A 72,089-nucleotide genomic window follows, 5' to 3' on the forward strand; every position below is an offset into this window, starting at 1 on the left:
TTTGGACTTGGTCATTTTTCCGACGTTTATCACACTTTCAGATAAGGGAAATGTAAGTGAGCATTCCGATTTCTGTTCCAGAGCGATTCGCCCAATGAGTCCTTGATATTTAGTCGTTTTCAGCCAATATGTTGGATTTTTGAAAATTTTACTTTTTGGTGAAAATATCCACTAAATGAGGGAATAATATGTGTGAGGGTACCCCAGGAGAGTTCCAAATGTGTATGGGTAGAATACATATCCCACGGGGGTAAAATTGAAAAATGTTGAAAAAAATATTTTTTTGGACTTAGTCATTTTTCCGACGTTTATCAGACTTTCAGATAGGGCAAATGTGAGTGAGCGTTCCGATTTCAGCTCCAGAGTGATTCGCCCAATGAGTCTTTGATATTTAGTCGTTTTCAGCCAATATTTTGGATTTTTGAAAATTTCACTTTTTTGTGAAAATATCCACTAAATGAGGGATTAATATGTGTGAGGGTACCCCAGGAGAGTTTCAAATGTGTGTGAATAGAATATATATCCCACGGGGGAAAAATTGAAAAAAGTTTTAAAAAAAATTTTTTTGGACTTAGTCATTTTTCCGGCGTTTATCAGACTTTCAGATAGGGGAAATGTCAGTTAGCATTCCGATTTCTGTTCCAGAGCGATTCGCCCAATGAGTCCTTGATATTTAGTCGTTTTCAGGCAATATTTTGGATTTTTGAAAATTTCACTTTTTTATGAAAATATCCACTAAATGAGGGAATAATCTGTGTGAGGGTACCCCAGGAGACTTCCAAATGTGTGTGGGTAGAATATAAATCCCATGGGGGTAAAATTGAAAAATGTTGAAAAAAATATTCTTTTGGACTTGGTCATTTTTCCGACGTTTATCAGACTTTCAGATAGGCCAAATGTCAGTGAGCATTCCGATTTCAGTTCCAGAGCAATTCGCCCAATGAGTCCTTGATATTTAGTCGTTTTCAGCCAATTTTCTGGATTTTTGAAACTTTCACTTTTTTGTGAAAATATCCACTAAATAAGGGAATAATATGTGTGAGGGTACCCCAGGAGAGTTCCAAATGTGTGTGGGTAGAATATATATCCCACGGGGGTAAAATTGAAAAAAGTTGAAAAAAATTTTTTTTTGGACTTGGTCATTTTTCCGACGTTTATCAGACTTTCAGATAGGGGAAATGTCAGTGAGCATTCCGATTTTAGTTCCAGAGCGATTCGCCCAATGAGTCCTTGATATTTAGTCGTTTTCAGCCAATATTTTGGATTTTTGAAAATTTCACTTGTTTGTGAAAATATCCACTAAATGAGGGAATAATTTGTGTGAGGGTACCCCAGGAGAGTTCCAAATGTGTGTGGGTAGAATATATGTCCCACGGGGGTAAAATTGAAAAAAGTTGAAAAAAATGTTTTTTTGGACTTGGTCATTTTTCCGACGTTTATCAGACTTTCAGATAGGGGAAATGTCAGTGAGCATTCCGATTTCAGTTCCAGAGCGATTCGCCCAATGAGTCCTTGATATTTAGTCGTTTTCAGCCAATATTTTGGATTTTTGAAAATTTCACTTTTTTGTGAAAATATCCACTAAATGAGGGAATAATCTGTGTGAGGGTACCCCAGGAGACTTTCAAATGTGTGTGGGTAGAATATAAATCCCACGGGGGTAAAATTGAAAAATGTTGAAAAAAATATTTTTTTGGACTTGGTCATTTTTCCGACGTTTATCAGACTTTCAGATAGGGGAAATGTCAGTGAGCATTCCGATTTCAGTTCCAGAGCGATTCGCCCAATGACTCCTTGATATTTAGTTGTTTTCAGCCAATTTTCTGGATTTTTCAAAATTTCACTTTTTTGTGAAAATATCCACTAAATGAGGGAATAATCTGTGTGAGGGTACCCCAGGAGACTTTCAAATGTGTGTGGGTAGAATATAAATCCCACGGGGGTAAAATTGAAAAATGTTGAAAAAAATATTTTTTTGGACTTAGTCATTTTCCCGGCTTTTTTCAGACTTTCAGATAGGGCAAATTTCAGTGAGCGTTCCGATTTTAGTTCCAGAGTGACTCGCCCAATGAGTCCTTGATATTTAGTCGTTTTCAGCCAATTTTCTGGATTTTTCAAAATTTCATTTTTTTGTGAAAATATCCACTAAATGAGGGAATAATATGTGTGAGGGTACCCCAGGAGAGTTCCAAATGTGTGTGGGTAGAATATACATCCCACGGGGGTAAAATTGAAAAAAGTTGAAAAAAAATTTTTTTTTGGACTTAGTCATTTTTCCGGCGTTTATCAGACTTTCAGATAGGGGAAATGTCAGTGAGCATTCCGATTTCAGTTCCAGAGCGTTTGCCCAATGAGTCCTTGATATTTTGTCGTTTTCAGGCAATTTTCTGGATTTTTGAAAATTTCACTTTTTTGTGAAAATATCCACTAAATGAGGGAATAATATGTGTGAGGGTACCCCAGGAGAGTTCCAAATGTGTGTGGGTAGAATATATATCCCACGTGGGTAAAATTGAAAAAAGTTGAAAAAAATTTTTTTTTGGACTTAGTCATTTTTCCAACGTTTATCAGACTTTCAGATAGGGGAAATTTCAGTGAGCGTTCCGATTTCAGTTCCAGAGTGATTCGCCCAATGAGTCCTTGATATTTAGTCGGTTTCAGCCAATATTTTGGATTTTTGAAAATTTTACTTTTTGGGGAAAATATCCACTAAATGAGGGAATAATATGTGTGAGGGTACCCCAGGAGAGTTCCAAATGTGTGTGGGTAGAATATATATCCCACGGGGGTAAAATTGAAAAAAGTTGAAAAAAATTTTTTTTTTGGACTTGGTCATTTTTCCGACGTTTATCAGACTTTCAGATAGGGGAAATGTCAGTGAGCATTCCGATTTTAGTTCCAGAGCGATTCGCCCAATGAGTCCTTGATATTTAGTCGTTTTCAGCCAATATTTTGGATTTTTGAAAATTTCACTTGTTTGTGAAAATATCCACTAAATGAGGGAATAATATGTGTGAGGGTACCCCAGGAGAGTTCCAAATGTGTGTGGGTAGAATATATGTCCCACGGGGGTAAAATTGAAAAAAGTTGAAAAAAATGTTTTTTTGGACTTGGTCATTTTTCCGACGTTTATCACACTTTCAGATAAGGGAAATGTAAGTGAGCATTCCGATTTCTGTTCCAGAGCGATTCGCCCAATGAGTCCTTGATATTTAGTCGTTTTCAGCCAATATGTTGGATTTTTGAAAATTTTACTTTTTGGTGAAAATATCCACTAAATGAGGGAATAATATGTGTGAGGGTACCCCAGGAGAGTTCCAAATGTGTATGGGTAGAATACATATCCCACGGGGGTAAAATTGAAAAATGTTGAAAAAAATATTTTTTTGGACTTAGTCATTTTTCCGACGTTTATCAGACTTTCAGATAGGGCAAATGTGAGTGAGCGTTCCGATTTCAGCTCCAGAGTGATTCGCCCAATGAGTCTTTGATATTTAGTCGTTTTCAGCCAATATTTTGGATTTTTGAAAATTTCACTTTTTTGTGAAAATATCCACTAAATGAGGGATTAATATGTGTGAGGGTACCCCAGGAGAGTTTCAAATGTGTGTGAATAGAATATATATCCCACGGGGGAAAAATTGAAAAAAGTTTTAAAAAAAATTTTTTTGGACTTAGTCATTTTTCCGGCGTTTATCAGACTTTCAGATAGGGGAAATGTCAGTTAGCATTCCGATTTCTGTTCCAGAGCGATTCGCCCAATGAGTCCTTGATATTTAGTCGTTTTCAGCCAATATTTTGGATTTTTGAAAATTTCACTTTTTTATGAAAATATCCACTAAATGAGGGAATAATCTGTGTGAGGGTACCCCAGGAGACTTCCAAATGTGTGTGGGTAGAATATAAATCCCATGGGGGTAAAATTGAAAAATGTTGAAAAAAATATTCTTTTGGACTTGGTCATTTTTCCGACGTTTATCAGACTTTCAGATAGGCCAAATGTCAGTGAGCATTCCGATTTCAGTTCCAGAGCAATTCGCCCAATGAGTCCTTGATATTTAGTCGTTTTCAGCCAATTTTCTGGATTTTTGAAACTTTCACTTTTTTGTGAAAATATCCACTAAATAAGGGAATAATATGTGTGAGGGTACCCCAGGAGAGTTCCAAATGTGTGTGGGTAGAATATATATCCCACGGGGGTAAAATTGAAAAAAGTTGAAAAAAATTTTTTTTTGGACTTGGTCATTTTTCCGACGTTTATCAGACTTTCAGATAGGGGAAATGTCAGTGAGCATTCCGATTTTAGTTCCAGAGCGATTCGCCCAATGAGTCCTTGATACTTAGTCGTTTTCAGCCAATATTTTGGATTTTTGAAAATTTCACTTGTTTGTGAAAATATCCACTAAATGAGGGAATAATTTGTGTGAGGGTACCCCAGGAGAGTTCCAAATGTGTGTGGGTAGAATATATGTCCCACGGGGGTAAAATTGAAAAAAGTTGAAAAAAAGGTTTTTTTGGACTTGGTCATTTTTCCGACGTTTATCAGACTTTCAGATAGGGGAAATGTCAGTGAGCATTCCGATTTCAGTTCCAGAGCGATTCTCCCAATGAGTCCTTGATATTTAGTCGTTTTCAGCCAATATTTTGGATTTTTGAAAATTTCACTTTTTTGTGAAAATATCCACTAAATGAGGGAATAATCTGTGTGAGGGTACCCCAGGAGACTTTCAAATGTGTGTGGGTAGAATATAAATCCCACGGGGGTAAAATTGAAAAATGTTGAAAAAAATATTTTTTTGGACTTGGTCATTTTTCCGACGTTTATCAGACTTTCAGATAGGGGAAATGTCAGTGAGCATTCCGATTTCAGTTCCAGAGCGATTCGCCCAATGACTCCTTGATATTTAGTTGTTTTCAGCCAATTTTCTGGATTTTTCAAAATTTCACTTTTTTGTGAAAATATCCACTAAATGAGGGAATAATCTGTGTGAGGGTACCCCAGGAGACTTTCAAATGTGTGTGGGTAGAATATAAATCCCACGGGGGTAAAATTGAAAAATGTTGAAAAAAATATTTTTTTGGACTTAGTCATTTTCCCGGCTTTTTTCAGACTTTCAGATAGGGCAAATTTCAGTGAGCGTTCCGATTTTAGTTCCAGAGTGACTCGCCCAATGAGTCCTTGATATTTAGTCGTTTTCAGCCAATTTTCTGGATTTTTCAAAATTTCACTTTTTTGTGAAAATATCCACTAAATGAGGGAATAATATGTGTGAGGGTACCCCAGGAGAGTTCCAAATGTGTGTGGGTAGAATATACATCCCACGGGGGTAAAATTGAAAAAAGTTGAAAAAAAATTTTTTTTTGGACTTAGTCATTTTTCCGGCGTTTATCAGACTTTCAGATAGGGGAAATGTCAGTGAGCATTCCGATTTCAGTTCCAGAGCGTTTGCCCAATGAGTCCTTGATATTTTGTCGTTTTCAGGCAATTTTCTGGATTTTTGAAAATTTCACTTTTTTGTGAAAATATCCACTAAATGAGGGAATAATATGTGTGAGGGTACCCCAGGAGAGTTCCAAATGTGTGTGGGTAGAATATATATCCCACGTGGGTAAAATTGAAAAAAGTTGAAAAAAATTTTTTTTTGGACTTAGTCATTTTTCCAACGTTTATCAGACTTTCAGATAGGGGAAATTTCAGTGAGCGTTCCGATTTCAGTTCCAGAGTGATTCGCCCAATGAGTCCTTGATATTTAGTCGGTTTCAGCCAATATTTTGGATTTTTGAAAATTTTACTTTTTGGGGAAAATATCCACTAAATGAGGGAATAATATGTGTGAGGGTACCCCAGGAGAGTTCCAAATGTGTATGGGTAGAATACATATCCCACGGGGGTAAAATTGAAAAATGTTGAAAAAAATATTTTTTTGGACTTAGTCATTTTTCCGACGTTTATCAGACTTTCAGATAGGGCAAATGTGAGTGAGCGTTCCGATTTCAGCTCCAGAGTGATTCGCCCAATGAGTCTTTGATATTTAGTCGTTTTCAGCCAATATTTTGGATGTTTGAAAATTTCACTTTTTTGTGAAAATATCCACTAAATGAGGGAATAATATGTGTGAGGGTACCCCAGGAGAGTTCCAAATGTGTGTGAATAGAATATATATCCCACGGGGGAAAAATTGAAAAAAGTTTTAAAAAAAATTTTTTTGGACTTGGTCATTTTTCCGGCTTTTATCAGACTTTCAGATAGGGCAAATTTCAGTGAGCGTTCCGATTTTAGTTCCAGAGAACTCGCCCAATGAGTCCTTGATATTTAGTCGGTTTCAGACAATATTTTGGATTTTTGAAAATTTCACTTTTTTGTGAAAATATCCACTAAATGAGGGAATAATATGTGTGAGGGTACCCCAGGAGAGTTCCAAATGTGTGTGGGTAGAATACATATCCCACGGGGGTAAAATTGAAAAAAGTTGAAAAAAATTTTTTTTGGGACTTAGTCATTTTTCCGACGTTTATCAGACTTTCACATAGGGGAAATGTCAGTGAGCATTCCGATTTTAGTTCCAGAGCGATTCGCCCAATGAGACCTTGATATTTAGTCGTTTTCAGCCAATATTTTGGATTTTTGAAAATTTCACTTTTTTGTGAAAATATCCACTAAATGAGGGAATAATATGTGTGAGGGTACCCCAGGAGAGTTCCAAATGTGTTTGGGTAGAATATATATCCCACGGGGGTAAAATTTAAAAAAGTTGAAAAAAAATTTTTTTTGGCCTTAGTCATTTTCCCGGCGTTTATCAGACTTTCAGATAGGGCAAATATCAGTGAGCGTACCGATTTCAGTTCCAGAGTGATTCTCCCAATGAGTCTTTGATATTTAGTCGGTTTCAGCCAATATTTTGGATTTTTGAAAATTTCACTTTTTTATGAAAATATGCACTAAATGAGGGAATAATCTGTGTGAGGGTACCCCAGGAGACTTCCAAATGTGTGTGGGTAGAATATAAATCCCATGGGGGTAAAATTGAAAAATGTTGAAAAAAATATTTTTTTGGACTTGGTCATTTTTCCGATGTTTATCAGACTTTCAGATAGGGCAAATTTCAGTGAGCATTCCGATTTTAGTTCCAGAGTGACTCGCCCAATGAGTCCTTGATATTTAGTTGGTTTCAGCCAATATTTTGGATTTTTGAAAATTTCACTTTTTTGTGAAAATATCCACTAAATGAGGGAATAATATGTGTGAGGGTACCCCAGGAGAGTTCCAAATGTGTGTGGGTAGAATATATATCCCACGGGGGTAAAATTGAAAAAAGTTGAAAAAAAATTTTTTTTGGACTTAGTCATTTTCCCGGCGTTTATCAGACTTTCAGATAGGGCAAATGTCAGTGAGCGTACCGATTTCAGTTCCAGAGTGATTCGCCCAATGAGTCCTTGATATTTAGACGGTTTCAGCCAATATTTTGGATTTTTGAAAATTTTACCTTTTTTGTGAAAATATCCACTAAATGAGGGAATAATATGTGTGAGGGTACCCCAGGAGAGTTTCAAATGTGTGTGGGTAGTATATATATTTCACAGAGGTAACATTGAAAAAAGTTTAAAAAAAATTTTTTTCGGACTTAGTCAATTTTCCGGCGTTTATCAGACTTTCAGATAGGGGAAATGTCAGTGAGCATTCCGATTTCTGTTCCAGAGCGATTCGCCCAATGAGTCCTTGATATTTAGTCGTTTTCAGCCAATTTTCTGGATTTTTGAAACTTTCACTTTTTTGTGAAAATATCCACTAAATAAGGGAATAATATGTGTGAGGGTACCCCAGGAGAGTTCCAAATGTGTGTGGGTAGAATATATATCCCACGGGGGTAAAATTGAAAAAAGTTGAAAAAAATTTTTTTTTGGACTTGGTCATTTTTCCGACGTTTATCAGACTTTCAGATAGGGGAAATGTGAGTGAGCATTCCGATTTTAGTTCCAGAGCGATTCGCCCAATGAGTCCTTGATATTTAGTCGTTTTCAGCCAATATTTTGGATTTTTGAAAATTTCACTTGTTTGTGAAAATATCCACTAAATGAGGGAATAATTTGTGTGAGGGTACCCCAGGAGAGTTCCAAATGTGTGTGGGTAGAATATATGTCCCACGGGGGTAAAATTGAAAAAAGTTGAAAAAAATGTTTTTTTGGACTTGGTCATTTTTCCGACGTTTATCAGACTTTCAGATAGGGGAAATGTCAGTGAGCATTCCGATTTCAGTTCCAGAGCGATTCGCCCAATGAGTCCTTGATATTTAGTCGTTTTCAGCCAATATTTTGGATTTTTGAAAATTTCACTTTTTTGTGAAAATATCCACTAAATGAGGGAATAATCTGTGTGAGGGTACCCCAGGAGACTTTCAAATGTGTGTGGGTAGAATATAAATCCCACGGGGGTAAAATTGAAAAATGTTGAAAAAAATATTTTTTTGGACTTAGTCATTTTCCCGGCTTTTTTCAGACTTTCAGATAGGGCAAATTTCAGTGAGCGTTCCGATTTTAGTTCCAGAGTGACTCGCCCAATGAGTCCTTGATATTTAGTCGTTTTCAGCCAATTTTCTGGATTTTTGAAAATTTCACTTTTTTGTGAAAATATCCACTAAATGAGGGAATAATATGTGTGAGGGTACCCCAGGAGAGTTCCAAATGTGTGTGGGTAGAATATATATCCCACGGGGGTAAAATTGAAAAAAGTTGAAAACAATTTTTTTTTGGACTTGGTCATTTTTCCGACGTTTATCAGACTTTCAGATAGGGGAAATGTCAGTGAGCATTCCGATTTCAGTTCCAGAGCGATTCGCCCAATGAGTCCTTGATATTTAGTCGTTTTCAGCCAATATTTTGGATTTTTGAAAATTTCACTTGTTTGTGAAAATATCCACTAAATGAGGGAATAATTTGTGTGAGGGTACCCCAGGAGAGTTCCAAATGTGTGTGGGTAGAATATATGTCCCACGGGGGTAAAATTGAAAAAAGTTGAAAAAAAGGTTTTTTTGGACTTGGTCATTTTTCCGACGTTTATCAGACTTTCAGATAGGGGAAATGTCAGTGAGCATTCCGATTTCAGTTCCAGAGCGATTCGCCCAATGAGTCCTTGATATTTAGTCGTTTTCAGCCAATATTTTGGATTTTTGAAAATTTCACTTTTTTGTGAAAATATCCACTAAATGAGGGAATAATCTGTGTGAGGGTACCCCAGGAGACTTTCAAATGTGTGTGGGTAGAATATAAATCCCACGGGGGTAAAATTGAAAAATGTTGAAAAAAATATTTTTTTGGACTTGGTCATTTTTCCGACGTTTATCAGACTTTCAGATAGGGGAAATGTCAGTGAGCATTCCGATTTCAGTTCCAGAGCGATTCGCCCAATGACTCCTTGATATTTAGTTGTTTTCAGCCAATTTTCTGGATTTTTCAAAATTTCACTTTTTTGTGAAAATATCCACTAAATGAGGGAATAATCTGTGTGAGGGTACCCCAGGAGACTTTCAAATGTGTGTGGGTAGAATATAAATCCCACGGGGGTAAAATTGAAAAATGTTGAAAAAAATATTTTTTTGGACTTAGTCATTTTCCCGGCTTTTTTCAGACTTTCAGATAGGGCAAATTTCAGTGAGCGTTCCGATTTTAGTTCCAGAGTGACTCGCCCAATGAGTCCTTGATATTTAGTCGTTTTCAGCCAATTTTCTGGATTTTTCAAAATTTCACTTTTTTGTGAAAATATCCACTAAATGAGGGAATAATATGTGTGAGGGTACCCCAGGAGAGTTCCAAATGTGTGTGGGTAGAATATACATCCCACGGGGGTAAAATTGAAAAAAGTTGAAAAAAAATTTTTTTTTGGACTTAGTCATTTTTCCGGCGTTTATCAGACTTTCAGATTGGGGAAATGTCAGTGAGCATTCCGATTTCAGTTCCAGAGCGTTTGCCCAATGAGTCCTTGATATTTTGTCGTTTTCAGGCAATTTTCTGGATTTTTGAAAATTTCACTTTTTTGTGAAAATATCCACTAAATGAGGGAATAATATGTGTGAGGGTACCCCAGGAGAGTTCCAAATGTGTGTGGGTAGAATATATATCCCACGTGGGTAAAATTGAAAAAAGTTGAAAAAAATTTTTTTTTGGACTTAGTCATTTTTCCAACGTTTATCAGACTTTCAGATAGGGGAAATTTCAGTGAGCGTTCCGATTTCAGTTCCAGAGTGATTCGCCCAATGAGTCCTTGATATTTAGTCGGTTTCAGCCAATATTTTGGATTTTTGAAAATTTTACTTTTTGGGGAAAATATCCACTAAATGAGGGAATAATATGTGTGAGGGTACCCCAGGAGAGTTCCAAATGTGTATGGGTAGAATACATATCCCACGGGGGTAAAATTGAAAAATGTTGAAAAAAATATTTTTTTGGACTTAGTCATTTTTCCGACGTTTATCAGACTTTCAGATAGGGCAAATGTGAGTGAGCGTTCCGATTTCAGCTCCAGAGTGATTCGCCCAATGAGTCTTTGATATTTAGTCGTTTTCAGCCAATATTTTGGATGTTTGAAAATTTCACTTTTTTGTGAAAATATCCACTAAATGAGGGAATAATATGTGTGAGGGTACCCCAGGAGAGTTCCAAATGTGTGTGAATAGAATATATATCCCACGGGGGAAAAATTGAAAAAAGTTTTAAAAAAAATTTTTTTGGACTTGGTCATTTTTCCGGCTTTTATCAGACTTTCAGATAGGGCAAATTTCAGTGAGCGTTCCGATTTTAGTTCCAGAGAACTCGCCCAATGAGTCCTTGATATTTAGTCGGTTTCAGACAATATTTTGGATTTTTGAAAATTTCACTTTTTTGTGAAAATATCCACTAAATGAGGGAATAATATGTGTGAGGGTACCCCAGGAGAGTTCCAAATGTGTGTGGGTAGAATACATATCCCACGGGGGTAAAATTGAAAAAAGTTGAAAAAAATTTTTTTTGGGACTTAGTCATTTTTCCGACGTTTATCAGACTTTCACATAGGGGAAATGTCAGTGAGCATTCCGATTTTAGTTCCAGAGCGATTCGCCCAATGAGACCTTGATATTTAGTCGTTTTCAGCCAATATTTTGGATTTTTGAAAATTTCACTTTTTTGTGAAAATATCCACTAAATGAGGGAATAATATGTGTGAGGGTACCCCAGGAGAGTTCCAAATGTGTTTGGGTAGAATATATATCCCACGGGGGTAAAATTTAAAAAAGTTGAAAAAAAATTTTTTTTGGCCTTAGTCATTTTCCCGGCGTTTATCAGACTTTCAGATAGGGCAAATATCAGTGAGCGTACCGATTTCAGTTCCAGAGTGATTCTCCCAATGAGTCTTTGATATTTAGTCGGTTTCAGCCAATATTTTGGATTTTTGAAAATTTCACTTTTTTATGAAAATATGCACTAAATGAGGGAATAATCTGTGTGAGGGTACCCCAGGAGACTTCCAAATGTGTGTGGGTAGAATATAAATCCCATGGGGGTAAAATTGAAAAATGTTGAAAAAAATATTTTTTTGGACTTGGTCATTTTTCCGATGTTTATCAGACTTTCAGATAGGGCAAATTTCAGTGAGCATTCCGATTTTAGTTCCAGAGTGACTCGCCCAATGAGTCCTTGATATTTAGTTGGTTTCAGCCAATATTTTGGATTTTTGAAAATTTCACTTTTTTGTGAAAATATCCACTAAATGAGGGAATAATATGTGTGAGGGTACCCCAGGAGAGTTCCAAATGTGTGTGGGTAGAATATATATCCCACGGGGGTAAAATTGAAAAAAGTTGAAAAAAAATTTTTTTTGGACTTAGTCATTTTCCCGGCGTTTATCAGACTTTCAGATAGGGCAAATGTCAGTGAGCGTACCGATTTCAGTTCCAGAGTGATTCGCCCAATGAGTCCTTGATATTTAGACGGTTTCAGCCAATATTTTGGATTTTTGAAAATTTTACCTTTTTTGTGAAAATATCCACTAAATGAGGGAATAATATGTGTGAGGGTACCCCAGGAGAGTTTCAAATGTGTGTGGGTAGTATATATATTTCACAGAGGTAACATTGAAAAAAGTTTAAAAAAAATTTTTTTCGGACTTAGTCAATTTTCCGGCGTTTATCAGACTTTCAGATAGGGGAAATGTCAGTGAGCATTCCGATTTCTGTTCCAGAGCGATTCGCCCAATGAGTCCTTGATATTTAGTCGTTTTCAGCCAATTTTCTGGATTTTTGAAACTTTCACTTTTTTGTGAAAATATCCACTAAATAAGGGAATAATATGTGTGAGGGTAACCCAGGAGAGTTCCAAATGTGTGTGGGTAGAATATATATCCCACGGGGGTAAAATTGAAAAAAGTTGAAAAAAATTTTTTTTTGGACTTGGTCATTTTTCCGACGTTTATCAGACTTTCAGATAGGGGAAATGTGAGTGAGCATTCCGATTTTAGTTCCAGAGCGATTCGCCCAATGAGTCCTTGATATTTAGTCGTTTTCAGCCAATATTTTGGATTTTTGAAAATTTCACTTGTTTGTGAAAATATCCACTAAATGAGGGAATAATTTGTGTGAGGGTACCCCAGGAGAGTTCCAAATGTGTGTGGGTAGAATATATGTCCCACGGGGGTAAAATTGAAAAAAGTTGAAAAAAATGTTTTTTTGGACTTGGTCATTTTTCCGACGTTTATCAGACTTTCAGATAGGGGAAATGTCAGTGAGCATTCCGATTTCAGTTCCAGAGCGATTCGCCCAATGAGTCCTTGATATTTAGTCGTTTTCAGCCAATATTTTGGATTTTTGAAAATTTCACTTTTTTGTGAAAATATCCACTAAATGAGGGAATAATCTGTGTGAGGGTACCCCAGGAGACTTTCAAATGTGTGTGGGTAGAATATAAATCCCACGGGGGTAAAATTGAAAAATGTTGAAAAAAATATTTTTTTGGACTTAGTCATTTTCCCGGCTTTTTTCAGACTTTCAGATAGGGCAAATTTCAGTGAGCGTTCCGATTTTAGTTCCAGAGTGACTCGCCCAATGAGTCCTTGATATTTAGTCGTTTTCAGCCAATTTTCTGGATTTTTGAAAATTTCACTTTTTTGTGAAAATATCCACTAAATGAGGGAATAATATGTGTGAGGGTACCCCAGGAGAGTTCCAAATGTGTGTGGGTAGAATATATATCCCACGGGGGTAAAATTGAAAAAAGTTGAAAACAATTTTTTTTTGGACTTGGTCATTTTTCCGACGTTTATCAGACTTTCAGATAGGGGAAATGTCAGTGAGCATTCCGATTTCAGTTCCAGAGCGATTCGCCCAATGACTCCTTGATATTTAGTTGTTTTCAGCCAATTTTCTGGATTTTTGAAAATTTCACTTTTTTGTGAAAATATCCACTAAATGAGGGAATAATATGTGTGAGGGTACCCCAGGAGAGTTCCAAATGTGTGTGGGTAGAATACATATCCCACGGGGGTAAAATTGAAAAAAGTTGAAAAAAATTTTTTTTTGGACTTAGTCATTTTCCCGGCGTTTATCAGACTTTCAGATAGGGCAAATGTCAGTGAGCGTTCCGATTTCAGTTCCAGAGTGATTCGCCCAATGAGTCCTTGATATTTAGTCGTTTTCAGGCAATTTTCTGGATTTTTGAAAATTTCACTTTTTTGTGAAAATATCCACTAAATGAGGGAATAATATGTGTGAGGGTACCCCAGGAGAGTTCCAAATGTGTGTGGGTAGAATATATATCCCACGTGGGTAAAATTGAAAAAAGTTGAAAAAAATTTTTTTTTGGACTTAGTTATTTTTCCAACGTTTATCAGACTTTCAGATAGGGGAAATTTCAGTGAGCGTTCCGATTTCAGTTCCAGAGTGATTCGCCCAATGAGTCCTTGATATTTAGTCGGTTTCAGCCAATATTTTGGATTTTTGAAAATTTCACTTTTTTGTGAAAATATCCACTAAATGAGGGAATAATATGTGTGAGGGTACCCCAGGAGAGTTCCAAATGTGTGTGGGTAGAATATATATCCCACCGGGGTAAAATTGAAAAAAGTTGAAAAAAATTTTTTTTTGGACTTAGTCATTTTCCCGGCGTTTATCAGACTTTCAGATACGGGAAATGTCAGTGAGCATTCAGATTTCAGTTCCAGAGCGATTCGCAGAATGAGTCCTTGATATTTAGTTGTTTTCAGCCAATTTTCTGGATTTTTGAAAATTTCACTTTTTTGTGAAAATATCCACTAAATGAGGGAATAATATGTGTGAGGGTACCCCAGGAGAGTTCCAAATGTGTGTGGGTAGAATATATATCCCACGGGGGTAAAATTGAAAAAAGTTTTAAAAAAAATTTTTTTGGACTTGGTCATTTTTCTGGCTTTTATCAGACTTTCAGATAGGGCAAATTTCAGTGAGCGTTCCGATTTTAGTTCCAGAGAACTCGCCCAATGAGTCCTTGATATTTAGTCGGTTTCAGACAATATTTTGGATTTTTGAAAATTTCATTTTTTTGTGAAAAGATCCACTAAATGAGGGAATAATATGTGTGAGGGTACCCCAGGAGAGTTCCAAATGTGTGTGGGTAGAATATATATCCCACGGGGGTAAAATTGAAAAAAGTTGAAAAAAAATTTTTTTTGGACTTAGTCATTTTCCCGGCGTTTATCATACTTTCAGATAGGGCAAATGTCAGTGAGCGTACCGATTTCAGTTCCAGAGTGATTCGCCCAATGAGTCCTTGATATTTAGTCGTTTTCAGCCTATATTTTGGATTTTTGAAAATTTCACTTTTTTGTGAAAATATCCACTAAATGAGGGAATAATCTGTGTGAGGGTACCCCAGGAGACTTTCAAATGTGTGTGGGTAGAATATAAATCCCACGGGGGTAAAATTGAAAAATGTTGAAAAAAATATTTTTTTGGACTTAGTCATTTTCCCGGCTTTTTTCAGACTTTCAGATAGGGCAAATTTCAGTGAGCGTTCCGATTTTAGTTCCAGAGTGACTCGCCCAATGAGTCCTTGATATTTAGTCGTTTTCAGCCAATTTTCTGGATTTTTGAAAATTTCACTTTTTTGTGAAAATATCCACTAAATGAGGGAATAATATGTGTGAGGGTACCCCAGGAGAGTTCCAAATGTGTGTGGGTAGAATATATATCCCACGGGGGTAAAATTGAAAAAAGTTGAAAACAATTTTTTTTTGGACTTGGTCATTTTTCCGACGTTTATCAGACTTTCAGATAGGGGAAATGTCAGTGAGCATTCCGATTTCAGTTCCAGAGCGATTCGCCCAATGACTCTTTGATATTTAGTTGTTTTCAGCCAATTTTCTGGATTTTTGAAAATTTCACTTTTTTGTGAAAATATCCACTAAATGAGGGAATAATATGTGTGAGGGTACCCCAGGAGAGTTCCAAATGTGTGTGGGTAGAATATATATCCCACGTGGGTAAAATTGAAAAAAGTTGAAAAAAAATTTTTTTTTGGACTTAGTCATTTTTCCAACGTTTATCAGACTTTCAGATAGGGGAAATTTCAGTGAGCGTTCCGATTTCAGTTCCAGAGTGATTCGCCCAATGAGTCCTTGATATTTAGTCGGTTTCAGCCAATATTTTGGATTTTTGAAAATTTCACTTTTTTGTGAAAATATCCACTAAATGAGGGAATAATATGTGTGAGGGTACCCCAGGAGAGTTCCAAATGTGTGTGGGTAGAATATATATCCCACGGGGGTAAAATTGAAAAAAGTTGAAAACATTTTTTTTTTGGACTCAGTCATTTTTCCGGCGTTTATCAGACTTTCAGATAGGGGAAATGTCAGTGAGCATTCCGATTTCAGTTCCAGAGCGTTTGCCCAATGAGTCCTTGATATTTAGTCGTTTTCAGGCAATTTTCTGGATTTTTGAAAATTTCACTTTTTTGTGAAAATATCCACTAAATGAGGGAATAATATGTCTGAGGGTACCCCAGGAGAGTTCCAAATGTGTGTGGGTAGAATATATATCCCACGGGGGTAAAATTGAAAAAAGTTGAAAAAAAATTTTTTTTGGACTTAGTCATTTTCCCGGCGTTTATCAGACTTTCAGATACGGGAAATGTCAGTGAGCATTCAGATTTCAGTTCCAGAGCGATTCGCAGAATGAGTCCTTGATATTTAGCTGTTTTCAGCCAATTTTCTGGATTTTTGAAAATTTCACTTTTTTGTGAAAATATCCACTAAATGAGGGAATAATATGTGTGAGGGTACCCCAGGAGAGTTCCAAATGTGTGTGGGTAGAATATATATCCCACGGGGGTAAAATTGAAAAAAGTTGAAAAAAAATTTTTTTTGGACTTAGTCATTTTCCCGGCGTTTATCAGACTTTCAGATAGGGCAAATGTCAGTGAGCGTACCGATTTCAGTTCCAGAGTGATTCGCCCAATGAGTCCTTGATATTTAGTCGGTTTCAGCCAATATTTTGGATTTTTGAAAATTTTACTTTTTTGTGAAAATATCCACTAAATGAGGGAATAATATGTGTGAGGGTACCCCAGGAGAGTTTCAAATGTGTGTGGGTAGTATATATATTTCACAGAGGTAAAATTGAAAAAAGTTTAAAAATTTTTTTTTTCGGACTTAGTCAATTTTCCGGCGTTTATCAGACTTTCAGATAGGGGAAATGTCAGTGAGCATTCCGATTTCTGTTCCAGAGCGATTCGCCCAATGAGTCCTTGATATTTAGTCGTTTTCAGCCAATATTTTGGATTTTTGAAAATTTCACTTTTTTATGAAAATATCCAGTAAATGAGGGAATAATCTGTGTGAGGGTACCCCAGGAGACTTACAAATGTGTGTGGGTAGAATATAAATCCCATGGGGGTAAAATTGAAAAATGTTGAAAAAAATATTCTTTTGGACTTGGTCATTTTTCCGACGTTTATCAGACTTTCAGATAGGCCAAATGTCAGTGAGCTTTCCGATTTCAGTTCCAGAGCGATTCGCCCAATGAGTCCTTGATATTTAGTCGTTTTCAGCCAATTTTCTGGATTTTTGAAACTTTCACTTTTTTGTGAAAATATCCACTAAATGAGGGAATAATATGTGTGAGGGTACCCCAGGAGAGTTCCAAATGTGTGTGGGTAGAATATATATCCCACGGGGGTAAAATTGAAAAAAGTTGAAAACAATTTTTTTTTGGACTTGGTCATTTTTCCGACGTTTATCAGACTTTCAGATAGGGGAAATGTCAGTGAGCATTCCGATTTCAGTTCCAGAGCGATTCGCCCAATGACTCTTTGATATTTAGTTGTTTTCAGCCAATTTTCTGGATTTTTGAAAATTTCACTTTTTTGTGAAAATATCCACTAAATGAGGGAATAATATGTGTGAGGGTACCCCAGGAGAGTTCCAAATGTGTTTGGGTAGAATATACATCCCACTGGGGTAAAATTGAAAAAAGTTGAAAAAAAATTTTTCTTTTGGACTTAGTCATTTTTCCGGCGTTTATCAGACTTTCAGAAAGGGGAAATGTCAGTGAGCATTCCGATTTCAGTTCCAGAGCGTTTGCCCAATGAGTCCTTGATATTTTGTCGTTTTCAGGCAATTTTCTGGATTTTTGAAAATTTCACTTTTTTGTGAAAATATCCACTAAATGAGGGAATAATATGTGTGAGGGTACCCCAGGAGAGTTCCAAATGTGTGTGGGTAGAATATATATCCCACGGGGGTAAAATTGAAAAAAGTTGAAAAAAAATTTTTTTTGGACTTAGTCATTTTCCCGGCGTTTATCAGACTTTCAGATACGGGAAATGTCAGTGAGCATTCAGATTTCAGTTCCAGAGCGATTCGCAGAATGAGTCCTTGATATTTAGCTGTTTTCAGCCAATTTTCTGGATTTTTGAAAATTTCACTTTTTTGTGAAAATATCCACTAAATGAGGGAATAATATGTGTGAGGGTACCCCAGGAGAGTTCCAAATGTGTGTGGGTAGAAGATATATCCCACGGGGGTAAAATTGAAAAATGTTGAAAAAAATATTTTTTTGGACTTAGTCATTTTCCCGGTTTTTTTCAGACTTTCAGATAGTGCAAATTTCAGTGAGCGTTCCGATTTTAGTTCCAGAGTGACTCGCCCAATGAGTCCTTGATATTTAGTTGTTTTCAGCCAATATTTTGGATTTTTGAAACTTTCACTTTTTTGTGAAAATATCCACTAAATGAGGGAATAATATGTGTGAGAGTACCCCAGGAGAGTTTCAAATGTGTGTGGGTAGAATATATATCCCACGGGGGTAAAATTTAAAAAAGTTGAAAAAAATTTTTTTTTGGACTTGGTCATTTTTCCGACGTTTATCAGACTTTCAGATAGGGGAAATGTCAGTGAGTATTCCGATTTCAGTTCCAGAGCGATTCGCCCAATGACTCCTTAATATTTAGTCGTTTTCAGCCAATTTTCTGGATTTTTGAAAATTTCACTTTTTTGTGAAAATATCCACTAAATGAGGGAATAATATGTGTGAGGGTACCCCAGGAGAGTTCCAAATGTGTGTGGGTAGAATATATATCCCACGGGGGTAAAATTGAAAAAAGTTGAAAACAATTTTTTTTTGGACTTGGTAATTTTTCCGAAGTTTATCAGACTTTCAGATAGGGGAAATGTCAGTGAGCATTCCGATTTCATTTCCAGAGCGATTCGCCCAATGACTCCTTGATATTTAGTTGTTTTCAGCCAATTTTCTGGATTTTTGAAAATTTCACTTTTTTGTGAAAATATCCACTAAATGAGGGAATAATATGTGTGAGGGTACCCCAGGAGAGTTCCAAATGTGTGTGGGTAGAATATATATCCCACGGGGGTAAAATTGAAAAAAGTTGAAAACATTTTTTTTTTGGACTCAGTCATTTTTCCGGCGTTTATCAGACTTTCAGATAGGGGAAATGTCAGTGAGCATTCCGATTTCAGTTCCAGAGCGTTTGCCCAATGAGTCCTTGATATTTAGTCGTTTTCAGGCAATTTTCTGGATTTTTGAAAATTTCACTTTTTTGTGAAAATATCCACTAAATGAGGGAATAATATGTCTGAGGGTACCCCAGGAGAGTTCCAAATGTGTGTGGGTAAAATATATATCCCACGGGGGTAAAATTGAAAAAAGTTGAAAAAATTTTTTTTTTGGACTTAGTCATTTTCCCTGCTTTTATCAGACTTTCAGATAGGGCAAATTTCAGTGAGCATTCCGATTTCAGTTCCAGAGTGACTCGCCCAATGAGTCCTTGATATTTAGTCTGTTTCAGCCAATATTTTGGATTTTTGAAAATTTCACTTTTTTGGGAAAATATCCACTAAATGAGGGAATAATATGTGTGAGGGTACCCCAGGAGAATTCCAAATGTGTGTGGGTAGAATATATATCCCACGGGGGTAAAATTGAAAAAAGTTGAAAAAAAATTTTTTTTGGACTTAGTCATTTTCCCGCCGTTTATCAGACTTTCAGATAGGGCAAATGTCAGTGAGCGTACCGATTTCAGTTCCAGAGTGATTCGCCCAATGAGTCCTTGATATTTAGTCGTTTTCAGCCAATATTTTGGATTTTTGAAAATTTCACTTTTTTGTGAAAATATCCACTAAATTAGGGAATAATATGTGTGAGGGTACCCCAGGAGAGTTCCAAATGTTTGTGAATAGAATATATATCCCACGGGGGTAAAATTGAAATAAGTTTTAAAAAATTTTTTTTTGGACTTTGTCATTTTCCCGGCTTTTATCAGACTTTCAGATAGGGCAAATTTCAGTGAGCGTTCCGATTTCAGTTCCAGAGTGACTCGCCCAATGAGTCCTTGATATTTATTCGGTTTCAGCCAATATTTTGGATTTTTGAAAATTTCACTTTTTTGTGAAAATATCCACTAAATGAGGGAATAATATGTGTGAGGGTACCCCAGGAGAGTTCCAAATGTGTGTGGGTAGAATATATATCCCACGGGGGTAAAATTTAAAAAAGTTGAAAAAAATTTTTTTTTGGACTTAGTCATTTTTCCGGCGTTTATCAGACTTTCAGATAGGGGAAATGTCAGTGAGCATTCCGATTTCATTTCCAGAGCGATTCGCCCAATAAGTCCTTGATATTTAGTTGTTTTCAGCCAATTTTCTGGATTTTTGAAAATTTCACTTTTTTGTGAAAATATCCACTAAATGAGGGAATAATATGTGTGAGGGTACCCCAGGAGAGTTCCAAATGTGTGTGAATAGAATATATATCCCACGGGGGTAAAATTGAAAAAAGTTTTAAAAAAATTTTTTTTGGACTTAGTCATTTTCCCGGCTTTTATCAGACTTTCAGATAGGGCAAATTTCAGTGAGCGTTCCGATTTCAGTTCCAGAGTGACTCGCCCAATGAGTCCTTGATATTTAGTCGGTTTCAGCCAATATTTTGGATTTTTGAAAATTTCACTTTTTTGTGAAAATATCCACTAAATGAGGGAATAATATGTGTGAGGGTACCCCAGGAGAGTTCCAAATGTGTTTGGGTAGAATATATATCCCACGGGGGTAAAATTGAAAAAAGTTGAAAACAATTTTTTTTTGGACTTGATCATTTTTCCGACGTTTATCAGACTTTCAGATATGGGAAATGTCAGTGAGCATTCCGATTTCAGTTCCAGAGCGATTCGCCCAATGACTCCTTGATATTTAGTTGTTTTCAGCCAATTTTCTGGATTTTTGAAAATTTCACTTTTTTGTGAAAATATCCACTAAATGAGGGAATAATATGTGTGAGGGTACCCCAGGAGAGTTCCAAATGTGTTTGGGTAGAATATACATCCCACTGGGGTAAAATTGAAAAAAGTTGAAAAAAAAATTTTTTTTGGACTTAGTCATTTTTCCGGCGTTTATCAGACTTTCAGATAGGGGAAATGTCAGTGAGCATTCCGATTTCAGTTCCAGAGCGTTTGCCCAATGAGTCCTTGATATTTAGTCGTTTTCAGGCAATTTTCTGGATTTTTGAAAATTTCACTTTTTTGTGAAAATATCCACTAAATGAGGGAATAATATGTGTGAGGGTACCCCAGGAGAGTTCCAAATGTGTGTGGGTAGAATATATATCCCACGTGGGTAAAATTGAAAAAAGTTGAAAAAAATTTTTTTTTGGACTTAGTCATTTTTCCGGCGTTTATCAGACTTTCAGATAGGGGAAATGTCAGTGAGCATTCCGATTTCAGTTCCAGAGCGTTTGCCCAATGAGTCCTTGATATTTAGTCGTTTTCGGCAATTTTCTGGATTTTTGAAAATTTCACTTTTTTGTGAAAATATCCACTAAATGAGGGAATAATATGTGTGAGGGTACCCCAGGAGAGTTCCAAATGTGTGTGGGTAGAATATATATCCCACGTGGGTAAAATTGAAAAAAGTTGAAAAAAATTTTTTTTTGGACTTAGTCATTTTTCCAACGTTTATCAGACTTTCAGATAGGGGAAATTTCAGTGAGCGTTCCGATTTCAGTTCCAGAGTGATTCGAACAATGAGTCCTTGATATTTAGTCGGTTTCAGCCAATATTTTGGATTTTTGAAAATTTCACTTTTTTGTGAAAATATCCACTAAATGAGGGAATAATATGTGTGAGGGTACCCCAGGAGAGTTCCAAATGTGTGTGGGTAGAATATATATCCCACGGGGGTAAAATTGAAAAAAGTTGAAAAAAAATTTTTTTTGGACTTAGTCATTTTCCCGGCGTTTATCAGACTTTCAGATACGGGAAATGTCAGTGAGCATTCAGATTTCAGTTCCAGAGCGATTCACCCAATGACTCCTTGATATTTAGTCGTTTTCAGCCAATTTTCTGGATTTTTGAAAATTTCACTTTTTTGTGAAAATATCCACTAAATGAGGGAATAATATGTGTGAGGGTACCCCAGGAGAGTTCCAAATGTGTGTGGGTAGAATATATATCCCACGGGGGTAAAATTGAAAAAAGTTGAAAACAATTTTTTTTTGGACTTAGTCATTTTCCCGGCGTTTATCAGACTTTCACATAGGGCAAATGTGGGTGAGCGTACCGATTTCAGTTCCAGAGTGATTCGCCCAATGAGTCCTTGATATTTAGTCGTTTTCAGCCAATATTTTGGATTTTTGAAAATTTCACTTTTTTGTGAAAATATCCCCTAAATGAGGGAATAATATGTGTGAGGGTACCCAAGGAGAGTTCCAAATGTGTGTGGGTAGAATATATGTCCCACGGGGGTAAAATTGAAAAAAGTTTAAAACAATTTTTTTTTGGACTTGATCATTTTTCCGACGTTTATCAGACTTTCAGATAGGGGAAATGTCAGTGAGCATTACGATTTCAGTTCCAGAGCGATTCGCCCAATGACTCCTTGATATTTAGTTGTTTTCAGCCAATTTTCTGGATTTTTGAAAATTTCACTTTTTTGTGAAAATATCCACTAAATGAGGGAATAATATGTGTGAGGGTACCCCAGGAGAGTTCCAAATGTGTGTGGGTAGAATATATATCCCACGGGGGTAAAATTGAAAAAAGTTGAAAAAAAATTTTTTTTGGACTTAGTCATTTTCCCGGCGTTTATCAGACTTTCAGATACGGGAAATGTCAGTGAGCATTCAGATTTCAGTTCCAGAGCGATTCGCAGAATGAGTCCTTGATATTTAGTTGTTTTCAGCCAATTTTCTGGATTTTTGAAAATTTCACTTTTTTGTGAAAATATCCACTAAATGAGGGAATAATATGTGTGAGGGTACCCCAGGAGAGTTCCAAATGTTTGTGAATAGAATATATATCCCACGGGGGTAAAATTGAAATAAGTTTTAAAAAATTTTTTTTTGGACTTTGTCATTTTCCCGGCTTTTATCAGACTTTCAGATAGGGCAAATTTCAGTGAGCGTTCCGATTTCAGTTCCAGAGTGACTCGCCCAATGAGTCCTTGATATTTATTCGGTTTCAGCCAATATTTTGGATTTTTGAAAATTTCACTTTTTTGTGAAAATATCCACTAAATGAGGGAATAATATGTCTGAGGGTACCCCAGGAGAGTTCCAAATGTGTGTGGGTAGAATATATATCCCACGGGGGTAAAATTGAAAAAAGTTGAAAAAATTTTTTTTTTGGACTTAGTCATTTTCCCTGCTTTTATCAGACTTTCAGATAGGGCAAATTTCAGTGAGCATTCCGATTTCAGTTCCAGAGTGACTCGCCCAATGAGTCCTTGATATTTAGTCTGTTTCAGCCAATATTTTGGATTTTTGAAAATTTCACTTTTTTGGGAAAATATCCACTAAATGAGGGAATAATATGTGTGAGGGTACCCCAGGAGAGTTCCAAATGTGTGTGGGTAGAATATATATCCCACGGGGGTAAAATTTAAAAAAGTTGAAAAAAATTTTTTTTTGGACTTAGTCATTTTTCCGGCGTTTATCAGACTTTCAGATAGGGGAAATGTCAGTGAGCATTCCGATTTCATTTCCAGAGCGATTCGCCCAATAAGTCCTTGATATTTAGTTGTTTTCAGCCAATTTTCTGGATTTTTGAAAATTTCACTTTTTTGTGAAAATATCCACTAAATGAGGGAATAATATGTGTGAGGGTACCCCAGGAGAGTTCCAAATGTGTGTGAATAGAATATATATCCTACGGGGGTAAAATTGAAAAAAGTTTTAAAAAAATTTTTTTTGGACTTAGTCATTTTCCCGGCGTTTATCAGACTTTCAGATACGGGAAATGTCAGTGAGCATTCAGATTTCAGTTCCAGAGCGATTCACCCAATGACTCCTTGATATTTAGTCGTTTTCAGCCAATTTTCTGGATTTTTGAAAATTTCACTTTTTTGTGAAAATATCCACTAAATGAGGGAATAATATGTGTGAGGGTACCCCAGGAGAGTTCCAAATGTGTGTGGGTAGAATATATATCCCACGGGGGTAAAATTGAAAAAAGTTGAAAACAATTTTTTTTTGGACTTAGTCATTTTCCCGGCGTTTATCAGACTTTCACATAGGGCAAATGTGGGTGAGCGTACCGATTTCAGTTCCAGAGTGATTCGCCCAATGAGTCCTTGATATTTAGTCGTTTTCAGCCAATATTTTGGATTTTTGAAAATTTCACTTTTTTGTGAAAATATCCACTAAATGAGGGAATAATCTGTGTGAGGGTACCCCAGGAGACTTTCAAATGTGTGTGGGTAGAATATAAATCCCACGGGGGTAAAATTGAAAAATGTTGAAAAAAATATTTTTTTGGACTTAGTCATTTTCCCGGCTTTTTTCAGACTTTCAGATAGGGCAAATTTCAGTGAGCATTCCGATTTTAGTTCCAGAGTGACTCGCCCAATGAGTCCTTGATATTTAGTCGTTTTCAGCCAATTTTCTGGATTTTTGAAAATTTCACTTTTTTGTGAAAATATCCACTAAATGAGGGAATAATATGTGTGAGGGTACCCCAGGAGAGTTCCAAATGTGTGTGGGTAGAATATATATCCCACGGGGGTAAAATTGAAAAAAGTTTAAAACAATTTTTTTTTGGACTTGATCATTTTTCCGACGTTTATCAGACTTTCAGATAGGGGAAATGTCAGTGAGCATTACGATTTCAGTTCCAGAGCGATTCGCCCAATGACTCCTTGATATTTAGTTGTTTTCAGCCAATTTCCTGGATTTTTGAAAATTTCACTTTTTTGTGAAAATATCCACTAAATGAGGGAATAATATGTGTGAGGGTACCCCAGGAGAGTTCCAAATGTGTGTGGGTAGAATATATATCCCACGGGGGTAAAATTGAAAAAAGTTGAAAAAAAATTTTTTTTGGACTTAGTCATTTTCCCGGCGTTTATCAGACTTTCAGATACGGGAAATGTCAGTGAGCATTCAGATTTCAGTTCCAGAGCGATTCGCAGAATGAGTCCTTGATATTTAGTTGTTTTCAGCCAATTTTCTGGATTTTTGAAAATTTCACTTTTTTGTGAAAATATCCACTAAATGAGGGAATAATATGTGTGAGGGTACCCCAGGAGAGTTCCAAATGTTTGTGAATAGAATATATATCCCACGGGGGTAAAATTGAAATAAGTTTTAAAAAATTTTTTTTTGGACTTTGTCATTTTCCCGGCTTTTATCAGACTTTCAGATAGGGCAAATTTCAGTGAGCGTTCCGATTTCAGTTCCAGAGTGACTCGCCCAATGAGTCCTTGATATTTATTCGGTTTCAGCCAATATTTTGGATTTTTGAAAATTTCACTTTTTTGTGAAAATATCCACTAAATGAGGGAATAATATGTCTGAGGGTACCCCAGGAGAGTTCCAAATGTGTGTGGGTAGAATATATATCCCACGGGGGTAAAATTGAAAAAAGTTGAAAAAATTTTTTTTTTGGACTTAGTCATTTTCCCTGCTTTTATCAGACTTTCAGATAGGGCAAATTTCAGTGAGCATTCCGATTTCAGTTCCAGAGTGACTCGCCCAATGAGTCCTTGATATTTAGTCTGTTTCAGCCAATATTTTGGATTTTTGAAAATTTCACTTTTTTGGGAAAATATCCACTAAATGAGGGAATAATATGTGTGAGGGTACCCCAGGAGAATTCCAAATGTGTGTGGGTAGAATATATATCCCACGGGGGTAAAATTGAAAAAAGTTGAAAAAAAATTTTTTTTTTGACTTAGTCATTTTCCCGCCGTTTATCAGACTTTCAGATAGGGCAAATGTCAGTGAGCGTACCGATTTCAGTTCCAGAGTGATTCGCCCAATGAGTCCTTGATATTTAGTCGTTTTCAGCCAATATTTTGGATTTTTGAAAATTTCACTTTTTTGTGAAAATATCCACTAAATTAGGGAATAATATGTGTGAGGGTACCCCAGGAGAGTTCCAAATGTTTGTGAATAGAATATATATCCCACGGGGGTAAAATTGAAATAAGTTTTAAAAAATTTTTTTTTGGACTTTGTCATTTTCCCGGCTTTTATCAGACTTTCAGATAGGGCAAATTTCAGTGAGCGTTCCGATTTCAGTTCCAGAGTGACTCGCCCAATGAGTCCTTGATATTTATTCGGTTTCAGCCAATATTTTGGATTTTTGAAAATTTCACTTTTTTGTGAAAATATCCACTAAATGAGGGAATAATATGTGTGAGGGTACCCCAGGAGAGTTCCAAATGTGTGTGGGTAGAATATATATCCCACGGGGGTAAAATTTAAAAAAGTTGAAAAAAATTTTTTTTTGGACTTAGTCATTTTTCCGGCGTTTATCAGACTTTCAGATAGGGGAAATGTCAGTGAGCATTCCGATTTCATTTCCAGAGCGATTCGCCCAATAAGTCCTTGATATTTAGTTGTTTTCAGCCAATTTTCTGGATTTTTGAAAATTTCACTTTTTTGTGAAAATATCCACTAAATGAGGGAATAATATGTGTGAGGGTACCCCAGGAGAGTTCCAAATGTGTGTGGGTAGAATATATATCCCACGGGGGTAAAATTGAAAAAAGTTGAAAAAAAATTTTTTTTGGACTTAGTCATTTTCCCGGCGTTTATCAGACTTTCAGATACGGGAAATGTCAGTGAGCATTCAGATTTCAGTTCCAGAGCGATTCACCCAATGACTCCTTGATATTTAGTCGTTTTCAGCCAATTTTCTGGATTTTTGAAAATTTCACTTTTTTGTGAAAATATCCACTAAATGAGGGAATAATATGTGTGAGGGTACCCCAGGAGAGTTCCAAATGTGTGTGGGTAGAATATATATCCCACGGGGGTAAAATTGAAAAAAGTTGAAAACAATTTTTTTTTGGACTTAGTCATTTTCCCGGCGTTTATCAGACTTTCACATAGGGCAAATGTGGGTGAGCGTACCGATTTCAGTTCCAGAGTGATTCGCCCAATGAGTCCTTGATATTTAGTCGTTTTCAGCCAATATTTTGGATTTTTGAAAATTTCACTTTTTTGTGAAAATATCCCCTAAATGAGGGAATAATATGTGTGAGGGTACCCAAGGAGAGTTCCAAATGTGTGTGGGTAGAATATATGTCCCACGGGGGTAAAATTGAAAAAAGTTGAAAAAAATTTTTTTTGGACTTGGTCATTTTTCCGACGTTTATCAGACTTTCAGATAGGGGAAATGTCAGTGAGCATTCCGATTTCAGTTCCAGAGCGATTCGCCCAATGAGTCCTTGATATTTAGTCGTTTTCAGCCAATATTTTGGATTTTTGAAAATTTCACTTTTTTGTGAAAATATCCACTAAATGAGGGAATAATCTGTGTGAGGGTACCCCAGGAGACTTTCAAATGTGTGTGGGTAGAATATAAATCCCACGGGGGTAAAATTGAAAAATGTTGAAAAAAATATTTTTTTGGACTTAGTCATTTTCCCGGCTTTTTTCAGACTTTCAGATAGGGCAAATTTCAGTGAGCATTCCGATTTTAGTTCCAGAGTGACTCGCCCAATGAGTCCTTGATATTTAGTCGTTTTCAGCCAATTTTCTGGATTTTTGAAAATTTCACTTTTTTGTGAAAATATCCACTAAATGAGGGAATAATATGTGTGAGGGTACCCCAGGAGAGTTCCAAATGTGTTTGGGTAGAATATACATCCCACTGGGGTAAAATTGAAAAAAGTTGAAAAAAAAATTTTTTTTGGACTTAGTCATTTTTCCGGCGTTTATCAGACTTTCAGATAGGGGAAATGTCAGTGAGCATTCCGATTTCAGTTCCAGAGCGTTTGCCCAATGAGTCCTTGATATTTAGTCGTTTTCAGGCAATTTTCTGGATTTTTGAAAATTTCACTTTTTTGTGAAAATATCCACTAAATGAGGGAATAATATGTGTGAGGGTACCCCAGGAGAGTTCCAAATGTGTGTGGGTAGAATATATATCCCACGTGGGTAAAATTGAAAAAAGTTGAAAAAAATTTTTTTTTGGACTTAGTCATTTTTCCGGCGTTTATCAGACTTTCAGATAGGGGAAATGTCAGTGAGCATTCCGATTTCAGTTCCAGAGCGTTTGCCCAATGAGTCCTTGATATTTAGTCGTTTTCGGCAATTTTCTGGATTTTTGAAAATTTCACTTTTTTGTGAAAATATCCACTAAATGAGGGAATAATATGTGTGAGGGTACCCCAGGAGAGTTCCAAATGTGTGTGGGTAGAATATATATCCCACGTGGGTAAAATTGAAAAAAGTTGAAAAAAATTTTTTTTTGGACTTAGTCATTTTTCCAACGTTTATCAGACTTTCAGATAGGGGAAATTTCAGTGAGCGTTCCGATTTCAGTTCCAGAGTGATTCGAACAATGAGTCCTTGATATTTAGTCGGTTTCAGCCAATATTTTGGATTTTTGAAAATTTCACTTTTTTGTGAAAATATCCACTAAATGAGGGAATAATATGTGTGAGGGTACCCCAGGAGAGTTCCAAATGTGTGTGGGTAGAATATATATCCCACGGGGGTAAAATTGAAAAAAGTTGAAAAAAAATTTTTTTTGGACTTAGTCATTTTCCCGGCGTTTATCAGACTTTCAGATACGGGAAATGTCAGTGAGCATTCAGATTTCAGTTCCAGAGCGATTCACCCAATGACTCCTTGATATTTAGTCGTTTTCAGCCAATTTTCTGGATTTTTGAAAATTTCACTTTTTTGTGAAAATATCCACTAAATGAGGGAATAATATGTGTGAGGGTACCCCAGGAGAGTTCCAAATGTGTGTGGGTAGAATATATATCCCACGGGGGTAAAATTGAAAAAAGTTGAAAACAATTTTTTTTTGGACTTAGTCATTTTCCCGGCGTTTATCAGACTTTCACATAGGGCAAATGTGGGTGAGCGTACCGATTTCAGTTCCAGAGTGATTCGCCCAATGAGTCCTTGATATTTAGTCGTTTTCAGCCAATATTTTGGATTTTTGAAAATTTCACTTTTTTGTGAAAATATCCCCTAAATGAGGGAATAATATGTGTGAGGGTACCCAAGGAGAGTTCCAAATGTGTGTGGGTAGAATATATGTCCCACGGGGGTAAAATTGAAAAAAGTTTAAAACAATTTTTTTTTGGACTTGATCATTTTTCCGACGTTTATCAGACTTTCAGATAGGGGAAATGTCAGTGAGCATTACGATTTCAGTTCCAGAGCGATTCGCCCAATGACTCCTTGATATTTAGTTGTTTTCAGCCAATTTTCTGGATTTTTGAAAATTTCACTTTTTTGTGAAAATATCCACTAAATGAGGGAATAATATGTGTGAGGGTACCCCAGGAGAGTTCCAAATGTGTGTGGGTAGAATATATATCCCACGGGGGTAAAATTGAAAAAAGTTGAAAAAAAATTTTTTTTGGACTTAGTCATTTTCCCGGCGTTTATCAGACTTTCAGATACGGGAAATGTCAGTGAGCATTCAGATTTCAGTTCCAGAGCGATTCGCAGAATGAGTCCTTGATATTTAGTTGTTTTCAGCCAATTTTCTGGATTTTTGAAAATTTCACTTTTTTGTGAAAATATCCACCAAATGAGGGAATAATATGTGTGAGGGTACCCCAGGAGAGTTCCAAATGTTTGTGAATAGAATATATATCCCACGGGGGTAAAATTGAAATAAGTTTTAAAAAATTTTTTTTTGGACTTTGTCATTTTCCCGGCTTTTATCAGACTTTCAGATAGGGCAAATTTCAGTGAGCGTTCCGATTTCAGTTCCAGAGTGACTCGCCCAATGAGTCCTTGATATTTATTCGGTTTCAGCCAATATTTTGGATTTTTGAAAATTTCACTTTTTTGTGAAAATATCCACTAAATGAGGGAATAATATGTCTGAGGGTACCCCAGGAGAGTTCCAAATGTGTGTGGGTAGAATATATATCCCACGGGGGTAAAATTGAAAAAAGTTGAAAAAATTTTTTTTTTGGACTTAGTCATTTTCCCTGCTTTTATCAGACTTTCAGATAGGGCAAATTTCAGTGAGCATTCCGATTTCAGTTCCAGAGTGACTCGCCCAATGAGTCCTTGATATTTAGTCTGTTTCAGCCAATATTTTGGATTTTTGAAAATTTCACTTTTTTGGGAAAATATCCACTAAATGAGGGAATAATATGTGTGAGGGTACCCCAGGAGAGTTCCAAATGTGTGTGGGTAGAATATATATCCCACGGGGGTAAAATTTAAAAAAGTTGAAAAAAATTTTTTTTTGGACTTAGTCATTTTTCCGGCGTTTATCAGACTTTCAGATAGGGGAAATGTCAGTGAGCATTCCGATTTCATTTCCAGAGCGATTCGCCCAATAAGTCCTTGATATTTAGTTGTTTTCAGCCAATTTTCTGGATTTTTGAAAATTTCACTTTTTTGTGAAAATATCCACTAAATGAGGGAATAATATGTGTGAGGGTACCCCAGGAGAGTTCCAAATGTGTGTGAATAGAATATATATCCTACGGGGGTAAAATTGAAAAAAGTTTTAAAAAAATTTTTTTTGGACTTAGTCATTTTCCCGGCGTTTATCAGACTTTCAGATACGGGAAATGTCAGTGAGCATTCAGATTTCAGTTCCAGAGCGATTCACCCAATGACTCCTTGATATTTAGTCGTTTTCAGCCAATTTTCTGGATTTTTGAAAATTTCACTTTTTTGTGAAAATATCCACTAAATGAGGGAATAATATGTGTGAGGGTACCCCAGGAGAGTTCCAAATGTGTGTGGGTAGAATATATATCCCACGGGGGTAAAATTGAAAAAAGTTGAAAACAATTTTTTTTTGGACTTAGTCATTTTCCCGGCGTTTATCAGACTTTCACATAGGGCAAATGTGGGTGAGCGTACCGATTTCAGTTCCAGAGTGATTCGCCCAATGAGTCCTTGATATTTAGTCGTTTTCAGCCAATATTTTGGATTTTTGAAAATTTCACTTTTTTGTGAAAATATCCACTAAATGAGGGAATAATCTGTGTGAGGGTACCCCAGGAGACTTTCAAATGTGTGTGGGTAGAATATAAATCCCACGGGGGTAAAATTGAAAAATGTTGAAAAAAATATTTTTTTGGACTTAGTCATTTTCCCGGCTTTTTTCAGACTTTCAGATAGGGCAAATTTCAGTGAGCATTCCGATTTTAGTTCCAGAGTGACTCGCCCAATGAGTCCTTGATATTTAGTCGTTTTCAGCCAATTTTCTGGATTTTTGAAAATTTCACTTTTTTGTGAAAATATCCACTAAATGAGGGAATAATATGTGTGAGGGTACCCCAGGAGAGTTCCAAATGTGTGTGGGTAGAATATATATCCCACGGGGGTAAAATTGAAAAAAGTTTAAAACAATTTTTTTTTGGACTTGATCATTTTTCCGACGTTTATCAGACTTTCAGATAGGGGAAATGTCAGTGAGCATTACGATTTCAGTTCCAGAGCGATTCGCCCAATGACTCCTTGATATTTAGTTGTTTTCAGCCAATTTCCTGGATTTTTGAAAATTTCACTTTTTTGTGAAAATATCCACTAAATGAGGGAATAATATGTGTGAGGGTACCCCAGGAGAGTTCCAAATGTGTGTGGGTAGAATATATATCCCACGGGGGTAAAATTGAAAAAAGTTGAAAAAAAATTTTTTTTGGACTTAGTCATTTTCCCGGCGTTTATCAGACTTTCAGATACGGGAAATGTCAGTGAGCATTCAGATTTCAGTTCCAGAGCGATTCGCAGAATGAGTCCTTGATATTTAGTTGTTTTCAGCCAATTTTCTGGATTTTTGAAAATTTCACTTTTTTGTGAAAATATCCACTAAATGAGGGAATAATATGTGTGAGGGTACCCCAGGAGAGTTCCAAATGTTTGTGAATAGAATATATATCCCACGGGGGTAAAATTGAAATAAGTTTTAAAAAATTTTTTTTTGGACTTTGTCATTTTCCCGGCTTTTATCAGACTTTCAGATAGGGCAAATTTCAGTGAGCGTTCCGATTTCAGTTCCAGAGTGACTCGCCCAATGAGTCCTTGATATTTATTCGGTTTCAGCCAATATTTTGGATTTTTGAAAATTTCACTTTTTTGTGAAAATATCCACTAAATGAGGGAATAATATGTCTGAGGGTACCCCAGGAGAGTTCCAAATGTGTGTGGGTAGAATATATATCCCACGGGGGTAAAATTGAAAAAAGTTGAAAAAATTTTTTTTTTGGACTTAGTCATTTTCCCTGCTTTTATCAGACTTTCAGATAGGGCAAATTTCAGTGAGCATTCCGATTTCAGTTCCAGAGTGACTCGCCCAATGAGTCCTTGATATTTAGTCTGTTTCAGCCAATATTTTGGATTTTTGAAAATTTCACTTTTTTGGGAAAATATCCACTAAATGAGGGAATAATATGTGTGAGGGTACCCCAGGAGAATTCCAAATGTGTGTGGGTAGAATATATATCCCACGGGGGTAAAATTGAAAAAAGTTGAAAAAAAATTTTTTTTTTGACTTAGTCATTTTCCCGCCGTTTATCAGACTTTCAGATAGGGCAAATGTCAGTGAGCGTACCGATTTCAGTTCCAGAGTGATTCGCCCAATGAGTCCTTGATATTTAGTCGTTTTCAGCCAATATTTTGGATTTTTGAAAATTTCACTTTTTTGTGAAAATATCCACTAAATTAGGGAATAATATGTGTGAGGGTACCCCAGGAGAGTTCCAAATGTTTGTGAATAGAATATATATCCCACGGGGGTAAAATTGAAATAAGTTTTAAAAAATTTTTTTTTGGACTTTGTCATTTTCCCGGCTTTTATCAGACTTTCAGATAGGGCAAATTTCAGTGAGCGTTCCGATTTCAGTTCCAGAGTGACTCGCCCAATGAGTCCTTGATATTTATTCGGTTTCAGCCAATATTTTGGATTTTTGAAAATTTCACTTTTTTGTGAAAATATCCACTAAATGAGGGAATAATATGTGTGAGGGTACCCCAGGAGAGTTCCAAATGTGTGTGGGTAGAATATATATCCCACGGGGGTAAAATTTAAAAAAGTTGAAAAAAATTTTTTTTTGGACTTAGTCATTTTTCCGGCGTTTATCAGACTTTCAGATAGGGGAAATGTCAGTGAGCATTCCGATTTCATTTCCAGAGCGATTCGCCCAATAAGTCCTTGATATTTAGTTGTTTTCAGCCAATTTTCTGGATTTTTGAAAATTTCACTTTTTTGTGAAAATATCCACTAAATGAGGGAATAATATGTGTGAGGGTACCCCAGGAGAGTTCCAAATGTGTGTGGGTAGAATATATATCCCACGGGGGTAAAATTGAAAAAAGTTGAAAAAAAATTTTTTTTGGACTTAGTCATTTTCCCGGCGTTTATCAGACTTTCAGATACGGGAAATGTCAGTGAGCATTCAGATTTCAGTTCCAGAGCGATTCACCCAATGACTCCTTGATATTTAGTCGTTTTCAGCCAATTTTCTGGATTTTTGAAAATTTCACTTTTTTGTGAAAATATCCACTAAATGAGGGAATAATATGTGTGAGGGTACCCCAGGAGAGTTCCAAATGTGTGTGGGTAGAATATATATCCCACGGGGGTAAAATTGAAAAAAGTTGAAAACAATTTTTTTTTGGACTTAGTCATTTTCCCGGCGTTTATCAGACTTTCACATAGGGCAAATGTGGGTGAGCGTACCGATTTCAGTTCCAGAGTGATTCGCCCAATGAGTCCTTGATATTTAGTCGTTTTCAGCCAATATTTTGGATTTTTGAAAATTTCACTTTTTTGTGAAAATATCCCCTAAATGAGGGAATAATATGTGTGAGGGTACCCAAGGAGAGTTCCAAATGTGTGTGGGTAGAATATATGTCCCACGGGGGTAAAATTGAAAAAAGTTGAAAAAAATTTTTTTTGGACTTGGTCATTTTTCCGACGTTTATCAGACTTTCAGATAGGGGAAATGTCAGTGAGCATTCCGATTTCAGTTCCAGAGCGATTCGCCCAATGAGTCCTTGATATTTAGTCGTTTTCAGCCAATATTTTGGATTTTTGAAAATTTCACTTTTTTGTGAAAATATCCACTAAATGAGGGAATAATCTGTGTGAGGGTACCCCAGGAGACTTTCAAATGTGTGTGGGTAGAATATAAATCCCACGGGGGTAAAATTGAAAAATGTTGAAAAAAATATTTTTTTGGACTTAGTCATTTTCCCGGCTTTTTTCAGACTTTCAGATAGGGCAAATTTCAGTGAGCATTCCGATTTTAGTTCCAGAGTGACTCGCCCAATGAGTCCTTGATATTTAGTCGTTTTCAGCCAATTTTCTGGATTTTTGAAAATTTCACTTTTTTGTGAAAATATCCACTAAATGAGGGAATAATATGTGTGAGGGTACCCCAGGAGAGTTCCAAATGTGTGTGGGTAGAATATATATCCCACGGGGGTAAAATTGAAAAAAGTTGAAAACAATTTTTTTTTGGACTTGATCATTTTTCCGACGTTTATCAGACTTTCAGATAGGGGAAATGTCAGTGAGCATTACGATTTCAGTTCCAGAGCGATTCGCCCAATGACTCCTTGATATTTAGTTGTTTTCAGCCAATTTTCTGGATTTTTGAAAATTTCACTTTTTTGTGAAAATATCCACTAAATGAGGGAATAATATGTGTGAGGGTACCCCAGGAGAGTTCCAAATGTGTGTGGGTAGAATATATATCCCACTATCCCACGTGGGTAAAATTGAAAAAAGTTGAAAAAAAATTTTTTTTTGGACTTAGTCATTTTTCCAACGTTTATCAGACTTTCAGATAGGGGAAATGTCAGTGAGCATTCCGATTTCAGTTCCACAGTGATTCGCCCAATGAGTCCTTGATATTTAGTCGTTTTCAGCCAATATTTTGGATTTTTGAAAATTTCACTTTTTTGTGAAAATATCCACTAAATGAGGGAATAATATGTGTGAGGGTACCCCAGGAGTGTTCCAAATGTGTGTGAATAGAATATATATCCCACGGGGGTAAAATTGAAAAAAGTTTAAAAAAATTTTTTTTGGACTTAGTCATTTTCCCGGCGTTTATCAGACTTTCAGATACGGGAAATGTCAGTGAGCATTCAGATTTCAGTTCCAGAGCGTTTGCCCAATGAGTCCTTGATATTTAGTCGTTTTCAGGCAATTTTCTGGATTTTTGAAAATTTCACTTTTTTGTGAAAATATCCACTAAATGAGGGAATAATATGTGTGAGGGTACCCCAGGAGAGTTCCAAATGTGTGTGGGTAGAATATATATCCCACGGGGGTAAAATTGAAAAAAGTTGAAAACAATTTTTTTTTGGACTTGATCATTTTTCCGACGTTTATCAGACTTTCAGATAGGGGAAATGTCAGTGAGCATTACGATTTCAGTTCCAGAGCGATTCGCCCAATGACTCCTTGATATTTAGTTGTTTTCAGCCAATTTTCTGGATTTTTGAAAATTTCACTTTTTTGTGAAAATATCCACTAAATGAGGGAATAATATGTGTGAGGGTACCCCAGGAGAGTTCCAAATGTGTGTGGGTAGAATATATATCCCACTATCCCACGTGGGTAAAATTGAAAAAAGTTGAAAAAAAATTTTTTTTTGGACTTAGTCATTTTTCCAACGTTTATCAGACTTTCAGATAGGGGAAATGTCAGTGAGCATTCCGATTTCAGTTCCACAGTGATTCGCCCAATGAGTCCTTGATATTTAGTCGTTTTCAGCCAATATTTTGGATTTTTGAAAATTTCACTTTTTTGTGAAAATATCCACTAAATGAGGGAATAATATGTGTGAGGGTACCCCAGGAGTGTTCCAAATGTGTGTGAATAGAATATATATCCCACGGGGGTAAAATTGAAAAAAGTTTAAAAAAATTTTTTTTGGACTGAGTCATTTTCCCGGCGTTTATCAGACTTTCAGATACGGGAAATGTCAGTGAGCATTCAGATTTCAGTTCCAGAGCGTTTGCCCAATGGGTCCTTGATATTTAGTCGTTTTCAGGCAATTTTCTGGATTTTTGAAAATTTCACTTTTTTGTGAAAATATCCACTAAATGAGGGAATAATATGTCTGAGGGTACCCCAGGAGAGTTCCAAATGTGTGTGGGTAGAATATATATCCCACGGGGGTAAAATTGAAAAAAGTTGAAAAAATTTTTTTTTTGGACTTAGTCATTTTCCCTGCTTTTATCAGACTTTCAGATAGGGCAAATTTCAGTGAGCATTCCGATTTCAGTTCCAGAGTGACTCGCCCAATGAGTCCTTGATATTTAGTCTGTTTCAGCCAATATTTTGGATTTTTGAAAATTTCACTTTTTTGGGAAAATATCCACTAAATGAGGGAATAATATGTGTGAGGGTACCCCAGGAGAGTTCCAAATGTGTGTGGGTAGAATATATATCCCACGGGGGTAAAATTGAAAAAAGTTGAAAAAAAATTTTTTTTGGACTTAGTCATTTTCCCGCCGTTTATCAGACTTTCAGATAGGGCAAATGTCAGTGAGCGTACCGATTTCAGTTCCAGAGTGACTCGCCCAATGAGTCCTTGATATTTAGTCGTTTTCAGCCAATATTTTGGATTTTTGAAAATTTCACTTTTTTGTGAAAATATCCACTAAATTAGGGAATAATATGTGTGAGGGTACCCCAGGAGAGTTCCAAATGTTTGTGAATAGAATATATATCCCACGGGGGTAAAATTGAAATAAGTTTTAAAAAATTTTTTTTTGGACTTTGTCATTTTCCCGGCTTTTATCAGACTTTCAGATAGGGCAAATTTCAGTGAGCGTTCCGATTTCAGTTCCAGAGTGACTCGCCCAATGAGTCCTTGATATTTATTCGGTTTCAGCCAATATTTTGGATTTTTGAAAATTTCACTTTTTTGTGAAAATATCCACTAAATGAGGGAATAATATGTGTGAGGGTACCCCAGGAGAGTTCAAAATGTGTGTGGGTAGAATATATATCCCACGGGGGTAAAATTTAAAAAAGTTGAAAAAAATTTTTTTTTGGACTTAGTCATTTTTCCGGCGTTTATCAGACTTTCAGATAGGGGAAATGTCAGTGAGCATTCCGATTTCATTTCCAGAGCGATTCGCCCAATAAGTCCTTGATATTTAGTTGTTTTCAGCCAATATTTTGGATTTTTGAAAATTTCACTTTTTTGTGAAAATATCCACTAAATGAGGGAATAATATGTGTGAGGGTACCCCAGGAGAGTTCCAAATGTGTGTGGGTAGAATATATATCCCACGGGGGTAAAATTGAAAAAAGTTGAAAAAAAATTTTTTTTGGACTTAGTCATTTTCCCGGCGTTTATCAGACTTTCAGATAGGGCAAATGTGGGTGAGCGTACCGATTTCAGTTCCAGAGTGATTCGCCCAATGAGTCCTTGATATTTAGTCGTTTTCAGCCAATATTTTGGATTTTTGAAAATTTCACTTTTTTGTGAAAATATCCACTAAATGAGGGAATAATATGTGTGAGGGTACCCCAGGAGAGTTTCAAATGTGTGTGGGTAGAATATATATCTCACGGGGGTAAAATTGAAAAAAGTTTAAAAAAAATTTTTTTTGGACTTAGTCATTTTCCCGGCGTTTATCAGACTTTCAGATAGGGCAAATGTCAGTGAGCGTTCCGATTTCAGTTCCAGAGTGATTCGCCCAATGAGTCCATGATATTTAGTCGTTTTCAGCCAATATTTTGGATTTTTGAAAATTTCACTTTTTTGTGAAAATATCCACTAAATGAGGGAATAATATGTGTGAGGGTACCCCAGGAGAGTTCCAAATGTGTGTGGGTAGAATATATATCCCACGGGGGTAAAATTGAAAAAAGTTGAAAAAAAATTTTTTTTGGACTTAGTCATTTTCCCGGCGTTTATCAGACTTTCAGATAGGGCAAATGTGGGTGGGCGTACCAATTTCAGTTCCAGAGTGATTCGCCCAATGAGTCCTTGAAATTTAGTCATTTTCAGCCAATATTTTGGATTTTTGAAAATTTCACTTTTTTGTGAAAATATCCACTAAATGAGGGAATAATATGTGTGAGGGTACCCCAGGAGTGTTTCAAATGTGTGTGGGTAGAATATATATCTCACGGGGGTAAAATTGAAAAAAGTTGAAAAAAAATTTTTTTTGGACTTAGTCATTTTTCCGGCGTTTATCAGACTTTCAGATAGGGGAAATGTCAGTGAGCATTCCGATTTCAGTTCCAGAGCGATTCGCCCAATGAGTCCTTGATATTTAGTTGTTTTCAGCCAATTTTCTGGATTTTTGAAAATTTCACTTTTTTGTGAAAATATCCACTAAATGAGGGAATAATATGTGTGAGGGTACCCAAGGAGAGTTCCAAATGTGTGTGGGTAGAATATATGTCCCACGGGGGTAAAATTGAAAAAAGTTGAAAAAAATTTTTTTTGGACTTGGTCATTTTTCCGACGTTTATCAGACTTTCAGATAGGGGAAATGTCAGTGAGCATTCCGATTTCAGTTCCAGAGCGATTCGCCCAATGAGTCCTTGATATTTAGTCGTTTTCAGCCAATATTTTGGATTTTTGAAAATTTCACTTTTTTGTGAAAATATCCACTAAATGAGGGAATAATCTGTGTGAGGGTACCCCAGGAGACTTTCAAATGTGTGTGGGTAGAATATAAATCCCACGGGGGTAAAATTGAAAAATGTTGAAAAAAATATTTTTTTGGACTTAGTCATTTTCCCGGCTTTTTTCAGACTTTCAGATAGGGCAAATTTCAGTGAGCATTCCGATTTTAGTTCCAGAGTGACTCGCCCAATGAGTCCTTGATATTTAGTCGTTTTCAGCCAATTTTCTGGATTTTTGAAAATTTCACTTTTTTGTGAAAATATCCACTAAATGAGGGAATAATATGTGTGAGGGTACCCCAGGAGAGTTCCAAATGTGTGTGGGTAGAATATATATCCCACGGGGGTAAAATTGAAAAAAGTTGAAAACAATTTTTTTTTGGACTTGATCATTTTTCCGACGTTTATCAGACTTTCAGATAGGGGAAATGTCAGTGAGCATTACGATTTCAGTTCCAGAGCGATTCGCCCAATGACTCCTTGATATTTAGTTGTTTTCAGCCAATTTTCTGGATTTTTGAAAATTTCACTTTTTTGTGAAAATATCCACTAAATGAGGGAATAATATGTGTGAGGGTACCCCAGGAGAGTTCCAAATGTGTGTGGGTAGAATATATATCCCACTATCCCACGTGGGTAAAATTGAAAAAAGTTGAAAAAAAATTTTTTTTTGGACTTAGTCATTTTTCCAACGTTTATCAGACTTTCAGATAGGGGAAATGTCAGTGAGCATTCCGATTTCAGTTCCAGAGTGATTCGCCCAATGAGTCCTTGATATTTAGTCGTTTTCAGCCAATATTTTGGATTTTTGAAAATTTCACTTTTTTGTGAAAATATCCACTAAATGAGGGAATAATATGTGTGAGGGTACCCCAGGAGTGTTCCAAATGTGTGTGAATAGAATATATATCCCACGGGGGTAAAATTGAAAAAAGTTTAAAAAAATTTTTTTTGGACTTAGTCATTTTCCCTGCTTTTATCAGACTTTCAGATAGGGCAAATTTCAGTGAGCATTCCGATTTCAGTTCCAGAGTGACTCGCCCAATGAGTCCTTGATATTTAGTCTGTTTCAGCCAATATTTTGGATTTTTGAAAATTTCACTTTTTTGGGAAAATATCCACTAAATGAGGGAATAATATGTGTGAGGGTACCCCAGGAGAGTTCCAAATATGTATGGGTAGAATATATATCCCACGGGGGTAAAATTGAAAAAAGTTGAAAAAAAATTTTTTTTGGACTTAGTCATTTTCCCGCCGTTTATCAGACTTTCAGATAGGGCAAATGTCAGTGAGCGTACCGATTTCAGTTCCAGAGTGACTCGCCCAATGAGTCCTTGATATTTAGTCGTTTTCAGCCAATATTTTGGATTTTTGAAAATTTCACTTTTTTGTGAAAATATCCACTAAATTAGGGAATAATATGTGTGAGGGTACCCCAGGAGAGTTCCAAATGTTTGTGAATAGAATATATATCCCACGGGGGTAAAATTGAAATAAGTTTTAAAAAATTTTTTTTTGGACTTTGTCATTTTCCCGGCTTTTATCAGACTTTCAGATAGGGCAAATTTCAGTGAGCGTTCCGATTTCAGTTCCAGAGTGACTCGCCCAATGAGTCCTTGATATTTATTCGGTTTCAGCCAATATTTTGGATTTTTGAAAATTTCACTTTTTTGTGAAAATATCCACTAAATGAGGGAATAATATGTGTGAGGGTACCCCAGGAGAGTTCCAAATGTGTGTGGGTAGAATATATATCCCACGGGGGTAAAATTGAAAAAAGTTGAAAAAAAATTTTTTTTGGACTTAGTCATTTTCCCGGCGTTTATCAGACTTTCAGATAGGGCAAATGTGGGTGAGCGTACCGATTTCAGTTCCAGAGTGATTCGCCCAATGAGTCCTTGATATTTAGTCGTTTTCAGCCAATATTTTGGATTTTTGAAAATTTCACTTTTTTGTGAAAATATCCACTAAATGAGGGAATAATATGTGTGAGGGTACCCCAGGAGAGTTTCAAATGTGTGTGGGTAGAATATATATCTCACGGGGGTAAAATTGAAAAAAGTTGAAAAAAAATTTTTTTTGGACTTAGTCATTTTTCCGGCGTTTATCAGACTTTCAGATAGGGGAAATGTCAGTGAGCATTCTGATTTCAGTTCCAGAGCGATTCGCCCAATGAGTCCTTGATATTTAGTTGTTTTCAGCCAATTTTCTGGATATTTGAAAATTTCACTTTTTTGTGAAAATATCCCCTAAATGAGGGAATAATATGTGTGAGGGTACCCCAGGAGAGTTCCAAATGTGTGGGTAGAATATATATCCCACGGGGGTAAAATTGAAAAAAGTTGAAAAAAAATTTTTTTTGGACTTAGTCATTTTCCCGCCGTTTATCAGACTTTCAGATAGGGCAAATGTCAGTGAGCGTACCGATTTCAGTTCCAGAGTGATTCGCCCAATGAGTCCTTGATATTTAGTCGTTTTCAGCCAATATTTTGGATTTTTGAAAATTTCACTTTTTTGTGAAAATATCCACTAAATTAGGGAATAATATGTGTGAGGGTACCCCAGGAGAGTTCCAAATGTTTGTGAATAGAATATATATCCCACGGGGGTAAAATTGAAATAAGTTTTAAAAAATTTTTTTTTGGACTTTGTCATTTTCCCGGCTTTTATCAGACTTTCAGATAGGGCAAATTTCAGTGAGCGTTCCGATTTCAGTTCCAGAGTGACTCGCCCAATGAGTCCTTGATATTTATTCGGTTTCAGCCAATATTTTGGATTTTTGAAAATTTCACTTTTTTGTGAAAATATCCACTAAATGAGGGAATAATATGTGTGAGGGTACCCCAGGAGAGTTCCAAATGTGTGTGGGTAGAATATATATCCCACGGGGGTAAAATTTAAAAAAGTTGAAAAAAATTTTTTTTTGGACTTAGTCATTTTTCCGGCGTTTATCAGACTTTCAGATAGGGAAAATGTCAGTGAGCATTCCGATTTCATTTCCAGAGCGATTCGCCCAATAAGTCCTTGATATTTAGTCGTTTTCAGCCAATATTTTGGATTTTTGAAAATTTCACTTTTTTGTGAAAATATCCACTAAATGAGGGAATAATATGTGTGAGGGTACCCCAGGAGAGTTTCAAATGTGTGTGGGTAGAATATATATCTCACGGGGGTAAAATTGAAAAAAGTTTTAAAAAAATTTTTTTTGGACTTAGTCATTTTCCCGGCGTTTATCAGACTTTCAGATAGGGCAAATGTCAGTGAGCGTTCCGATTTCAGTTCCAGAGTGATTCGCCCAATGAGTCCATGATATTTAGTCGTTTTCAGCCAATATTTTGGATTTTTGAAAATTTCACTTTTTTGTGAAAATATCCACTAAATGAGGGAATAATATGTGTGAGGGTACCCCAGGAGAGTTCCAAATGTGTGTGGGTAGAATATATATCCCACGGGGGTAAAATTGAAAAAAGTTGAAAAAAAATTTTTTTTGGACTTAGTCATTTTCCCGGCGTTTATCAGACTTTCAGATAGGGCAAATGTGGGTGAGCGTACCAATTTCAGTTCCAGAGTGATTCGCCCAATGAGTCCTTGAAATTTAGTCATTTTCAGCCAATATTTTGGATTTTTGAAAATTTCACTTTTTTGTGAAAATATCCACTAAATGAGGGAATAATATGTGTGAGGGTACCCCAGGAGTGTTTCAAATGTGTGTGGGTAGAATATATATCTCACGGGGGTAAAATTGAAAAAAGTTGAAAAAAAATTTTTTTTGGACTTAGTCATTTTTCCGGCGTTTATCAGACTTTCAGATAGGGGAAATGTCAGTGAGCATTCCGATTTCAGTTCCAGAGCGATTCGCCCAATGAGTCCTTGATATTTAGTTGTTTTCAGCCAATTTTCTGGATTTTTGAAAATTTCACTTTTTTGTGAAAATATCCACTAAATGAGGGAATAATATGTGTGAGGGTACCCCAGGAGAGTTCCAAATGTGTGTGGGTAGAATATATATCCCACGGGGGTAAAATTGAAAAAAGTTGAAAAAAAATTTTTTTTGGACTTAGTCATTTTCCCGGCGTTTATCAGACTTTCAGATAGGGCAAATGTGGGTGAGCGTACCAATTTCAGTTCCAGAGTGATTCGCCCAATGAGTCCTTGATATTTAGTCGTTTTCAGCCAATATTTTGGATTTTTGAAAATTTCACTTTTTTGTGAAAATATCCACTAAATGAGGGAATAATATGTGTGAGGGTACCCCAGGAGAGTTTCAAATGTGTGTGGGTAGAATATATATCTCACGGGGGTAAAATTGAAAAAAGTTGAAAAAAAATTTTTTTTGGACTTAGTCATTTTTCCGGCGTTTATCAGACTTTCAGATAGGGGAAATGTCAGTGAGCATTCTGATTTCAGTTCCAGAGCGATTCGCCCAATGAGTCCTTGATATTTAGTTGTTTTCAGCCAATTTTCTGGATATTTGAAAATTTCACTTTTTTGTGAAAATATCCCCTAAATGAGGGAATAATATGTGTGAGGGTACCCCAGGAGAGTTCCAAATGTGTGTGGGTAGAATATATATCCCACGGGGGTAAAATTGAAAAAAGTTGAAAAAAAATTTTTTTTGGACTTAGTCATTTTCCCGGCGTTTATCAGACTTTCAGATAGGGCAAATGTGGGTGAGCGTACCAATTTCAGTTCCAGAGTGATTCGCCCAATGAGTCCTTGAAATTTAGTCATTTTCAGCCAATATTTTGGATTTTTGAAAATTTCACTTTTTTGTGAAAATATCCACTAAATGAGGGAATAATATGTGTGAGGGTACCCCAGGAGTGTTTCAAATGTGTGTGGGTAGAATATATATCTCACGGGGGTAAAATTGAAAAAAGTTGAAAACATTTTTTTTTTGGACTCAGTCATTTTTCCGGCGTTTATCAGACTTTCAGATAGGGGAAATGTCAGTGAGCATTCCGATTTCAGTTCCAGAGCGTTTGCCCAATGAGTCCTTGATATTTAGTCGTTTTCAGGCAATTTTCTGGATTTTTGAAAATTTCACTTTTTTGTGAAAATATCCACTAAATGAGGGAATAATATGTCTGAGGGTACCCCAGGAGAGTTCCAAATCTGTGTGGGTAGAATATATATCCCACGGGGGTAAAATTGAAAAAAGTTGAAAAAATTTTTTTTTTGGACTTAGTCATTTTCCCTGCTTTTATCAGACTTTCAGATAGGGGAAATGTCAGTGAGCATTCCGATTTCAGTTCCAGAGCGTTTGCCCAATGAGTCCTTGATATTTAGTCGTTTTCAGGCAATTTTCTGGATTTTTGAAAATTTCACTTTTTTGTGAAAATATCCACTAAATGAGGGAATAATATGTCTGAGGGTACCCCAGGAGAGTTCCAAATGTGTGTGGGTAGAATATATATCCCACGTGGGTAAAATTGAAAAAAGTTGAAAAAATTTTTTTTTTGGACTTAGTCATTTTCCCTGCTTTTATCAGACTTTCAGATAGGGCAAATTTCAGTGAGCATTCCGATTTCAGTTCCAGAGTGACTCGCCCAATGAGTCCTTGATATTTAGTCTGTTTCAGCCAATATTTTGGATTTTTGAAAATTTCACTTTTTTGGGAAAATATCCACTAAATGAGGGAATAATATGTGTGAGGGTACCTCAGGAGAGTTCCAAATGTGTGTGGGTAGAATATATATCCCACGGGGGTAAAATTGAAAAAAGTTGAAAAAAAATTTTTTTTGGACTTCGTCATTTTCCCGGCTTTTATCAGACTTTCAGATAGGGCAAATTTCAGTGAGCGTTCCGATTTCAGTTCCAGAGTGACTCGCCCAATGAGTCCTTGATATTTATTCGGTTTCAGCCAATATTTTGGATTTTTGAAAATTTCACTTTTTTGTGAAAATATCCACTAAATGAGGGAATAATATGTGTGAGGGTACCCCAGGAGAGTTCCAAATGTGTGTGGGTAGAATATATATCCCACGGGGGTAAAATTGAAAAAAGTTGAAAAAAAATTTTTTTTGGACTTAGTCATTTTCCCGGCGTTTATCAGACTTTCAGATAGGGCAAATGTGGGTGAGCGTACCGATTTCAGTTCCAGAGTGATTCGCCCAATGAGTCCTTGATATTTAGTCGTTTTCAGCCAATATTTTGGATTTTTGAAAATTTCACTTTTTTGTGAAAATATCCACTAAATGAGGGAATAATATGTGTGAGGGTACCCCAGGAGAGTTTCAAATGTGTGTGGGTAGAATATATATCTCACGGGGGTAAAATTGAAAAAAGTTTTAAAAAAATTTTTTTTGGACTTAGTCATTTTCCCGGCGTTTATCAGACTTTCAGATAGGGCAAATGTCAGTGAGCGTTCCGATTTCAGTTCCAGAGTGATTCGCCCAATGAATCCATGATATTTAGTCGTTTTCAGCCAATATTTTGGATTTTCGAAAATTTCACTTTTTTGTGAAAATATCCACTAAATGAGGGAATAATATGTGTGAGGGTACCCCAGGAGAGTTCCAAATGTGTGTGGGTAGAATATATATCCCACGGGGGTAAAATTGAAAAAAGTTGAAAAAAAATTTTTTTTGGACTTAGTCATTTTCCCGGCGTTTATCAGACTTTCAGATAGGGCAAATGTGGGTGAGCGTACCAATTTCAGTTCCAGAGTGATTCGCCCAATGAGTCCTTGAAATTTAGTCATTTTCAGCCAATATTTTGGATTTTTGAAAATTTCACTTTTTTGTGAAAATATCCACTAAATGAGGGAATAATATGTTTGAGGGTACCCCAGGAGTGTTTCAAATGTGTGTGGGTAGAATATATATCTCACGGGGGTAAAATTGAAAAAAGTTGAAAAAAAATTTTTTTTGGACTTAGTCATTTTTCCGGCGTTTATCAGACTTTCAGATAGGGGAAATGTCAGTGAGCATTCCGATTTCAGTTCCAGAGCGATTCGCCCAATGAGTCCTTGATATTTAGTTGTTTTCAGCCAATTTTCTGGATTTTTGAAAATTTCACTTTTTTGTGAAAATATCCACTAAATGAGGGAATAATATGTGTGAGGGTACCCCAGGAGAGTTTCAAATGTGTGTGGGTAGAATATATATCTCACGGGGGTAAAATTGAAAAAAGTTGAAAAAAAATTTTTTTTGGACTTAGTCATTTTTCCGGCGTTTATCAGACTTTCAGATAGGGGAAATGTCAGTGAGCATTCTGATTTCAGTTCCAGAGCGATTCGCCCAATGAGTCCTTGATATTTAGTTGTTTTCAGCCAATTTTCTGGATATTTGAAAATTTCACTTTTTTGTGAAAATATCCCCTAAATGAGGGAATAATATGTGTGAGGGTACCCCAGGAGAGTTCCAAATGTGTGTGGGTAGAATATATATCCCACGGGGGTAAAATTGAAAAAAGTTGAAAAAAAATTTTTTTTGGACTTAGTCATTTTCCCGGCGTTTATCAGACTTTCAGATAGGGCAAATGTGGGTGAGCGTACCAATTTCAGTTCCAGAGTGATTCGCCCAATGAGTCCTTGAAATTTAGTCATTTTCAGCCAATATTTTGGATTTTTGAAAATTTCACTTTTTTGTGAAAATATCCACTAAATGAGGGAATAATATGTGTGAGGGTACCCCAGGAGTGTTTCAAATGTGTGTGGGTAGAATATATATCTCACGGGGGTAAAATTGAAAAAAGTTGAAAAAAAATTTTTTTTGGACTTAGTCATTTTTCCGGCGTTTATCAGACTTTCAGATAGGGGAAATGTCAGTGAGCATTCCGATTTCAGTTCCAGAGCGATTCGCCCAATGAGTCCTTGATATTTAGTTGTTTTCAGCCAATTTTCTGGATTTTTGAAAATTTCACTTTTTTGTGAAAATATCCACTAAATGAGGGAATAATATGTGTGAGGGTACCCCAGGAGAGTTCCAAATGTGTGTGGGTAGAATATATATCCCACGGGGGTAAAATTGAAAAAAGTTGAAAAAAAATTTTTTTTGGACTTAGTCATTTTCCCGGCGTTTATCAGACTTTCAGATAGGGCAAATGTGGGTGAGCGTACCAATTTCAGTTCCAGAGTGATTCGCCCAATGAGTCCTTGATATTTAGTCGTTTTCAGCCAATATTTTGGATTTTTGAAAATTTCACTTTTTTGTGAAAATATCCACTAAATGAGGGAATAATATGTGTGAGGGTACCCCAGGAGAGTTTCAAATGTGTGTGGGTAGAATATATATCTCACGGGGGTAAAATTGAAAAAAGTTGAAAACATTTTTTTTTTGGACTCAGTCATTTTTCCGGCGTTTATCAGACTTTCAGATAGGGGAAATGTCAGTGAGCATTCCGATTTCAGTTCCAGAGCGTTTGCCCAATGAGTCCTTGATATTTAGTCGTTTTCAGGCAATTTTCTGGATTTTTGAAAATTTCACTTTTTTGTGAAAATATCCACTAAATGAGGGAATAATATGTCTGAGGGTACCCCAGGAGAGTTCCAAATCTGTGTGGGTAGAATATATATCCCACGGGGGTAAAATTGAAAAAAGTTGAAAAAATTTTTTTTTTGGACTTAGTCATTTTCCCTGCTTTTATCAGACTTTCAGATAGGGGAAATGTCAGTGAGCATTCCGATTTCAGTTCCAGAGCGTTTGCCCAATGAGTCCTTGATATTTAGTCGTTTTCAGGCAATTTTCTGGATTTTTGAAAATTTCACTTTTTTGTGAAAATATCCACTAAATGAGGGAATAATATGTCTGAGGGTACCCCAGGAGAGTTCCAAATGTGTGTGGGTAGAATATATATCCCACGTGGGTAAAATTGAAAAAAGTTGAAAAAATTTTTTTTTTGGACTTAGTCATTTTCCCTGCTTTTATCAGACTTTCAGATAGGGCAAATTTCAGTGAGCATTCCGATTTCAGTTCCAGAGTGACTCGCCCAATGAGTCCTTGATATTTAGTCTGTTTCAGCCAATATTTTGGATTTTTGAAAATTTCACTTTTTTGGGAAAATATACACTAAATGAGGGAATAATATGTGTGAGGGTACCCCAGGAGAGTTCCAAATGTGTGTGGGTAGAATATATATCCCACGGGGGTAAAATTGAAAAAAGTTGAAAAAAAATTTTTTTTGGACTTAGTCATTTTCCCGCCGTTTATCAGACTTTCAGATAGGGCAAATGTCAGTGAGCGTACCGATTTCAGTTCCAGAGTGATTCGCCCAATGAGTCCTTGATATTTAGTCGTTTTCAGCCAATATTTTGGATTTTTGAAAATTTCACTTTTTTGTGAAAATATCCACTAAATTAGGGAATAATATGTGTGAGGGTACCCCAGGAGAGTTCCAAATGTTTGTGAATAGAATATATATCCCACGGGGGTAAAATTGAAATAAGTTTTAAAAAATTTTTTTTTGGACTTTGTCATTTTCCCGGCTTTTATCAGACTTTCAGATAGGGCAAATTTCAGTGAGCGTTCCGATTTCAGTTCCAGAGTGACTCGCCCAATGAGTCCTTGATATTTATTCGGTTTCAGCCAATATTTTGGATTTTTGAAAATTTCACTTTTTTGTGAAAATATCCACTAAATGAGGGAATAATATGTGTGAGGGTACCCCAGGAGAGTTCCAAATGTGTGTGGGTAGAATATATATCCCACGGGGGTAAAATTGAAAAAAGTTGAAAAAAAATTTTTTTTGGACTTAGTCATTTTCCCGGCGTTTATCAGACTTTCAGATAGGGCAAATGTGGGTGAGCGTACCGATTTCAGTTCCAGAGTGATTCGCCCAATGAGTCCTTGATATTTAGTCGTTTTCAGCCAATATTTTGGATTTTTGAAAATTTCACTTTTTTGTGAAAATATCCACTAAATGAGGGAATAATATGTGTGAGGGTACCCCAGGAGAGTTTCAAATGTGTGTGGGTAGAATATATATCTCACGGGGGTAAAATTGAAAAAAGTTTAAAAAAAATTTTTTTTGGACTTAGTCATTTTCCCGGCGTTTATCAGACTTTCAGATAGGGCAAATGTCAGTGAGCGTTCCGATTTCAGTTCCAGAGTGATTCGCCCAATGAATCCATGATATTTAGTCGTTTTCAGCCAATATTTTGGATTTTCGAAAATTTCACTTTTTTGTGAAAATATCCACTAAATGAGGGAATAATATGTGTGAGGGTACCCCAGGAGAGTTCCAAATGTGTGTGGGTAGAATATATATCCCACGGGGGTAAAATTGAAAAAAGTTGAAAAAAAATTTTTTTTGGACTTAGTCATTTTCCCGGCGTTTATCAGACTTTCAGATAGGGCAAATGTGGGTGAGCGTACCAATTTCAGTTCCAGAGTGATTCGCCCAATGAGTCCTTGAAATTTAGTCATTTTCAGCCAATATTTTGGATTTTTGAAAATTTCACTTTTTTGTGAAAATATCCACTAAATGAGGGAATAATATGTTTGAGGGTACCCCAGGAGTGTTTCAAATGTGTGTGGGTAGAATATATATCTCACGGGGGTAAAATTGAAAAAAGTTGAAAAAAAATTTTTTTTGGACTTAGTCATTTTTCCGGCGTTTATCAGACTTTCAGATAGGGGAAATGTCAGTGAGCATTCCGATTTCAGTTCCAGAGCGATTCGCCCAATGAGTCCTTGATATTTAGTTGTTTTCAGCCAATTTTCTGGATTTTTGAAAATTTCACTTTTTTGTGAAAATATCCACTAAATGAGGGAATAATATGTGTGAGGGTACCCCAGGAGAGTTCCAAATGTGTGTGGGTAGAATATATATCCCACGGGGGTAAAATTGAAAAAAGTTGAAAAAAAATTTTTTTTGGACTTAGTCATTTTCCCGGCGTTTATCAGACTTTCAGATAGGGCAAATGTGGGTGAGCGTACCGATTTCAGTTCCAGAGTGATTCGCCCAATGAGTCCTTGATATTTAGTCATTTTCAGCCAATATTTTGGATTTTTGAAAATTTCACTTTTTTGTGAAAATATCCACTAAATGAGGGAATAATATGTGTGAGGGTACCCCAGGAGAGTTTCAAATGTGTGTGGGTAGAATATATATCTCACGGGGGTAAAATTGAAAAAAGTTGAAAAAAAATTTTTTTTGGACTTAGTCATTTTTCCGGCGTTTATCAGACTTTCAGATAGGGGAAATGTCAGTGAGCATTCCGATTTCAGTTCCAGAGCGATTCGCCCAATGAGTCCTTGATATTTAGTTGTTTTCAGCCAATTTTCTGGATTTTTGAAAATTTCACTTTTTTGTGAAAATATCCACTAAATGAGGGAATAATATGTGTGAGGGTACCCCAGGAGAGTTCCAAATGTGTGTGGGTAGAATATATATCCCACGGGGGTAAAATTGAAAAAAGTTGAAAAAAAATTTTTTTTGGACTTAGTCATTTTCCCGGCGTTTATCAGACTTTCAGATAGGGCAAATGTGGGTGAGCGTACCAATTTCAGTTCCAGAGTGATTCACCCAATGAGTCCTTGAAATTTAGTCATTTTCAGCCAATATTTTGGATTTTTGAAAATTTCACTTTTTTGTGAAAATATCCACTAAATGAGGGAATAATATGTGTGAGGGTACCCCAGGAGTGTTTCAAATGTGTGTGGGTAGAATATATATCTCACGGGGGTAAAATTGAAAAAAGTTGAAAAAAAATTTTTTTTGGACTTAGTCATTTTTCCGGCGTTTATCAGACTTTCAGATAGGGGAAATGTCAGTGAGCATTCCGATTTCAGTTCCAGAGCGATTCGCCCAATGAGTCCTTGATATCTAGTTGTTTTCAGCCAATTTTCTGGATTTTTGAAAATTTCACTTTTTTGTGAAAATATCCACTAAATGAGGGAATAATATGTGTGAGGGTACCCCAGGAGAGTTCCAAATGTGTGTGGGTGGAATATATATCCCACGGGGGTAAAATTGAAAAAAGTTGAAAAAAAATTTTTTTTGGACTTAGTCATTTTCCCGGCGTTTATCAGACTTTCAGATAGGGCAAATGTGGGTAAGCGTACCGATTTCAGTTCCAGAGTGATTCGCCCAATGAGTCCTTGATATTTAGTCGTTTTCAGCCAATATTTTGGATTTTTGAAAATTTCACTTTTTTGTGAAAATATCCACTAAATGAGGGAATAATATGTGTAAGGGTACCCCAGGAGAGTTTCAAATGCGTGTGGGTAGAATATATATCTCACGGGGGTAAAATTGAAAAAAGTTGAAAAAAAATTTTTTTTGGACTTAGTCATTTTCCCGGCGTTTATCAGACTTTCAGATAGGGCAAATGTCAGTGAGCGTTCCGATTTCAGTTCCAGAGTGATTCGCCCAATGAGTCCATGATATTTAGTCGTTTTCAGCCAATATTTTGGATTTTTGAAAATTTCACTTTTTTGTGAAAATATCCACTAAATGAGGGAATAATATGTGTGAGGGTACCCCAGGAGAGTTCCAAATGTGTGTGGGTAGAATATATATCCCACGGGGGTAAAATTGAAAAAAGTTGAAAAAAAATTTTTTTTGGACTTAGTCATTTTCCCGGCGTTTATCAGACTTTCAGATAGGGCAAATGTGGGTGAGCGTACCAATTTCAGTTCCAGAGTGATTCGCCCAATGAGTCCTTGAAATTTAGTCATTTTCAGCCAATATTTTGGATTTTTGAAAATTTCACTTTTTTGTGAAAATATCCACTAAATGAGGGAATAATATGTGTGAGGGTACCCCAGGAGTGTTTCAAATGTGTGTGGGTAGAATATATATCTCACGGGGGTAAAATTGAAAAAAGTTGAAAAAAAATTTTTTTTGGACTTAGTCATTTTTCCGGCGTTTATCAGACTTTCAGATAGGGGAAATGTCAGTGAGCATTCCGATTTCAATTCCAGAGCGATTCGCCCAATGAGTCCTTGATATTTAGTTGTTTTCAGCCAATTTTCTGGATTTTTGAAAATTTCACTTTTTTGTGAAAATATCCACTAAATGAGGGAATAATATGTGTGAGGGTACCCCAGGAGAGTTCCAAATGTGTGTGGGTAGAATATATATCCCACGGGGGTAAAATTGAAAAAAGTTGAAAAAAAATTTTTTTTGGACTTAGTCATTTTCCCGGCGTTTATCAGACTTTCAGATAGGGCAAATGTGGGTGAGCGTAACGATTTCAGTTCCAGAGTGATTCGCCCAATGAGTCCTTGATATTTAGTCGTTTTCAGCCAATATTTTGGATTTTTGAAAATTTCACTTTTTTGTGAAAATATCCACTAAATGAGGGAATAATATGTGTAAGGGTACCCCAGGAGAGTTTCAAATGTGTGTGGGTAGAATATATATCTCACGGGGGTAAAATTGAAAAAAGTTGAAAAAAAATTTTTTTTGGACTTAGTCATTTTCCCGGCGTTTATCAGACTTTCAGATAGGGCAAATGTGGGTGAGCGTACCAATTTCAGTTCCAGAGTGATTCGCCCAATGAGTCCTTGATATTTAGTCGTTTTCAGCAAATATTTTGGATTTTTGAAAATTTCACTTTTTTGTGAAAATATCCACTAAATGAGGGAATAATATGTGTGAGGGTACCCCAGGAGAGTTCCAAATGTTTGTGAATAGAATATATATCCCACGGGGGTAAAATTGAAATAAGTTTTAAAAAATTTTTTTTTGGACTTTGTCATTTTCCCGGCTTTTATCAGACTTTCAGATAGGGCAAATTTCAGTGAGCGTTCCGATTTCAGTTCCAGAGTGACTCGCCCAATGAGTCCTTGATATTTAGTCGTTTTCAGCCAATATTTTGGATTTTTGAAAATTTCACTTTTTTGTGAAAATATCCACTAAATGAGGGAATAATATGTGTGAGGGTACCCCAGGAGAGTTTCAAATGTGTGTGGGTAGAATATATATCTCACGGGGGTAAAATTGAAAAAAGTTGAAAAAAAATTTTTTTTGGACTTAGTCATTTTTCCGGCGTTTATCAGACTTTCAGATAGGGGAAATGTCAGTGAGCATTCTGATTTCAGTTCCAGAGTGATTCGCCCAATGAGTCCTTGATATTTAGTCGTTTTCAGCCAATATTTTGGATTTTTGAAAATTTCACTTTTTTGTGAAAATATCCACTAAATGAGGGAATAATATGTGTGAGGGTACGCCAGGAGAGTTCCAAATGTGTGTGAATAGAATATATATCCCACGGGGGTAAAATTGAAAAAAGTTTTAAAAAAATTTTTTTTTGGACTTTGTCATTTTCCCGGCTTTTATCAGACTTTCAGATAGGGGAAATTTCAGTGAGCGTTCCGATTTCAGTTCCAGAGTGATTCGCCCAATGAGTCCTTGATATTTAGTCGTTTTCAGCCAATATTTTGGATTTTTGAAAATTTCACTTTTTTGTGAAAATATCCACTAAATGAGGGAATAATATGTGTGAGGGTACCCCAGGAGAGTTCCAAATGTGTGTGGGTAGAATATATATCCCACGGGGGTAAAATTTAAAAAAGTTGAAAAAAATTTTTTTTTGGACTTAGTCATTTTTCCGGCGTTTATCAGACTTTCAGATAGGGGAAATGTCAGTGAGCATTCCGATTTCAGTTCCAGAGCGTTTCGCCCAATGAGTCCTTGATATTTAGTTGTTTTCAGCGAATTTTCTGGATATTTGAAAATTTCACTTTTTTGTAAAAATATCCCCTAAATTAGGGAATAATATGTGTGAGGGTACCCCAGGAGAGTTCCAAATGTGTGTGGGTAGAATATATATCCCACGGGGGTAAAATTGAAAAAAGTTGAAAAAAAATTTTTTTTGGACTTTGTCATTTTCCCGGCTTTTATCAGACTTTCAGATAGGTCAAATTTCAGTGAGCGTTCCGATTTCAGTTCCAGAGTGACTCGCCCAATGAGTCCTTGATATTTAGTCGGTTTCAGCCAATATTTTGGATTTTTGAAAATTTCACTTTTTTGTGAAAATATCCACTAAATGAGGGAATAATATGTGTGAGGGTACCCCAGGAGAGTTCCAAATGTGTGTGGGTAGAATATATATCCCACGGGGGTAAAATTGAAAAAAGTTGAAAAAAAATTTTTTTCTGGTCTTAGTCATTTTCCCGGCGTTTATCAGACTTTCAGATAGGGCAAATGTCAGTGAGCGTTCCGATTTCAGTTCCAGAGTGATTCGCCCAATGAGTCCATTATATTTAGTCGTTTTCAGCCAATATTTTGGATTTTTGAAAATTTCACTTTTTTGTGAAAATATCCACTAAATGAGGGAATAATATGTGTGAGGGTACCCCAGGAGTGTTTCAAATGTGTGTGGGTAGAATATATATCCCACGGGGGTAAAATTGAAAAAAGTTGAAAAAAATTTTTTTTGGGACTTAGTCATTTTCCCGGCGTTTATCAGACTTTCAGACAGGGCAAATGTCAGTGAGCGTTCCGATTTCAGTTCCAGAGTGATTCGCCCAATGAGTCCTTGATATTTAGTCGGTTTCAGCCAATATTTTGGATTTTTGAAAATTTCACTTTTTTGTGAAAATATCCACTAAATGAGGGAATAATATGTGTGAGGGTACCCCAGGAGAGTTCCAAATGTGTGAGGGTAGAATATATATCCCACGGGGCTAAAATTGAAAAAAGTTGAAAACATTTTTTTTTTGGACTCAGTCATTTTCCCGGCGTTTATCAGACTTTCAGATAGGGGAAATGTCAGTGAGCATTCCGATTTCAGTTCCAGAGCGTTTGCCCAATGAGTCCTTGATATTTAGTCGTTTTCAGGCAATTTTCTAGATTTTTGAAAATTTCACTTTTTTGTGAAAATATCCACTAAATGAGGGAATAATATGTGTGAGGGTACCCCAGGAGAGTTCCAAATGTGTGTGGGTAGAATATATATCCCACGGGGGTAAAATTGAAAAAAGTTGAAAAAAAATTTTTTTTGGACTTTGTCATTTTCCCGGCTTTTATCAGACTTTCAGATAGGTCAAATTTCAGTGAGCGTTCCGATTTCAGTTCCAGAGTGACTCGCCCAATGAGTCCTTGATATTTAGTCGGTTTCAGCCAATATTTTGGATTTTTGAAAATTTCACTTTTTTGTGAAAATATCCACTAAATGAGGGAATAATATGTGTGAGGGTACCCCAGGAGAGTTCCAAATGTGTGTGGGTAGAATATATATCCCACGGGGGTAAAATTGAAAAAAGTTGAAAAAAAATTTTTTTTTGGTCTTAGTCATTTTCCCGGCGTTTATCAGACTTTCAGATAGGGCAAATGTCAGTGAGCGTTCCGATTTCAGTTCCAGAGTGATTCGCCCAATGAGTCCATTATATTTAGTCGTTTTCAGCCAATATTTTGGATTTTTGAAAATTTCACTTTTTTGTGAAAATATCCACTAAATGAGGGAATAATATGTGTGAGGGTACCCCAGGAGAGTTCCAAATGTGTGTGGGTAGAATATATATCCCACGGGGGTAAAATTGAAAAAAGTTTAAAAAAAATTTTTTTTGGACTTAGTCATTTTCCCGGCGTTTATCAGACTTTCAGATAGGGCAAATGTGGGTGAGCGTACCAATTTCAGTTCCAGAGTGATTCGCCCAATGAGTCCTTGATATTTAGTCATTTTCAGCCAATATTTTGGATTTTTGAAAATTTCACTTTTTTGTGAAAATATCCACTAAATGAGGGAATAATATGTGTGAGGGTACCCCAGGAGTGTTTCAAATGTGTGTGGGTAGAATATATATCCCACGGGGGTAAAATTGAAAAAAGTTGAAAAAAAATTTTTTTGGGACTTAGTCATTTTCCCGGCGTTTATCAGACTTTCAGACAGGGCAAATGTCAGTGAGCGTTCCGATTTCAGTTCCAGAGTGATTCGCCCAATGAGTCCTTGATATTTAGTCGGTTTCAGCCAATATTTTGGATTTTTGAAAATTTCACTTTTTTGTGAAAATATCCACTAAATGAGGGAATAATATGTGTGAGGGTACCCCAGGAGAGTTCCAAATGTGTGAGGGTAGAATATATATCCCACGGGGCTAAAATTGAAAAAAGTTGAAAACATTTTTTTTTTGGACTCAGTCATTTTCCCGGCGTTTATCAGACTTTCAGATAGGGGAAATGTCAGTGAGCATTCCGATTTCAGTTCCAGAGCGTTTGCCCAATGAGTCCTTGATATTTAGTCGTTTTCAGGCAATTTTCTAGATTTTTGAAAATTTCACTTTTTTGTGAAAATATCCACTAAATGAGGGAATAATATGTGTGAGGGTACCCCAGGAGAGTTCCAAATGTGTGTGGGTAGAATATATATCCCACGGGGGTAAAATTGAAAAAAGTTGAAAAAAAATTTTTTTTGGACTTTGTCATTTTCCCGGCTTTTATCAGACTTTCAGATAGGGCAAATTTCAGTGAGCGTTCCGATTTCAGTTCCAGAGTGACTCGCCCAATGAGTCCTTGATATTTAGTCGGTTTCAGCAAATATTTTGGATTTTTGAAAATTTCACTTTTTTGTGAAAATATCCACTAAATGAGGGAATAATATGTGTGAGGGTACCCCAGGAGTGTTTCAAATGTGTGTGGGTAGAATATATATCTCACGGGGGTAAAATTGAAAAAAGTTGAAAAAAAATTTTTTTTGGACTTAGTCATTTTCCCGGCGTTTATCAGACTTTCAGATAGGGCAAATGTGGGTGAGCGTACCAATTTCAGTTCCAGAGTGATTCGCCCAATGAGTCCTTGATATTTAGTCGTTTTCAGCAAATATTTTGGATTTTTGAAAATTTCACTTTTTTGTGAAAATATCCACTAAATGAGGGAATAATATGTGTGAGGGTACCCCAGGAGAGTTCCAAATGTTTGTGAATAGAATATATATACCACGGGGGTAAAATTGAAATAAGTTTTAAAAAATTTTTTTTTGGACTTTGTCATTTTCCCGGCTTTTATCAGACTTTCAGATAGGGCAAATTTCAGTGAGCGTTCCGATTTCAGTTCCAGAGTGACTCGCCCAATGAGTCCTTGATATTTAATCGTTTTCAGCCAATATTTTGGATTTTTGAAAATTTCACTTTTTTGTGAAAATATCCACTAAATGAGGGAATAATATGTGTGAGGGTACCCCAGGAGAGTTTCAAATGTGTGTGGGTAGAATATATATCTCACGGGGGTAAAATTGAAAAAAGTTGAAAAAAAATTTTTTTTGGACTTAGTCATTTTTCCGGCGTTTATCAGACTTTCAGATAGGGGAAATGTCAGTGAGCATTCTGATTTCAGTTCCAGAGTGATTCGCCCAATAAGTCCTTGATATTTAGTCGTTTTCAGCCAATATTTTGGATTTTTGAAAATTTCACTTTTTTGTGAAAATATCCACTAAATGAGGGAATAATATGTGTGAGGGTACGCCAGGAGAGTTCCAAATGTGTGTGAATAGAATATATATCCCACGGGGGTAAAATTGAAAAAAGTTTTAAAAAAATTTTTTTTGGACTTTGTCATTTTCCCGGCTTTTATCAGACTTTCAGATAGGGCAAATTTCAGTGAGCGTTCCGATTTCAGTTCCAGAGTGATTCGCCCAATGAGTCCTTGATATTTAGTCGTTTTCAGCCAATATTTTGGATTTTTGAAAATTTCACTTTTTTGTGAAAATATCCACTAAATGAGGGAATAATATGTGTGAGGGTACCCCAGGAGAGTTCCAAATGTGTGTGGGTAGAATATATATCCCAGGGGTAAAATTTAAAAAAGTTGAAAAAAATTTTTTTTTGGACTTAGTCATTTTTCCGGCGTTTATCAGACTTTCAGATAGGGGAAATGTCAGTGAGCATTCCGATTTCAGTTCCAGAGCGTTTCGCCCAATGAGTCCTTGATATTTAGTTGTTTTCAGCGAATTTTCTGGATATTTGAAAATTTCACTTTTTTGTAAAAATATCCCTTAAATTAGGGAATAATATGTGTGAGGGTACCCCAGGAGAGTTCCAAATGTGTGTGGGTAGAATATATATCCCACTGGGGTAAAATTGAAAAAAGTTGAAAAAAAATTTTTTTTGGACTTTGTCATTTTCCCGGCTTTTATCAGACTTTCAGATAGGTCAAATTTCTGTGAGCATTCCGATTTCAGTTCCAGAGTGACTCGCCCAATGAGTCCTTGATATTTAGTCGGTTTCAGCCAATATTTTGGATTTTTGAAAAGTTCACTTTTTTGTGAAAATATCCACTAAATGAGGGAATAATATGTGTGAGGGTACCCCAGGAGAGTTCCAAATGTGTGTGGGTAGAATATATATCCCACGGGGGTAAAATTGAAAAAAGTTGAAAAAAAATTTTTTTTTGGTCTTAGTCATTTTCCCGGCGTTTATCAGACTTTCAGATAGGGCAAATGTCAGTGAGCGTTCCGATTTCAGTTCCAGAGTGATTCGCCCAATGAGTCCATTATATTTAGTCGTTTTCAGCCAATATTTTGGATTTTTGAAAATTTCACTTTTTTGTGAAAATATCCACTAAATGAGGGAATAATATGTGTGAGGGTACCCCAGGAGAGTTCCAAATGTGTGTGGGTAGAATATATATCCCACGGGGGTAAAATTGAAAAAAGTTTAAAAAAAATTTTTTTTGGACTTAGTCATTTTCCCGGCGTTTATCAGACTTTCAGATAGGGCAAATGTGGGTGAGCGTACCAATTTCAGTTCCAGAGTGATTCGCCCAATGAGTCCTTGATATTTAGTCATTTTCAGCCAATATTTTGGATTTTTGAAAATTTCACTTTTTTGTGAAAATATCCACTAAATGAGGGAATAATATGTGTGAGGGTACCCCAGGAGTGTTTCAAATGTGTGTGGGTAGAATATATATCTCACGGGGGTAAAATTGAAAAAAGTTTAAAAAAAATTTTTTTTGGACTTAGTCATTTTTACGGCGTTTATCAGACTTTCAGATAGGGGAAATGTCAGTGAGCATTCTGATTTCAGTTCCAGAGCGATTCGCCCAATGAGTCCTTGATATTTAGTCGGTTTCAGCCAATATTTTGGATTTTTGAAAATTTCACTTTTTTGTGAAAATATCCACTAAATGAGGGAATAATATGTGTGAGGGTACCCCAGGAGAGTTCCAAATTTGTGTGGGTAGAATATATATCCCACGGGGGTAAAATTGAAAAAAGTTGAAAAAAAATTTTTTTGGGACTTAGTCATTTTCCCGGCGTTTATCAGACTTTCAGACAGGGCAAATGTCAGTGAGCGTTCCGATTTCAGTTCCAGAGTGATTCGCCCAATGAGTCCTTGATATTTAGTCGGTTTCAGCCAATATTTTGGATTTTTGAAAATTTCACTTTTTTGTGAAAATATCCACTAAATGAGGGAATAATATGTGTGAGGGTACCCCAGGAGAGTTCCAAATGTGTGAGGGTAGAATATATATCCCACGGGGCTAAAATTGAAAAAAGTTGAAAACATTTTTTTTTTGGACTCAGTCATTTTCCCGGCGTTTATCAGACTTTCAGATAGGGGAAATGTCAGTGAGCATTCCGATTTCAGTTCCAGAGCGTTTGCCCAATGAGTCCTTGATATTTAGTCGTTTTCAGGCAATTTTCTAGATTTTTGAAAATTTCACTTTTTTGTGAAAATATCCACTAAATGAGGGAATAATATGTCTGAGGGTACCCCAGGAGAGTTCCAAATGTGTGTGGGTAGAATATATATCCCACGGGGGTAAAATTGAAAAAAGTTGAAAAAATTTTTTTTTGGATTTAGTCATTTTCCAGGCGTTTATCAGACTTTCAGATAGGGCAAATGTCAGTGAGCATTCCGATTTCAGTTCCAGAGTGATTCGCCCAATGAGTCCTTGATATTTAGTCGGTTTCAGCCAATTTTCTTGATTTTTGAAAATTTCAATTTTTTGTGAAAATATCCACTAAATGAGGGAATAATATGTGTGAGGGTACCCCAGGAGTGTTCCAAATGTGTGTGGGTAGAATACATATCCCACGGGGGTAAAATTGAAAAATGTTGAAAAAAATATTTTTTTGGACTTAGTCATTTTTCCGGCGTTTATCAGACTTTCAGATAGGGGACATGTCAGTGAGCATTCCGATTTCAGTTCCAGAGCGTTTGCCCAATGAGTCCTTGATATTTAGTCGTTTTTAGGCAATTTTCTGGATTTTTGAAAATTTCACTTTTTTGTGAAAATATCCACTAAATGAGGGAATAATATGTGTGAGGGTACCCCAGGAGAGTTCCAAATGTGTGTGGGTAGAATATATATCCCACGGGGGTAAAATTGAAAAAAGTTGAAAAAATTTTTTTTTTGGACTTAGTCATTTTCCCGGCGTTTATCAGACTTTCAGATAGGGCAAATGTGAGTGAGCGTTCCGATTTCAGTACCAGAGTGATTCGCCCAATGAGTCCTTGATATTTAGTCGGTTTCAGCCAATATTTTGGATTTTTGAAAATTTCACTTTTTGTGAAAATATCCACTAAATGAGGGAATAATATGTGTGAGGGTACCCCAGGAGTGTTCCAAATGTGTGTGGGTAGAATACATATCCCACGGGGGTAAAATTGAAAAATGTTGAAAAAAATATTTTTTTGGACTTAGTCATTTTTCCGACGTTTATCAGACTTTCAGATAGGGCAAATGTGAGTGAGCGTTCCGATTTCAGTTCCAGAGTGACTCGCCCAATGAGTCCTTGATATTTATTCGGTTTCAGCCAATATTTTGGATTTTTGAAAATTTCACTTTTTTGTGAAAATATCCACTAAATGAGGGAATAATATGTGTGAGGGTACCCCAGGAGAGTTCCAAATGTGTTTGGGTAGAATATATATCTCACGGGGGTAAAATTGAAAAAAGTTGAAAAAATATTTTTTTTGGACTGTCATTTTCCCGGCGTTTATCAGACTTTCAGATAGGGCAAATGTCAGTGAGCGTTCCGATTTCAGTTCCAGATTGATTCGCCCAATGAGTCCTTGATATTTATTCATTTTCAGCCAATATTTTGGATTTTTGAAAATTTCACTTTTTTGTGAAAATATCCACTAAATGAGGGACTAATATGTGTGAGGGTACTCCAGGAGAGTTCCAAATGTGTGTGGGTAGAATATATATACCACGGAAGTAAAATTGAAAAAAGTTTAATAAAATTTTTTTTTGGACTTGGTCATTTTTCCGACGTTTATCAGACTTTCAGATAGGGGAAATGTTAGTGAGCATTTCTATTTCAGTTCCAGAGCGATTCGCCCAATGAGTCCTTGATATTTAGCCGTTTTCAGCCAATTTTCTGTATTTTTCAAAATTTCACTTTTTTGTGAAAATATCCACTAAATGAGGGAATAATATGTGTGAGGGTACCCCACGAGAGTTCCAAATGTGTGTGGGTCGAATATATATATCCCACGGGGGTAAAATTGAAAAAAGTTGAAAAAAAATTTTTTTTGGACTTAGTCATTTTCCCGGCGTTTATCAGACTTTCAGACAGGGCAAATGTCAATGAGCGTTCCGATTTCAGTTCCAGAGTGATTCGCCCAATGAGTCCTTGATATTTAGTCGGTTTCAGCCAATATTTTGGATTTTTGAAAATTTCACTTTTTTGTGAAAATATCCACTAAATGAGGGAATAATATGTGTGAGGGTACCCCAGGAGTGTTCCAAATGTGTGTGGGTAGAATACATATCCCACGGGGGTAAAATTGAAAAATGTTGAAAAAAATATTTTTTTGGACTTAGTCATTTTTCCGGCGTTTATCAGAGTTTCAGATAGGGGACACGTCAGTGAGCATTCCGATTTCAGTTCCAGAGCGTTTGCCCAATGAGTCCTTGATATTTAGTCGTTTTTAGGCAATTTTCTGGATTTTTGAAAATTTCACTTTTTTGTGAAAATATCCACTAAATGAGGGAATAATATGTGTGAGGGTACCCCAGGAGAGTTCCAAATGTGTGTGGGTAGAATATATATCCCACGGGGGTAAAATTGAAAAAAGTTGAAAAAATTTTTTTTTTGGACTTAGTCATTTTCCCGGCGTTTATCAGACTTTCAGATAGGGCAAATGTCAGTGAGCGTTCCGATTTCAGCACCAGAGTGATTCGCCCAATGAGTCCTTGATATTTAGTCGGTTTCAGCCAATATTTTGGATTTTTGAAAATTTCACTTTTTGTGAAAATATCCACTAAATGAGGGAATAATATGTGTGAGGGTACCCCAGGAGTGTTCCAAATGTGTGTGGGTAGAATACATATCCCACGGGGGTAAAATTGAAAAATGTTGAAAAAAATATTTTTTTGGACTTAGTCATTTTTCCGACGTTTATCAGACTTTCAGATAGGGCAAATGTGAGTGAGCGTTCCGATTTCAGTACCAGAGTGATTCGCCCAATGAGTCCTTGATATTTAGTCGGTTTCAGCCAATATTTTGGATTTTTGAAAATTTCACTTTTTGTGAAAATATCCACTAAATGAGGGAATAATATGTGTGAGGGTACTCCAGGAGTGTTCCAAATGTGTGTGGGTAGAATACATATCCCACGGGGGTAAAATTGAAAAATGTTGAAAAAAATATTTTTTTGGACTTAGTCATTTTTCCGACGTTTATCAGACTTTCAGATAGGGCAAATGTGAGTGAGCGTTCCGATTTCAGTTCCAGAGTGATTCACCCAATGAGTCCTTGATATTAAGTCGTTTTCAGCCAATATTTTGGATTTTTGAAAATTTCACTTTTTTGTGAAAATATCCACTAAATGAGGGAATAATATGTGTGAGGGTACCCCAGGAGAGTTCCAAATGTGTGTGGGTAGAATATATATCCCACGGGAGTAAAATTGAAAAAAGTTTAAAAAATTTTTTTTTTGGACTTAGTCATTTTCCCGGCGTTTATCAGACTTTCAGATAGGGCAATTGTCAGTGAGCGTTCCGATTTCAGTTCCAGAGCGTTTGCCCAATGAGTCCTTGATATTTAGTTGTTTTCAGGCAATTTTCTGGATTTTTGAAAATTTCACTTTTTTGTGAAAATATCCACTAAATGAGGGAATAATATGTGTGAGGGTACCCCAGGAGAGTTCCAAATGTGTTTGGGTAGAATATATATACCACGGGGGTAAAATTGAAAAAAGTTGAAAAAAATTTTTTTTTGGACTTGGTCATTTTTCCGACGTTTATCAGACTTTCAGATAGGGGAAATGTTAGTGAGCATTTCTATTTCAGTTCCAGAGCGATTCGCCCAATGAGTCCTTGATATTTAGGCGTTTTCAGCCAATTTTCTGTATTTTTCAAAATTTCACTTTTTTGTGAAAATATCCACTAAATGAGGGAATAATATGTGTGAGGGTACCCCACGAGAGTTCCAAATGTGTGTGGGTAGAATATATATCCCACGGGGGTAAGATTGAAAAAAATATTTTTTTGGACTTAGTCATTTTTCCGGCGTTTATCAGACTTTCAGATATGGCGAATGTGTGTGAGCATTCCTATTTCAGTTTCAGAGCGATTCGCCCAATGAGTCCTAGATATTTAGTCGTTTTCAGGCAATTTTCTGGATTTTTGAAAATTTCACTTTTTTGTGAAAATATCCACTAAATGAGGGAATAATATGTGTGAGGGTACCCCAGGAAAGTTCCAAATGTGTGTGGGTAGAATATATATCCCACGGGGGTAAAATTGAAAAAAGTTGAAAAAAATTTTTTTTGGACTTGGTAATTTTTCCGACGTTTATCAGACTTTCAGATAGGGGAAATGTTAGTGAGCATTCCTATTTCAGTTCCAGGGCGATTCGCCCTATGAGTCCTTGATATTTAATCGTTTTCAGCCAATTTTCTGTATTTTTCAAAATTTCACTTTTTTGTGAAAATATCCACTAAATGAGGGACTAATATGTGTGAGGGTACTCCAGGAGAGTTCCAAATGTGTGTGGGTAGAATATATATACCACGGGGGTAAAATTGAAAAAAGTTTAAAAAAATTTTTTTTTGGACTTGGTCATTTTTCCGACGTTTATCAGACTTTCAGATAGGGGAAATGTTAGTGAGCATTTCTATTTCAGTTCCAGAGCGATTCGCCCAATGAGTCCTTGATATTTAGCCGTTTTCAGCCAATTTTCTGTATTTTTCAAAATTTCACTTTTTTGTGAAAATATCCACTAAATGAGGGAATAATATGTGTGAGGGTACCCCAGGAGAGTTCCAAAAGTGTGTGGGTAGAATATATATCCCACGGGGGTAAAATTGAAAAAAGTTGAAAATATTTTTTTTTGGACTTAGTCATTTTTCCAGCATTTATCAGACTTTCAGATAGGGCAAATGTCAGTGAGCGGTCCGATTTCAGTTCCAGAGTGATTCGCCCAATGAGTTTCTTGATATTTAGTCGTTTTCAGCCAATATTTTGGATTTTTGAAAATTTCGCTTTTTTGTGAAAATATCCACTAAATGAGGGAATAATATGTGTGAGGGTACCCCACGAGAGTTCCAAATGTGTGTGGGTCGAATATATATCCCACGAGGGTAAAATTGAAAAAAGTTAAAAAAAATTTTTTTTTGGACTTAGTAATTTTTCCGACGTTTATCAGACTTTCAGATAGGGGAAATGTCAGTGAGCGTTCCTATTTCAGCTCCAGAGCGATTCGCCCAATGAGTCCTTGAACTTTAGTCGCTTTTATCCAATTTTCTGGATTTTTGAAAATTTCACTTTTTTGTGAAAATATCCACTAAATGAGGGAATAATATGTGTGAGGGTACCCCAGGAGAGTTCCAAATGTGTTTGGGTAGAATATATATCTCACGGGGGTAAAATTGAAAAAAGTTGAAAAAATATTTTTTTTGGACTGTCATTTTCCCGGCGTTTATCAGACTTTCAGATAGGGCAAATGTCAGTGAGCGTTCCGATTTCAGTTCCAGATTGATTCGCCCAATGAGTCCTTGATATTTATTCATTTTCAGCCAATATTTTGGATTTTTGAAAATTTCACTTTTTTGTGAAAATATCCACTAAATGAGGGACTAATATGTGTGAGGGTACTCCAGGAGAGTTCCAAATGTGTGTGGGTAGAATATATATACCACGGGGGTAAAATTGAAAAAAGTTTAAAAAAATTTTTTTTTGGACTTGGTCATTTTTCCGACGTTTATCAGACTTTCAGATAGGGGAAATGTTAGTGAGCATTTCTATTTCAGTTCCAGAGCGATTCGCCCAATGAGTCCTTGATATTTAGCCGTTTTCAGCCAATTTTCTGTATTTTTCAAAATTTCACTTTTTTGTGAAAATATCCACTAAATGAGGGAATAATATGTGTGAGGGTACCCCACGAGAGTTCCAAATGTGTGTGGGTAGAATATATATCCCACGGGGGTAAGATTGAAAAAAATATTTTTTTGGACTTAGTCATTTTTCCGGCGTTTATCAGACTTTCAGATAGGGCGAATGTGTGTGAGCATTCCTATTTCAGTTTCAGAGCGATTCGCCCAATGAGTCCTAGATATTTAGTCGTTTTCAGGCAATTTTCTGGATTTTTGAAAATTTCACTTTTTTGTGAAAATATCCACTAAATGAGGGAATAATATGTGTGAGGGTACCCCAGGAAAGTTCCAAATGTGTGTGGGTAGAATATATATCCCACGGGGGTAAAATTGAAAAAAGTTGAAAAAAATTTTTTTTGGACTTGGTAATTTTTCCGACGTTTATCAGACTTTCAGATAGGGGAAATGTTAGTGAGCATTCCTATTTCAGTTCCAGGGCGATTCGCCCTATGAGTCCTTGATATTTAATCGTTTTCAGCCAATTTTCTGTATTTTTCAAAATTTCACTTTTTTGTGAAAATATCCACTAAATGAGGGACTAATATGTGTGAGGGTACTCCAGGAGAGTTCCAAAAGTGTGTGGGTAGAATATATATCCCACGGGGGTAAAATTGAAAAAAGTTGAAAATATATTTTTTTGGACTTAGTCATTTTTCCAGCATTTATCAGACTTTCAGATAGGGCAAATGTCAGTGAGCGGTCCGATTTCAGTTCCAGAGTGATTCGCCCAATGAGTTTCTTGATATTTAGTCGTTTTCAGCCAATATTTTGGATTTTTGAAAATTTCGCTTTTTTGTGAAAATATCCACTAAATGAGGGAATAATATGTGTGAGGGTACCCCACGAGAGTTCCAAATGTGTGTGGGTCGAATATATATCCCACGAGGGTAAAATTGAAAAAAGTTAAAAAAAATTTTTTTTTGGACTTAGTAATTTTTCCGACGTTTATCAGACTTTCAGATAGGGGAAATGTCAGTGAGCGTTCCTATTTCAGCTCCAGAGCGATTCGCCCAATGAGTCCTTGAACTTTAGTCGTTTTTATCCAATTTTCTGGATTTTTGAAAATTTCACTTTTTTGTGAAAATATCCACTAAATGAGGGAATAATATGTGTGAGGGTACCCCAGGAGAGTTCCAAATGTGTGTGGGTAGAATATATATCCCACGGGGGTAAAATTGAAAAAAGTTGAAAAAAAATTTTTTTTGGACTTAGTCTTTTTTCCGACGTTTATCAGACTTTCAGATAGGGGAAATGTCAGTGAGCATTCTCATTTCAGTTCCAGAGCGATTTGCCCAATGAGTCCTTGATATTTAGTCAATTTCATCCAATTTTCTGGATTTTTGAAAATTTCACTTTTTTGTGAAAATATCCACTAAATGAGGGAATGATATGTGTGAGGGTACCCCAGGAGAGTTCCAAATGTGTGTGGGTAGAATATATATCCCACGGGGGTAAAATTGAAAAAGTTGAAAATTTTTTTTTTTTAGACTTAGTCATTTTTCTGACGTTTATCAGACTTTCAGATAGGGAAAATGTCAGTGAGCATTCCGATTTCAGTTCCAGAGCGATTCGCCCAATGAGTCCTTGATATTTAGTCGTTTTCAGCCAATTTTCTGGATTTTTGAAAATTTCACTTTTTTGTGAAAATATCCACTAAATGAGGGAATAATATGTGTGAGGGTACCCGAGGAGAGTTCCAAATGTGTGTGGGTAGAATATATATCCCACGGGGGTAAAATTTAAAAAAGTTGAAAAAAATTTTTTTTTGGACTTAGTCATTTTTCCGACGTTTATCAGACTTTCTGATAGGGGAAATGTCAGTAAGCGTTCCTATTTCAGTTCCAGAGCGATTCGCCCAAGGAGTCCTTGATATTAAGTCGTTTTTAGCCAATATTTTGGATTTTTGAAAATTTCACTTTTTTGCTAAAATATCCACTAAATGAGGGAATAGTACCCCAGGAGAGTTCCAAATGTGTGTGGGTAGAAAATATATCCCACGGGGGTAAAATTGAAAAAAGTTGAAATTTTTTTTTTTTTTTGACTTAGTCATTTTTCCGGCGTTTATCAGACTTTCAGATAGGGCAAATGTCAGCGAGCGTTCCGATTTCAGTTCCAGAGCGATTCGCCCAATGAGTCCTTAATATTTAGTCATTTTCAGCCAATTTTCTGGATTTTTGAAAATTTAACTTTTTTGTAAAAATATCCACTAAATGAGGGAATAATATGTGTGAGGGTACCCCAAGAGAGTTCCAAATGTGTGTGGGTAGAATATATATCCCACGGGGGTAAAATTAAAAAAAGTTGAAAAAAAATTTTTTTTAGACTTAGTCATTTTTCCGGCGTTTATCAGACTTTCAGATAGGGCAAATGTCAGTGAGCGTTCCGATTTCAGTTCCAGAGTGATTCGCCAATGAGTCCTTGCCATTTAGTCGTTTTCAGCCAATATTTTGTATTTTTGAAAATTTCACTTTTTTGTGAAAATATCCACTAAATGAGGGAATAATATGTGAGAGTGTACCCCAGGAGAGTTCCAAATGTGTGTGGGTAGAATATATATCCCACGGGGGTAAAATTCAAAAAAGTTGAAAAAAATATTTTTTTGGGACTTAGTCAATTTTCCGACGTTTATCAGACTTTCAGATAGGGAAAATGTCAGTGAGCATTCGTATTTCAGTTCCAGAGCGATTCGCCCAATGAGTCCTTGATATATAGTCGTTTTCAGCCAATTTTCTGGATTTTTGAAAATTTTACTTTTTTGTGAAAATATCCACTAAATGAGGGAATAATATGTGTGAGGGTACCCCAGGAGAGTTCCAAATGTGTGTGGGTAGAATATATATCCCACGGGGGTAAAATTGAAAAAAGTTTAAAAAATTTTTTTTTTTGACTTAGTAATTTTTCCGGCATTTATCTGACTTTCAGATAGGGCAAATGTCAGTGAGCGTTTCGATTTCAGTTCCAGAGCGATTTGCCCAATGAGTCCTTGATATTTAGTCGTTTTCAGCCAATTTTCTGGATTTTTGAAAATTTCACTTTTTTGTGAAAATATCCACTAAATGAGGGAATAATATGTGTGAGGGTACCCCTGGAGAGTTCCCAATGTGTGTTGGTAAAATATATATACCACGGGGGTAAAATTGAAAAAAACATTTTTTTTCACTTAGTCATTTTTCCAGCGTTTATCAGACTTTCAGATAGGGCAAATGTCAGTGAACGTTCCGATTTCAGTTCCAGAGTGGTTAGCCCAACGATTCCATGATATTAAGTCGTTTTTAGCCAATATTTTGGATTTTTGAAAATTTCACTTTTTTGCTAAAATATCCACTAAATGAGGGAATGGTACCCCAGGAGAGTTCCATATGTGTGTGGGTAGAATATATATCCCACGGGGGTAAAATTTAAAAAGTTGAAAATTTTTTTTTTTTAGACTTAGTCATTTTTCTGACGTTTATCAGACTTTCAGATAGGGAAAATGTCAGTGAGCATTCCGATTTCAGTTCCAGAGCGATTCGCCCAATGAGTCCTTGATATTTAGACGTTTTCAGCCAATTTTCTGGATTTTTGAAAATTTCACTTTTTTGTGAAAATATCCACTAAATGAGGGAATAATATGTGAGAGGGTACCCCAGGAGAGTTCCAAATGTGTGTGGGTAGAATATATATCCCACGGGGGTAAAATTTAAAAAAGTTGAAAAAAATTTTTTTTTGGACTTAGTAATTTTTCCGGCATTTATCTGACTTTCAGATAGGGCAAATGTCAGTGAGCGTTTCGATTTCAGTTCCAGAGCGATTTGCCCAATGAGTCCTTGATATTTAGTCGTTTTCAGCCAATTTTCTGGATTTTTGAAAATTTCACTTTTTTGTGAAAATATCCACTAAATGAGGGAATAATATGTGTGAGGGTACCCCTGGAGAGTTCCCAATGTGTGTTGGTAAAATATATATACCACGGGGGTAAAATTGAAAAAAACATTTTTTTTCACTTAGTCATTTTTCCAGCGTTTATCAGACTTTCAGATAGGGCAAATGTCAGTGAACGTTCCGATTTCAGTTCCAGAGTGGTTAGCCCAACGATTCCTTGATATTAAGTCGTTTTTAGCCAATATTTTGGATTTTTGAAAATTTCACTTTTTTGCTAAAATATCCACTAAATGAGGGAATGGTACCCCAGGAGAGTTCCATATGTGTGTGGGTAGAATATATATCCCACGGGGGTAAAATTTAAAAAGTTGAAAATTTTTTTTTTTTAGACTTAGTCATTTTTCTGACGTTTATCAGACTTTCAGATAGGGAAAATGTCAGTGAGCATTCCGATTTCAGTTCCAGAGCGATTCGCCCAATGAGTCCTTGATATTTAGACGTTTTCAGCCAATTTTCTGGATTTTTGAAAATTTCACTTTTTTGTGAAAATATCCACTAAATGAGGGAATAATATGTGAGAGGGTACCCCAGGAGAGTTCCAAATGTGTGTGGGTAGAATATATATCCCACGGGGGTAAAATTTAAAAAAGTTGAAAAAAATTTTTTTTTGGACTTAGTCATTTTTCCGACGTTTATCAGACTTTCTGATAGGGGAAATGTCAGTAAGCGTTCCTATTTCAGTTCCAGAGCGATTCGCCCAAATGAGTCCTTGATAATTATTCGTTTTCATCCAATTTTCTGGATTTTTGAAAATTGCACTTTTTTGTGAAAATATCCACTAAATGAGGGAATAATATGTGTGAGGGTACCCCAGGAGAGTTCCAAATGTGTGTGGGTAGAATACATATCCCACGGGGGTAAAATTGAAAAAAGTTTAAAAAAAATTTTTTGTTGGACTTAGTCATTTTTCCGGCGTTTATCAGACTTTCAGATAGGGCAAATGTCAGTGAGCGTTCCGATTTCAGTTCCAGAGTGATTCGCCCAATGAGTCCTTGATATTTAGTCGTTTTCAGCCAATATTTTGGATTTTTGAAAATTTCCTTTTTTGTGAAAATATCCACTAAATGAGGGAATAATATGTGTGAGGGTACCCCAGGAGAGTTCCAAATGTGTGTGGGTAGAATATATATCCCACGGGGTAAAATTGAAAAGTTGAAAAAAATTTTTTTTGGACTTAGTCATTTTTCCGGCGTTTATCAGACTTTCAGATAGTAGAAATGTCAGTGAGCATTCTCATTTCAGTTCCAGAGCGATTTGCCCAATAAGTCCTTGATATTTAGTCGTTTTCATCCAATTTTCTGGATTTTTGAAAATTTCACTTTTTTGTGAAAATATCCACTAAATGAGGGAATAATATGTGTGAGGGTACCCAAGGAGAGTTCCAAATGTGTGTGGGTAGAATATATATACCACGGCGTAAAATTGAAAAAAGTTGAAAATTTTTTTTGTTGGACTTAGTCATTTTTCCGGCGTTTATCAGACTTTCAGATAGGGGAAATGTCAGTGAGCGTTCCGATTTCAGTTCCAGAGCGATTCGCCCTATGAGTCCTTGATATATAGTCGTTTTCAGCCAATTTTCTGAATTTTTTAAAATTTCACTTTTTTGCGAAAATATCCACTAAATGAGGGAATAATATGTGTGAGGGTACCCCAGGAGAGTTCCAAATGTGTGTGCGTAGAATATATATCCCACGGGGGTAAAATTGAAAAAAGTTGAAAAAAAATTTTTTTTTGGACTTAGTCATTTTTCCGGCGTTTATCAGAATTTCAGATAGGGGAAATGTCAGTGAGCATTCTCATTTCAGTTCCAGAGCGATTTGCCCAATGAGTCCTTGATATTTAGTCGTTTTCATCCAATTTTCTGGATTTTTGAAAATTTCACTTTTTTGTGAAAATATCCACTAAATGAGGGAATAATATGTGTGAGGGTACCCCAGGAGAGTTCCAAATGTGTGTGGGTAGAATATATATCCCATAGGGGTAAAATTGAAAAAAGTTTAAAAAAAATTTTTTTTGGACTTAAACGCTGGAAAAATAACTATCAGACTTTCAGATTGAGGAAATGTCAGTGAGCATTCAGATTTCAGTTCCAGAGCGATTCGCCCAATGAGTCCTTGATATTTAGTCGTTTTCAGCCAATTTTTGAAAATTTCACTTTTTTGTGCAAATATCCACTAAATGAGGGAATAATATGTGTTAGGGTACCCCAGGAGAGTTAAAAATGTGTGTGGGTAGAATATATATCCAATGGGGGTAAAATTGAAAAAAGTTGAAAAAAAATTTTATTTGGACTTAAACGCTGGAAAAATAACTATCAGACTTTCAGATAGGGGAAATGTCAGTGAGCATTCCGATTTCAGTTCTAGAGCGATTCGCCCAATGAGTCCATGATATTTAGTCGTTTTCAGCCAATTTTCTGGATTTTTGAAAATTTCACTTTTTTGCGAAAATATCCACTAAATGAGGGAATAATATGTGTGAGGGTACCCCAGGAGAGTTCCAAATGTGTGTGGGTAGAACATATATCCCACGGGGGTAAAATTGAAAAAAGTTGAAATTTTTTTTTTTTTCACTTAGTCATTTTTCCGGCGTTTATCAGACTTTCAGATAGGGGAAATGTCAGTGATCATTCTGATTTCAGTTCCAGAGCGCTTCGCCCAATGGGTACTTGATATTTAGTCGTTTTCAGCCAATTTTCTGGATTTTTGAAAATTTCACTTTTTTGTGAAAATATCTACTAAGTGAGGGTACCCCTGGAGAGTTCCAAATGTGTGTGGGTAGAATATATATACCACGGGGGTGAAATTGAAAAAAGTTGAAAAAATTTTTTTTTTCACTTAGTCATTTTTCCGGCGTTTATCAGACTTTCAGATAGGACAAATGTCAGTGAGCGTTCCGATTTCAGTTCCAGAGCGATTCGCCAATGAGTCCTTGATATTTAGTCGTTTTCAGCCAATTTTCGGGATTTTTGAAAATTTCACTTTTTTGTGAAAATATCCACTAAATGAGGGAATAATATGTGTGAGGGTACCCCAGAAGAGTTCCAAATGTGTGTGGGTAGAATATATATCCCACGGGGGTAAAACTGAAAAAAGTTGAAAAAATTTTTTTTTGCACTTAGTCATTTTTCCGGCGTTTATCAGACTTTCAGATAGGGGAAATGTCAGTGAGCATTCCGATTTCAGTTCTAGAGTGATTCGCCCAATGAGTCCTTGATATTTAGTCGTTTTCAGCCAATTTTCTGGATTTTTGAAAATTTCACTTTTTTGTGAAAATATCTACTAAGTGAGGGTACCCCTGGAGAGTTCCAAATGTGTGTGGGTAGAATATATATACCACGGGGGTGAAATTGAAAAAAGTTGAAAAAAATTTTTTTTTCACTTAGTCATTTTTCCGGCGTTT

This window comes from Phyllobates terribilis, unplaced genomic scaffold (genome assembly GCF_046119375.1).
Source record: "Phyllobates terribilis strain yellow unplaced genomic scaffold, ASM4611937v1 Scaffold_8__6_contigs__length_399053987, whole genome shotgun sequence".
In the NCBI taxonomy this organism is placed as follows: Eukaryota; Metazoa; Chordata; class Amphibia; order Anura; family Dendrobatidae; genus Phyllobates; species Phyllobates terribilis.